The 72,089-nt window shown below is 43.0% G+C and overlaps 1 protein-coding gene and 1 long non-coding RNA gene across 4 annotated transcripts; one reads left to right on the top strand and one right to left on the bottom strand.

Annotated features, from left to right (window-relative positions):
• Window positions 1–9,935: 9,935 nt before the first annotated feature.
• Window positions 9,936–15,062, top strand: LOC117797025. Its single transcript, XR_004621842.1, has 2 exons — window positions 9,936–10,481; window positions 14,688–15,062. It is a non-coding gene; the product is annotated as an uncharacterized LOC117797025 (long non-coding RNA).
• A 20,584-nt stretch (window positions 15,063–35,646) lies between these two features.
• GCNT1 (glucosaminyl (N-acetyl) transferase 1) lies at window positions 35,647–61,104 on the bottom strand. Of its 3 annotated transcripts, none has more exons than XM_034646963.1 (5): window positions 60,943–61,104; window positions 60,285–60,479; window positions 60,026–60,141; window positions 38,953–39,100; window positions 35,647–37,483 (listed from the first exon to the last, which is right to left on the bottom strand). In XM_034646963.1, the coding sequence occupies exon 5, from the start codon at window positions 37,336–37,338 to the stop codon at window positions 36,052–36,054; it is 1,287 nt and encodes a 428-aa protein (XP_034502854.1). In that variant the 5' UTR covers window positions 37,339–37,483; window positions 38,953–39,100; window positions 60,026–60,141; window positions 60,285–60,479; window positions 60,943–61,104; the 3' UTR covers window positions 35,647–36,051. The 3 variants fall into 3 exon arrangements, with proteins under 3 accessions (XP_034502854.1, XP_011229670.1, XP_011229671.1); XM_011231368.3 differs by having other exon boundaries at window positions 39,055–39,100; XM_011231369.3 differs by lacking the exon at window positions 60,285–60,479 and having other exon boundaries at window positions 39,055–39,100.
• Window positions 61,105–72,089: the final 10,985 nt, after the last annotated feature.

Here is a 72,089-nt window from a genome sequence, read left to right as displayed (position 1 = left end):
GGCTTGCTGACCACCAGCAGTAATACCGGGAAGAGGAAATCCCCATGTTCACACTCTGTCAAAAGTTTGTGGCGTGACGTGGAGTCTCTAGGTTTGAAACTGGGTTTCCCTTTCCTTCTATCGACTCTCACCACCAACTTGTTTCCCTGTGATGCCACATGTATCATTTCCCTGGAATAGAAGGCTCAAAGTTTGCAAAACAGGGTTTTCTGGGAGGAAATGCCTGGAAGAAGCCCCAGACAGGAATCAAATGCCAGAGTTGGCAGATGTCTGCTGCTGTCCATCTGTGGGCCTCTGTGGCCTCACCTGCAGAGAGAAGAGCTGACAGACACCCCAAAAAGCCAACGTGCTGGAAAGATAGTCTTTCCTCCCCTGTGAGGCTGCTATGAAATATGGCAGGAAGAGAGTCAGAGAATAGACCCACATTTTAATCCTGGCTCTTTTATGTTGATTAAGGCGTTTTTGCATCTATTCATTCATTCGATAAATGCATATTGCAGACCTACTACATCCCAAACCTGGTTCTGAATTTTGAAGATATAATGAGGAGCAACTAAATGTCTTCATCCCCAAGAAGGCTAAGAGGAAGAGTCTAGTAGGTGTGAGGTGTTGGTCAATTTACTTAAGCTCTAAGATACTTAAAGGAGAAATAATAGCACAGGTAAAGATTAAAATGAAATAATATACGTAAAATGTTGTGCGTGGGGTGGGGGGAGCTGCCTGGGTGACGCAGTCAGTTGAACAACTGACTCTTGGTTTCAGCTCCGGGAGTGATCTCAGAGTCACGGGATCGAGCCCCACGTCCAGCCGGCGCTCAGCGCAGTGTCTGAGACTCTCTCTCCCTCTGCCCCTCCCTGCCACACTCCGTCTCTCAAAATAAATCGATCTTTTAAAAATAAAATAAAACAAAATAAAAAATTAAATTTAAATTAAAATAAAAATGTCGTTCAGTGCCTGGGACATGGTTAAGCAGAGAATAAATTGTAGCCATTATTACTACGTATACCCCTCCCGTATTCCCCTAGCTCCCTAATTCCTCCTTCAGTTAAGCCAAACATCCCTAAAATTGTCATTAGCTCTGATAATCAATGGTATTTCAGACTTGGTGTTTGTGATCCTGTGATTTGAAAGGCATGGACACTGACTGGACCTGGGTTGGAAGAATTCTCTTATGCCGGAGCCCACGGTACACCGAGGCCGTACTTGACACCTCCAAGCAGGGTGGAAGAGCAACAATGAAGTAAAGAGGTTGTTTAAGTTGTTTGGGTAGAAAATACTACAAAATCTACCCAGAGAAATGTGAAGTTGTTCAGAAGTCTCAAGAATATGGGAAGAATCTAGAAGAGACACACTATATACTTTTGTAGTATTCTCATGCTGTATTTTAAGACACTGGAACTTTTTGAAAGCCTCTTAGATTTACCATGAGATCCAGCAAATGCTTGGTTAACAGCTGTGTCCATCAAAGATGGAATTTCCCAGTTTCTTCTAAGTTGCGGCATGACCTTAAGTTTAAGTAAATGTTTATGTGTAAGCTTCCACAAGTTAGCTGGCATAGAGATTAATCTGGAAGGAGAAAAGGGGGATTTTTATTCTAGGCTATAAAATAGATCCTGGAGTGGGTTGTTTTGGGTTTCCACACCTGCCCCCCTCTCTCCTTTAAACATTCTTTGGTACAGATGTGAAACAAACATGCCTTTATAACCACCCATTGAGTAATCTGATCTTCAGCCAAAAATGTAACTGGCTCTTAATAACCAGGTATGATGCAGAGAATGTACCTCAAAGGTTATTCTGCACATACACAAGTCAATGGGGTGGTTGTGTAAGTCCCACGAATTTTCCAGTAAAGAAAACAACCAAGGCAAAAAAAGAAGCTTTTGTTGCAGAAACCTCTGACTAAATTAGAAGCGGACCAATTTGATACTGTGTTTATCTGGGAACTGTCTCATCAAATCCAGTCTCTTCCTGTCCTGTGAGGAGCTGTGAGGTATATCAGTTAGGAGATCCTGTGCTAAAGGAACAGAGAGCAGGGGCGCCTGGGTGGCACAGCGGTTAAACGTCTGCCTTCGGCTCAGGGCGTGATCCCGGTGTTCTGGGATCGAGCCTCGCATCAGGCTCCTCCGCTATGAGCCTGCTTCTTCCTCTCCCACTCCCCCTGCTTGTGTTCCCTCTCTCGCTGGCTGTCTCTGTCAAATAAATAAATAAAATCTTTTTTAAAAAAATAAAAATAAAATAAAGGAACAGGGCAGAACGCAAGACTCTTCATGTGTCGGAGGACCACACAACCTCATAGGTTTTGATTTAAGAAATCTGATTCTTAGATTTAAGAAATTTGACCTCCACGTTTAGTGGTAACCTTTGTTAAATGCCATTTCTAAGGCTTGTGAGATGTCTTCGTTTCCTGACATTACAAAATTGGGAATTGTAAACTGACCGAAATTAAGTCTGTTCATTGCTATGGAGGTTTAAGAACTTGATTTAACAAGGCAAGTGCCCAGAAAGAGTATTTGGCAACAAAATTCCTTCCTTATCTTCAAAGGTTTTGATTCTGAGAATTCACCAAACTATATTCATAGACTTTTGGCTAACAGCTTACACAACCCATTAGCTGGGACCTCCTAATATGTTACAGTTTTAAGTAATGTCAGTGCGGCAAGGCTGCATGGGTGAGTACAAGCATTCTCGCTGTCAGATTCCTTGCCTGTAATGTCTATCTGAAATACAGAACTAATTTCTTTTTTCTAAGTCTGACAATTATTTTCAGGGATCACTGTTCCTGTTTCTGCTGCCTATCTCCAAAGGAGAACCAATAAAGTTTTCTTCTGTATTTTAGTTCCTCCTATTTGAACAACCACAGAAGATTTACGATTGTATGAATATCTGAGATCCTTCAACTTGGGCAAAATAGCGTGTTTTCATCAACTGGAGTAGGGAGATACGGAGAATTCACCATGAAAGAAAGAAAAAAAAAATATCAGGAGATGTAGCAATTTGTGCTGCTGGGAGTATTCAATATCTCCTCTTCCCCTCTTCCTAACTTATAATAAGATCTATATTCTGTTCAGGTCTCTTGCTATCAAAGAGGGCGGCTTCATCCCCAGCTCGGAATTAAATCTGAGACTACAAACTTCTTGAACTGTAACTCAGAGAAAGAAACAAATTCCATGTGGCAACCTAGTACACACACATGCATTCTACATACTTTTTATAGAAAATTGAAAATATGCTTAAAAAAATGTCCACCTTTAAAATGTGCATTATACTTTGATATATTTCTTCTATTTCTTTTTTTAAATGATGATTCTGACCCACTAAATCTGATTTCCCAACTCACTAATAGGTCATGAGTCAAGTTTTAAAAACTGTCATGTCAACCCTACTCCTCTTGGCAATGACCTACTACGAGCTTAGGGACCCATTCAAGTTCATGAGGCATGAGGGAAGTCTGCCAGAGATTTTTGTTGAAAAAATCTCTTCACTTTTAGAAATAAAAGGGTGCATTATACTGAGTTTATGAATTGGAAGAAATTTTGGAGCCAATTTCAAAATATTTCTTTGGCATATACTTACTGTCAGACTCTACGAGATGTACTAACCAACCTTAGCACTGTCCTCATTGAGCTCACACCAGGTAGTCTAGACAGACATTGAACAGGTGGTTCCAAATGTGAGTATGTGAGTAAGAGGAAGGATCAGATGTTATGGGAACATAGGAGTATGGAAATCCGATGAATTGGGAACACCCCCGGAAGTGGCATTTAGATGGAGACTCAAGGCAGGAGTCATCAAGGCAAGGGGTGGTGGGTTCATAAGCTCATTATGATACTTTACTAAAAAGATAAACCAAGTGGGGGGGGGGAAATAGGCTATTTTAATACAAGTGAATTATAATACCATTGACAAGCTAAAGCAAAGACCTTCTGAGGCAGTCACCTTGATTGGGTTCTTCTTATTTAGGGACTATCTTGAAACTTCAGTTTTGACAAAAGTGTGTTGATTTAAAAATTATCGTTTTTATTACCAGCTAAGTGTGCAACAGACCTTCTTTACCCCAACCCCGTTGTTCTCAATCAGGGGCAGTTTTACCCCTCCGGGGACATTTGGCAAAGTCTGGAAACATTTTTTGTTGTCACAACTGAAGGGGGCGTTGCTCCTGGCATCTTGTGGGTGGGGGCCAGCGACGCTGATAAACATCCTACGATGTCCCTCATGGAGCCCCCCACGGGGCCCCCCCGCAACAACGGAATGTCCAACACCAAATGCCCTGTGTGTGAAGGCTGAGAAATTCTGTTCTGCTCCATCTCGATGTGCCTGACTTGAATAATGTTCTACCCAGAAATTCAAATTATTGGAGACTTTCATTTTCAGTTGTATTCGGCGTTGTTCAAATTATTTATGAATGAATATATAGTACTTAGAACATTAGATTTAAAAAAATATTAGAACTAATTCAGCTTCTAAAAGTATGTTACTTGTCCTTCAGAAAAGTCGATTATAAAAGTTTATAGACAATTTTAGTGTAATCATTACTCCGTTAGAAGAAAATCCCTACAAATTTAACTTGACAATTCTTGGTAGAATACGGAATCATTGTTAGCCAAGATTTCCTTCTCTCCTTGTTACCCCTGTAAAGCTCCCCTGCAGTACTGAATATATATCTATTACACATCAAAATAAGGAAGGCTGTCATAAGAAGTATACATTTTTAAACTTCACTAATGGAAAGTGAATTGCCATTATTAAGGACACAAATGTAATTGATGGAAGCTAGAGAGCTGGGTGTGGCAGCCCTTTCTGGGCGAGCAAGTATGGTGACCTTGTTCTCCTCTATTTGTGATCTCTTTGTTGGTGTCTGATGCCCACTCATTCTTCACCCCAGTCCAAATGCCCACCTCATGTTGGACCTCCAGGATGAGGTCAGTGATGGAGAAAGTCTCAGGGAGAAAGAAAGACTGTCTGTCTCACCCACTATATGACAATTAGTGGTTGTTTTAGTTGTTTACGAGGCTGCCTATAGTGACCCCAAATCATCACATCCACATCAACATGTTGGACCAGAAAGTAAGTGCTCAAAATGAGACAACAGGAGGGAAGCCTGGGTGGCTCAGTTGTTTAAGAATCCGACTTTTTTTTTTTTTAAAGATTTTATTTATTTATTTGACAGAGACAGCCAGCGAGAAAGGGAACACAAGCAGGGGGAGTGGGAGAGGAAGAAACAGGCTCATAGCAGAGGAGCCTGACGTGGGGCTCGATCCCAGAACGCCGGGATCACGCCCTGAGCCAAAGGCAGACGCTTAACGACTGCGCCACCCAGGCGCCCCAAGAATCTGACTTTTGATTTCGGGTCAGGTCATGATCTCAGGGTCCTGAGATCAAGCCCCACCTCGGGCTCCAAGCTGAGCATGGAGCCTGCCTAAGATTCTCTCTCTCACCCTCTGTCCCCCACACCCCTTGCATCTCACTCTCTCTCTGGAAAAAAAAGAAGTGAGACGACAGGAGCCAGCTCAAAGGGGCTCTCACTGGCCAAATGTGGGAGAATTTGAGCATAAAAATAAAAATAAGAGTAACAGAACCCATGAGTTCATAATGAAACATTATTTTAAAACATAAATGGAGTGGGAGTGGGCAAGGAGAAGGCTCTTCTTTACAGAAAAATGCCAATGAATAAATGTAAATGAAACTACTGAATTAGAAAATAACCATTTTGCAGTAGCTGATTCAGCCAATTATCAATAAATGTTAAAAATTTGAAAAGTTTCAGAGAAATTGGATATTTAGAATATCGCACACAATATTGTTAATTATAAAGGCTAAAAAATCTTAACAAAGAAGAAATATGGCAAACATTATCAAATTTGCTACCCAAAATGATAGGAAAAAATGACACTATGTGCCTCATGATTTAAAAAACTGAGAAGGACCCAAAATAACCTAAGTGGCTGTTGCAGAATAAAGGATTTGTCTGGTCTTTGTCCCTGGTTGTTGGCATAGAGCTCCTAAAGCCCTTGACTTTTCCTGAGTGATACAAGTGTCTCTGATGTTCTCAAGAACCCCTTGGATCACACCTGAGTTTACGCTAACAAGATCACTCACGGTGGGCTCCTGTATAGCTTGGGGCTGGGGGCTGGTTACCAGAAAGACTAACCACATGATTAGAGGATCAAGACCTGGGGCCAGCTCATTTTCTGGGTAAGGCAAGAGGGCTGGAGACTGAGTTTAAGCATGTGGCCAACAATTCCAATCAAGCATGCCTACGTAACGAAACTCCACTAAAAAATCTCGGCGACAAAGCTTGGTGACCATTCCTGGCTGGTGAACACATTGGTGTCCCAGGACAGGGCACAGAAGCCCTGCATTCAAGACCAGACCTCACCCTACATGTCTCCTCATTTACCTGTTCCTACGTGGTATCCTTTATAAAAAAATTATAATAACAAGTAGAGTGAAGGGGAGCAGAATTTGCCATCCCAAAATATGCCTCTTCGGCATAAGGATTATATTGAGCTGGTTACTTTCTTGAAAACACAGAAAACCCAGTAGCAATTACCCTTTTGTATGAGAGTCTTACATGTATAAAGGAAATCTCCATTTGTAAGGGCGGCGCTCTGTCCACCAGAGGAGAAGGATGACTAAATCTCTAGAAACTCTTATCAATGGAGAAGGCAGAGACTTAGATCTTCATAACAACCTTACCCTTGTTTCCTGTGCTTTGCTTGATAACCTCCCATAACTGGTTCCCCCACATTCTACATCTTCTTTTGTTCTTTAGCTGGAGATAATAGGAGGGTGGCTTGGCCCATTTTGGGGAATTACTTGATTCTGGGTCTCTCCTGTGTATACAAGAGGTGCCCATGTTATTAAACATCTGTTATTTTTTCTCCTGTTAACCTTTTATTATGTATGTGTGGGAGGAGGGGAAGGTCTTGGCCAAGCGCCTAGAAGGGCAGAAGGAAAATTATTTTTCCTTCCCTACAAGAGCACTTTTCTGATTTCTGTGAGTCATTCTAGTGAATTATTGAACTTAAGGGGGTCTTAGGAAGCCCTGAATTTGCAGCTGATTGGTCAAAGTGTGGGTGGCCTGGGGATCCCCTGAATTTACAGCTGACATTTGAAGTGAAGGTAGTTTTGTTGCGGACTGTCCCCCCTACTTGTGGGGTCTGTGCTAACTCCAGGGGGTTAGTATCTGTAACTTAATCTCAAATGCTTCAGCAACACCAAACTAGTTTACACAGCGCGGGACAGCAAGACATGAAGGAAAATGTGAACCAGTGGAGAATCTAGGTGAATGGCTGTTCGCTGCCCCGTCCTTGGGGATTTGTAAAAATAAAAAAGTTGGGGAAATTTTAGAGCATCAAGTAGGCTGCCTCAAAATGTCCCCTGCATGAGGGGCACCTGGGTGGCTCAATCGGTTAAGTGTCAGCCTTCAGCTCAGGTTATGATCCTGGAGTCCTGGGATCGAGGCCTGTATCAGGCTCCCTGCTCAATGGGGAATCTGCCTCTCCCTCTGCCCCTCACCATGCTTGGACTCTCTCTCTCTCTTTCTCACTCTCTCTCAAATAAACAAATAAAATATATTTTTTAAAAAGTCCCGTGCATCAAAAGGTATGTCAAGCATAACATGGTGAATGTAATTAATTCCACCGAATTTTACACTTACAATCGGTTAAAATGGTACATTCTATGCCATGTGTATTTTAGCATGGTGAAAAGAAAATGCTATGTCAAAATGCCTGCACCAGATCTTGTCCCCTCCATGCAGGGAGGGCAACAGGGGTGAAGGCCATTGGGTGCTGAAGTCCTGGGTGACAGACACAAGGGGGCCAGGAAATGAAGCTGGAGAGAGAAAGGCAAGAGGCCAGTCAGGCAGGGCCTCTTCGTCGTAATGCCATTTGAAGTATAAGGCAGCTAACAGGATGGGAGCTCTGCTTTGCTAGATCATTCCAACCTGGCTGCCGTGCAAGCTGCTTCAGCCCTAGCGTCCTTCTCCTCAATGGCCTAGTGTATGCACCCTGACCCCTTCTTCCCTCCCTACTCCTGCAGGCACGAGGCTCGGGGAAGGTTGTTGGTGTAAGGTCCAACCCCTCATGGAGCCCAGGTCTGGGATGTTTTCATTTTGTCTTAATGGAAAATAAACATAAAACATACGTGGGACACAACAATGTGGGCACAGCTCCAGATATATCCTGCTGCTGGCTTGGCGGCCCCTGGGAGCAGCCGGCAAGGGTCAAATGCAGAGATGCTTTTTGCAAAGGTGAGGCCCAGCATGCCTGGCCGGGGCTTCCGTTCGCCCAACCGCAGAACTAACTTGGAAGCAGGAATTGGGCAAAAAAATATTGTCACAAAAAGATTGCTCTTTTTGTCTCTCATTGCTTAGGACTCTTTGGTTGTTCAGGTGGCTTCTTTTTAGCACATGTCACATCAACAACTGGAGAATTTCAGGGAAAAGAGAAAAATTTTTACACATTTGTTTCTAGTCTTACATTTATCAAAGATGTCCTTCCTGCCCCTCTCTTTCTCTTCCTTCTTTCTTTCTTTCTTTCTTTCTTTCTTTCTTTCTTTCTTTCTTTTTTTCTTTCTTTCCTTCCTTCCTTCCTTCCTTCCTTCCTTCCTTCCTTCCTTCCTTTCTTCCTTCCTTCCTTCCTTCTTTCTCTTTCTTTTTAGAATGTATATAACATAAAATTTGCCTTTTAAACCATTTTTAAGCATACAATTTGGTGGCATTAAGTACCCTTTCCCTTTTAATTTAAACTACATTTTAGAATTATTACAAAAAGTAATTGACACAATTGATAAAGAAACTATAAGGCAAACACTATGGAAGGGGAGGGAATGAAAAAAAGCATCTTATCCTCCCCTCCCACAAAATGCTATTAACATTTATTTTTATTTATTTATTTGACAGAGATAGAGACAGCCAGCGAGAGAGGGAACACAAGCAGAGGGAGTGGGAGAGGAAGAAGCAGGCTCATAGCGGAGGAGCCTGATGTGGGGCTCGATCCCACAACACCGGGATCACGCCCTGAGCCGAAGGCAGACGGCTTAACCGCTGTGCCACCCAGGCGCCCCTAAAATTTTTTTTTTTTAGTGAACCTTCCTGAAACATGTTAATGGACCATCAGTTTTTACTTATTTTTAAATTTTTATTTTATTTTAAAGGTTTTATTTATTTGAGAGAGAGAACACAAGTAGGGGGAGCAGCAGGCAGAGGGAGAAGAAACTCCCCGCCGAGCAGGGAGCCTGATGTGGGACTCGATCCCAGGACCCTGGGATCATGACCTGAGCCAAAGGCAGACGCTTAGCCAACTGAACCACCCAGGTGCCCCCACCCTGTTTCAATTTTAGACAGAATCGACTTCCTAGTATGGAAGATAAATCAGCATAGTACAGGACCTCCTGACTCTCTCCTCTCTCCACTGTCCGGTATTTGTTATTTGCACTAGTATGACTTTCACACTGTTAAGTCTTATAAAACTGACACAAGAGGTGCTGGGTTATAACTTCCACAATCGTTTTATTTTAAATTCATACATAAATATATCTGATGCCTCTTTCCATTTCTTGTACTAAGCCTTCTATATTTCTCATCGCTTAATTTCGATTCTTCTCTTGATCGGCTAGACATTGTCAACAAACGTTTCATTCTTCCCCAAATCATTTTTGTTTCCTTTCCATGAAAGGTTCACGAGTGTTGAATACACAGTGACTAACCGTTCTCGTTTAGCTGTTGGATTTTAGCACTGAAAGTCCTGTGTCCCAGGTAAGCCCTCGGTCCTCGGTACAAAGACAGGTGGTCAGTGTAGCCTGGCCCCTAAGTTCATGTTCGACAGGTGGAGCAGCTTGGGTTCCTGGTTCCCGGACAACACAGTAAATGCTGCGTCGCTGATTTCTGGAGATGAGTGGTGCTGGGCGAAGTCCACAGCAGGTGTCAAGGGTCCCCTATAGACTTGCTATTGCTGCTTTGAAGCCCATCAGATTATTTCTTTAGTCTTGACGTTCGGTAACCTTTCTTCTCTTTGTTTTTTCTGAGGACAGGATATGCTTTCTCATTAGGGAGACTAAACACTTTCATTATCTCAAGCAAGCGTTCGTTCCTGGTTTACATCAAATATTTCTTTCTGTTCCACTTCAGTCTCTTCTCATCTCCAGGAACTCTAGCTATGTGTGTGCTTTCTCTTTATCTCTCCAGGCTTCCTTTTGAGAGAATTCCTGAGTCCTGCCATGCTCTCAGTTCTGTCCTGTGAGGAATTGAACCTCAGGGTTACCAGCCTCAGGAAAGCCATGATATTGCGAACCATGGTCCCCATCTTCTTCATCATCCCTGTTGGAACACCTGCTGGGCTCACGGCTCTCGAGTGTGCTATTCCGCATATCTGCTTTGTGCTTCTTGAAAGGGCACAACATATAAAATAGGCAATTCCAGTCTGCTTGGGTGGGAAGAAAAGACAGACTTACGCACAGATAAATTGCCATTTTCCTTGGTAAGTGCCATCATAGAAGAATGAACTCATTCCCATAGGAGCATAGCAGCCGTGTCTGCAAGGATAAGGAGGGGGTGCTCAGATGAGGGCATGGGTGCCGGGGGAAGGGCACATCCCAGGCAGAAGTTGTGACATGTGTCCTGCCTAATTGGAAGAATGCATTCTCATGCTCAAGGAAGAATGAAAAAGTCGAGGTGGCTGGAGCCAAAGTAAAGAAAATAACACATCAGATGTGCGACTGAACGGGCAAGTATGAGCCAAATGATTGCCACACTGTCCTTAACTCTAGCACCCTAGGAAAAAGGGTGTCGGTGAGTTTAAATGTTTTTGGGAGACTCGTACGCACTCAGACTCACTTTCTACATAGCACCCTTATCTTATGTCAGCGACTGGTTTCCTTCTGACTCCTAGTTGATATTTCTAGGTAAGTATAAGAATATTCCTCTATTCTGTTTTCTTCATTCAGCCAGGAGTGGATCGATGTTCCCTCTCCTAAAGAAATCAGCCCTACCCACTAACCTTTTCCTCGTATAATGTGAACGACATGCAGAGAGCAAAGGACAAACCCCGAAATCTAAGGGAAATGTTCTTTTCTGAAAACATGGCGGGTTTTTGTTTTCCTTTGTGTTTTATCTGAAAGCCAATGTTCCGGCAGCACCTCCCCATCGAGGGGGAACTACTCACGCCAGAGGGGGCTGGCAGGAGGGTAGGGTTGACTCAGTTGACTGCAGTGTTTTTTTAGTATTACAACCCAAAGGACTGCACTCTCTGTTTCTGGATCCCACACAAACAACCTGGGTTTGGGGCTTAAAAGTCCTTACGGTTGGTGCACAGGAACTTGTAGAAAACCATAGCTTCCTACTTGTAAGAAAACTTGTTTTGAGTGTAGTTAGGGTCTTTCTTTTCAAAGCGGCAAATCCATTTTAGAAAACAACAATTTGATAATTTAATGACTGCTTTTTTTTTTTTTTTTTTAATGGAAATATCTGGCAGGGCGCCTGGATGGCTCAGTCGGTTAAGCATCTGCCTTCAGCACGGGTCATGATCCCGGGGTCCTGAGATCCAGTCCCACATTGGGCTCCCTGCTCAGCAGGGAGCCTGCTTCTCCCTCTCCCACTCCCCCTGCTTGTGTTCCCTCTCGCACATCTCTCTGTCAAATAAATAAAATCTTTTTTAAAAAAAGAAAGAAATATCTGGCAAATGACTAAACAGAGCCAACTTACAGGCAGTGTTCCAGTCTTAATGAAAAGGCCGATTTGGATAGAAACCAGTGTAGTCAGGAGGGGCTGTAAGCGAGGGAAGAAGAGAAGCTGCTGGAAAAAACCAGAGGACAACGCATCCATTAGTCACAGTGGGCAAATTGCCTCGGGCCCACAATACTTTCAGAAACCCAACAAATTATTTAATTTTTATTTCTTTCAAAATCAAAAGAAAAAAATGAACATATTATAATGAATCCAGCCTAGGTTATCTTCCACTTTATACTAATGAAGTTATACAATGTCATTTTTAATATCTTTTTTTTTTTTTTTAAATGGAGGAAGGAGCCCAGGGAGGCAGAAGTGCTGAGGGCCCCGCAAAAGTCCCAAAGGGGCCCCAGCAGTTACTAAATATGTTGGCTCCAAGGCCTAAGAAAACATAACCCCAATGTCCTCGGAGTTACATTAGCTCTGATGCTCACTGACTTCGCTGGCTGGCTGGGTGGGCCCCATCCACAGCCTGTGGGATCTCAGCACCCATCTCGAAGTTTCCCTAGCTATTTCTGGAGCCCCTTTCCACTTGCTGGGTCACCTGGCTGCGTTTGTTTGAGCCACCCCTTTATTAACTTCCAGTGCCAAGAAGCCACGTCAGGAGACGCCACACCAATGTTACAGCGTTCAACTGGCACCACTTTGTTCCGTCCACGGCTGTTGCATGAATCCTCACCCCTTGAGGTGCCCAAACAGCGCTGCGGATACCCGCACCCGCCTCCCTGTAAATTAGCAACTCCGGTTCGTTACTGCGCCTGCGCAAGGAAACAGCTGTCCCCTGCCGCCCCCCCTTTGTTCTTGTCTCTTCTAGGCAACCAGAGACCTTTTCCCCCAAAGGTTCCATCCTTTTGTGAATATATACACACACCGTGTGCTAACTATACTGGGGTTAAAAAATAACAATAAAATTTTTTTTTAATTTTTTAAAAATCTACACATGCCACTTTAGTGCTGACCCTACAACACTAATATTTGGTTTTTTATTATATTTATTATTTTATCATATATATAATACCAAATATTTCAAAAATATCGACTTCCAAATATTTCAAAAACAAATATATACACACCAGGAAACACACCTTTACCAACATTATTAATACGGGATATGACTTCTCTAATATGTCCTCTTTTTGCCACTTACTTTAAGTTCTGGCGAACAATTTGGACCCACAATCTCTAACAAAGATGTGCAACTGATGGCTCTGGACCCACGGCAGAGAAATAGAGGGCGAATATCACGCTGGATGGTGAAGCTCAAGGGATAGAACACCTTCGGGCACCTTCAAAGAAACGGCCCAAGAAAGCAGAGGAACCGATAGTCCGAGATTGCTGCAAAGGCTTCTACTCACGACGCATGCGCTAGCTATCACTGCCCCGCGACCTGGGCAAGCTGGCCGTGCGGGCGGCACACTCAGGCAGCTGATGGGGCTCTGAGCCCTGGACCACTGGCCTCCTCCCCCGCCACCAAAGCCTCGTGCTGTCTTCCCAGAAACCCTGCAGCGGCTTGGAAGATCCAGATGCAGCCCTTCTCAAGGCAGTACTTTCCCTTTCGAGGCACTTAGAAATGTTGGATGTTTGCTTATATGTTTTTTAACGATCGGCTTTTAGTGCACAAGGGCAAGGCATGCTGAATATGTTGCAAGACAGAGAGTTGAGCAAAAGAATTTTTTTTAATCCCAACATATCCGTAACACTACAGAAATCGATTTATTTTAACTATTGGGGAATGTGATTGAGGGAACTTGTTCCCTTGCTATTGTAAGTGTTTAACTTCAGTATAGATGTTAACGGCAGCAGGGAGGAGGGGTGCCTGGGTGGCTGAGTGGGTTAAGTGTCCCACTCTTGATTTCGGCTCCAGTCATGGTCTCGGGGTCGTGAGATGGAGCCCTGTGTCAGGCTCTGCACTCAGCGTGGAGTCTGCTTGAGATTCTTTCTCTCTCTCTCCCTCTGCCCCTCCCCCTGCTTGCAAGCACTCTAAATAAATAAGTAAATAAATAAAATCTTTTTTAAAAAAGTCTCAGGGATGACATGTGATATTAACTGATAAGATTTCCCACATTCATTTTTTTTTCATCCCATACAAGGTAAAGGAAGCTCCCCTCCTGCCAGGTTCCGAGGTTCCGGAGGGGCATGGGGGAAGATCATAGGGGTCTTGGAGTGAAGCATGGAAGAGTCAGAAGACCTCACTGGGGACCCTAGACCAAGATGAAAGACACATGGAAAGAGTGAAGATTCCCTGTTCTTACTGGGAATCGGGGAAGGGCAGTCTCGTTGTGAACTGACCTAAGCCAGTTTGATCACATCCTAAAAACTTTTAGGCTGTCTTTGCTGGAAAATAGCAGCCACTAAAGAAGTTTGAGAAAGTGAGATTTAACTACACCCTATAATCTGTCAGGTTACGGAGAGCAATCACAGGCCAACTCTGCCACCCAGACAGATGGTCATGACACACGTATTCGTTGGTCGTCATCGAAAGCTGATGCTGCCCTGTGTGCTCGCTGAGGTTTTAGCTCTGTACCTTCTGGGGGACGCAGTCATACGCTGCAGGAAAGGTTCCCAAGCCGCAGACTCTTCATCTATGGCTTCTGGTTGCTATCACTCTGAAATCTTGCTACGCCAATAACTGAGCAACCATTTAGGGATCAAGAGAAATTTTAGGTTTTTCTGAATTCTTACCCCCTGTACATATGAGGGGTCTCTTTAAGGTATTTTCAGTCTGCATATTTTGAATCCCTTTAACATCCCCAGTGAGACTACATTTCTAAGAATCATCATACTAAGTAAGTCAGTTTCTTAAACTAAATTACTCGTTTCTCCAGTAAAGTCCCTTTCTGACCTCCCCTGTGCTAATTAGCAAAATGCTGTTTTGATGAAGGCGCTTCTGGACTGTAATTGTTTCTGATTTAATCCTCGTTGATCACACCTTGACTGCGCCTTCCGGATTACCTCCTAGGTTTCGGCTTCATCTGGAAAGTGGATACAAAATATCACAGTGCATATGGGGAAGTATTTTAAACCAAATTATAGCCACTGTAACGTGGTGGCATCTCCACGGGTCCCCATGCCATGATCCACACCTACAGATCCGCCACCACTTAGAACACCCTGGGGATCACACGCGGATACCAAGGAAACATCGGGAGCAGAAGGCCAGCAGGGGACGGAGCGAGAAAGACCCAGAAGTGAGGCGACCTCTTCCTCATTTCCAATCATTGGCAGTGGCATAAGAATCCACGAATTTAGAACCAACTGAGAGGGAAGAAGATTAGGAAGAAAAACTCTGGAAAAAGGCATATCCCTAATGATAGCTGTTTAACTCTGAAGAATCNACGTTGACAGTGGGGGCGCCTGGGTGGCACAGCGGTTAAGCATCTGCCTTCGGCTCAGGGCGTGATCCCGGCATTCTGGGATCGAGCCCCACATCAGGCTCCTCTGCTATGAGCCTGCTTCTTCCTCTCCCTCTCCGCCTGCTTGTGTTCCCTCTCTCGCTGGCTGTCTCTATCTCTGTCGAATAAATAAAGAAAATCTTTAAAAAAAAAAAAAAAATCAATAGGTTTGGCTATTCATAGCATTTAAACATTGATTAACAGAATTCACAAAATAAATGTTTCTTTCAAATGGAAATGGGAGCTGACTTACTCCAAATGAAAGTGTTACTTTTGCACCCCTGATTTTTGTGGGCTGACGTGACTATGACATCACAGCTCTTAGAGTCAGCCTCCCTTAAAGTCAGAGTCACGCACAAGGAGTGAGGCAATCCATTGGGTCTGACACGAGTCCCAACAGCAGCTTGGGAGGGAACCCAACCTTGGTCGTGAAGCTAGGCCTGTAGCCCCAGAAGCAATCTGGATGAGGAGGTGTTCATGGAGTGATCCAGCCCCGATTGCCACGAGAGAGAGATGTCTCGTGCCAAACAGGAAATGGAAAAAGGAGTGGATAGCTGTGCTAGGCTCCGAAAGCACCTTCTGAAATTTTTATTTCTATTTTCTGGCCAGCTCATTTTGGGTTACCTCTTAGTATCTCTTGGCAAGGTGGTTTTGAAAATTCCAGCCATACTAAGGGAGATCAAGAAAGGCAATTTGGTTTCAGTCTGCTTGAGAGATTTAGTAAATGGTGCTCTCGGGGTACCCACTGGTTGATAGTTGCGGTAATGAGGGGATCCCCCAAGTGGAGAGTAAAACTCAGGGGCACAGATGAGTCCTCCTTATCTGCCAAATCTTTCCAAACGGAGAACGTTTATTTTGTTCTTTCTTAAAATTACATAAGTAATATGTATTTATTGTAGGAACGTTTGAAAGTCCAAATAAAATATTTGTTTAGGGGCCCCCCCGGGTGGATCAGTCAGTTAAGTGGGTCTGACTCTTGATTTCGGCTCAGGTCACAATCCCAGGGTTGCAAGACTGAGCCTCACACTGGGCTCCGCACTCAGCATGGAGTCGGCTTGTCCCCCTCCCGGCCCTTGCTGTCTCTCTCTCTCAAAATCTTTAACATATATATTTAAATGAAGTCATTTCTAATGTCCCCACACAGTGCTAACCACTGTCGACATTTTTTTTTTAAAGATTTTATTTATTTATTCGACAGAGATAGAGACAGCCAGTGAGAGAGGGAACACAAGCAGGGGGAGTGGGAGAGGAAGAAGCAGGCTCATAGCAGAGGAGCCTGATGTGGGGCTTGATCCCAGAATGCCGGGATCACGCCCTGAGCCGAAGGCAGATGCTTAACCGCTGTGCCACCCAGGCGCCCCCACTGTCAACGTTTTAATGTACATCTTTACCCATCTGTTTCTAAACATTCGTATGTATGTGTGAATATTTCAGAACTGAGATGGCGCTGTATATACTCTTTTGTAATCTGCTTTTATTTGACTTATGCTGTGGACCTCTTTTCACATCAGTAAATGTTGTCTACTCCAGTGCTGCTCAGATGTGACCTGCGTCAGAATCACTAGAAGAGCTGAGTATAGACAGGCTGTTGGTCTCCACCCACCCCCCCCACTCTCAAATTCAGCAGTCCTGGGGGGCGAGGGGGAGAGTATGGAGGCTGGGGGTGCAAGAATTTGCACTTCCAACAAGTCGATGCTGATGCTATTGGTCTGGGCAGTGCATTTTGAAAGCTGTCATCTACACCATCACATGAATGATTGTTGACTACTTTATCGTGTGGATGCATGAATTTATTTAGTTGTTCCCCTTTATTTGGGTATCGAGATTATTTCAAATGCCAACAATGCTGGAATAACTATCCTTAGAGCTAAACCTGTACTTTGTTTTTACGAAAGATCTGCTTCCTTACACTGAGATCCAAGAAGTTAAAACACTTGAAAGAATTCTCCCTACCAGAAAGTGACAGAGCAAGAAGTGATGGAAAGTGTCACGGTCTAGGATAAAATAGAGCCCACTGTGGAAAACCAGATTAATCGGGGTTGTGGGGTTAATAGAATTGCAGATGAACAGAGAAGTCTGTCCAGAGAACTCTTCAGCTCATTTTATTCCATGTCAGACAGCCCACCACAAGGGAAACATCGCTCAGTAAGAGGAAATGCTTTATTTCCTACTTAATGTTAGATGTGACCTCGATGAGTTGATGAATAAAAATTTAAAAAGCCAAAAAAGAAAAAGATGAAAAGAAGTTTTGATAGTGATTATAGAGAAATGAGTATTTGTCTAAACAAATGTAGGTGAGCTTCATGTGACCAAAATTTATATTACATAAAATTAAAAATGAAAAAATAAGGAAAAACAACTCAAAATGTGTGGTCTTAAGACTTTTCAGATTGTGGGGGCACCTGGGTGGCTCAGTTGGTTAAGCATCTGACTTTGGCTCAGGTCATGGTCACAGGGTACTGGGATCCAGCCGCCCATCACAGGCTCCCTGCTGAGCTGCCCCTCCCCCTGCTCCTTGCTCCCTCTTCTCTCTCTCTCAAACAAAATTTATTTTATAATTTAAAAATTTTTAATTTTATAAATTTTATAATTTATTTTATGAAATAAATCCTTAAAAAAACTTTCTAGTGTATTTTTTAGGCAACAAAATTTTAAGGGAAAAATTTTGGAGCTAAACCAGGAGTACCTGATGTGTGACACGTTTTCAATCTTTTTTTTTTTTTTTTTTACTAAAGTAAATGTCTCTTGATTTATAATTTCTCTCTCAATTTATATTGTTAATTTAGTAAAAGGCATTGGTAGGATGGGTAATGAACAATGGCCCCCAAAGAAGCCCTACAGAAGAAGAGATCTGTAGAAGTTTCTCTCTGGCTTTGGGAAAGTGGAGGAAGGGAGCCTGAAGCCCAGGAATGCAAGGAATCCAGCCAAGGCAGAAAAGGAAGAGATCCTGCCCCAGAGACACAGAAGAAATAGCCCTGCAGACACCTTGACTTGAGCTCCGTAAAACTGATTGCAGACTGCCAGCTTCCAGAAGGGCAGGGAATATGTTTGTGTTGCTTAAACTGCTGCATTTGTGATGATTTGTTACAATCACAATAGGTGAAACCAACACAAGGGGAAAGAAAAGGTGCCTCACCTATTCTTACTCTTTTGAATACTTCGGTTTGCTTCATGGAGGCCTGGAAAAGCCCTGACTCAAGTCACTTTTCATGTCAAAGGTGATCTCCACACATCAGCGGAGACAGTCATCCCCTCTTGCTTAACCGATACTGGCGGTCCAGCCAAGGAAAAACCAACACTCACATACCTCATTTAAAATGAGTAATAACCATTCTTCCAATGATACAATTTATACACGATTTTTGTATAAAGTAAATAAACCAAAACTCCTTTTAACAACTCTGAGCTTCCGCTATGGAAACTGTCTTAGGGCTGCTATGAGCCGGGGTTGGCTAAGAATTTCAGCATCATTGTCTGGGCTGCACTAAGCACTTTTAGTTTCTAGCACATCGCTATCTACAGTGTTATTTACTAGCTGGTGGAAGCAAGAGAAAAAAAGGAGGGGTAGCTTCCTCCCTTCCTTGCCTCCCTTGCCTCCAGCCCAAGAGTAGGCAAGCCGTGGGACTGATGTTCCCTAGAACTTTGTCACCTTCAACCCGTGTCCCGTCTTGAGACGGGACCCCCACCCCCCATCACTCAAGTTCCAAGATGAAGGCTGCCCCCTCTCTTTTCCATGCTGGTGATTGAACAGGCTGCGCCAGGGAGAAACATTGGAGGGCTAAGTGGCTCAAAAATGAGAAGCCTCAACCCCGAAGCAGGAAGGCAAATGCTTGTGACCTGGGCTGCTCGGTGTTGAGAACACTTCCATGTGCAAGCTGGTAGGTGTCCTTTTCTCCCTCCTCCATTCATTGTGGGGGATGGGGGAAGGTCCTTGCTATCTGGCGATCATCAAGACGGGACGCGTGCGCCGAAGGGTTGAAAGTAAAAAGGTCCCAGCTTTAAAATATTGGTGCTGAGGGCGCCTGGGTGGCTTAGTCCATTAAGCCTCTGACTCTGGGTTTGGGCTCAGGTTGTGATCTCAGGGTTATGAGATGGAGCCCCATGTCAGTCTCTGTGCTCAGCAGGGAGTCTGCTTGAGATTCTCTCTCTCCCTCTCTCTCGCTCTCTCTCAAAATAAATAAATAAAATTGATAGAAATACAATAAAATATTGGTGCTGGAATTCTTCCCGTGCTGTCTGCACGGAGTTCTGAAATTGGGGAAGAGTGTGATGCATGTGTACTCTGGTGTGTGTGCTCATTTGTGACCAGTGACACACAAATATGTGGTTATTAGTCATCTAGCTATTTGCAGAGACCACTGTTAACCCACCACCAGGCTAACAGCCTGAGAAGAAGTCCTTGGGAGAATAGGGTGAATGCTTTCCTTTATCACATCCATCCCTCTAAATACAGAAGCTGACATACAGCCCAGGGTGGGCCAATCATGGTGCCTTAGCCGTAGTAACTGGTTCAGGGATGGGCACTCGACCCAAGCCCAGCCCATCAGGAATATTCTCCAGGATGTTTCCATAGAAGCTAAAGAAAAGCCTCTGTTTTCTCAGTTGTCAGAAACCGCGTGACTGTCGACTTGGAAGTGGCCAACAGTCATGGTCCCAGCCGAGCAGGGAAACCTGAAGGCATGAAGTTCCAGAGACAACCTTGTGAACTGCGGAGGCCTGATTGTGTATGAGTCACAAGCCACTCCTGGGTCTATTCATGCATGAGGCCCGCTCCACTCCTGTGGTCTGGTGACTGGAGCCCGAACATCACTTTTCACTGTTTAAGTTAATTTACTTTGTGTCTCTGTCACTTGGAACTTACAGGAAATGTTCAAGTACTGATTTATGGATAAACAAGACAGGAGTACTACCCTCGGAGAACTTATGATTCATAAGGAAAGACAGAGACAATGACAGAAGAAAATACAAGTTAAAATAGATTGAAGCATTACGTCGTACTTACTGCGTATACACCTGTGCAGTGGATAAATCTATCGCCAAATCTATGAAGAATGTGCTACAGGGGACAGATGAATGACTTAGAATAATCAGCAGCGTTTAGTTCCCCCACAGGACTTGGAAGTTTCCAGGCCTTTTTCTGAACAACTTCACCTTCCGAAAGATAGTGGAATAGAGCGGAAGGAACACAGACGTCAGAGCCAGACCTGGGATGATGGGTTTGCCATTTCTTACCTACCTGATGATGTCAGTTGGGAGGGCCTCATCTGGAAATATCACCCTGATTCAGAATGCCTAAAACAATAGAGAAGCTCATTTTCCAACCTGCTAAGTTCAGAGGTCGGGTGACTAGTTAATTCAGTGTCATGAGGGACCCTCTGGCTCCCTGATCTCCCCACGTTGCCATTTCAGGTCACAAAATGACTGCATCCCATGTAGGAAATATCAAATCCAGAGAATCTCTCCCAACGTCTCCTTAGGAGTTTCGAACCTTTTTCAGAACATCCAAACCTCAGCAAACCTGTCCTTGCATTTCATTAGCCAGACTGAGTCATATGTCAACCCCTAGACTAATCATGGACAAAGGAAACAACTCTACCCCGATTTTTAAAAAATTAATCAGGACTTAAACTTGGAATGTGGGCTGGGATGGCCTTCCCCCGAAGCGTGTGAGAGTGGGGGTAGGGAGCGTGTTCTATACTTAACACAACTGAGGGACTACCAGCAAGAAAAAAGGAGAGACAGAAGGTAAGTTGGTGACTAATGATGTCTGAGGAGTTGATATGGATTCGTTACAAAGCCTCTCTGAGCCTCAGTTTTCTGATCTGTAAAATGGGGTTAAGCATATCTACCATATAGGTTTGTGAGAAAGAAATGGGATATCAACTTGCTCAGCATGCAGTAAGTGCTCAAAAAATGTTTATTCACTTTCCCCTTTTCTTATTTAAAAACATTTTTGGAACACCTGCTATGCACCAGTCCCTGCAGCAAATATTAGGGTTTTGGTGGTGAATAAGACACAATCTCCAAAGCTTACATTCTACAGGATGGACAAATTACGCACAAAAAGACACAAAGAGTAATTGCAATTATGGAAATCCTGAAAATTAGTAGAGGAAGATGTCATCTTCAAGGAATCTTTTGATCATTTTTCTCAATTTAAAGAGAAAAAACCCTACCATAGTATTTCAGTTCTCCTCCGTATCAAATATAGAGAGAAATAGTCATTACACACTGGTGTTTTTCCCCATTAGATTTAGTTGCCTTTTTCCAAGAGAGAAAGACTTACCTGAGCTGTGCTATCTTTCCTATCTTAATTCTGCAGTGGTAACCTAATTTTTCTGGACTCCCATCACATAGAATATTTTTTAATTCTTTTTTTTTTTTTTAAGCCCCAGCACGGGGCTTGAACTCACAACCCTCAGATCAAGACCTGAGCTGAGATCAAGAGTCAGCCGCTTAACCTATGGAGCCACCCAGGCGCCCCTAGAAGAATATTTTTAAACTCCCTCCACTTCTCTGTGGTCGAAAGAATAAAAATGATTTCTCCAATAAAATCTCAACAGCCAGCCACCCATGCAGCATGAAGCAAAGGCATAGCTTTAAAAACGTTTTTCATTGGGGCAGAACGATAAAGCTGAATGTCACAGGGTGGGGTCACTTCAGAAAATTTTATATCAAATACCAAATAGATGCACTATATCACATTCACCAAGTATGTAATTCCGAGTATCCTGCACTTGGCTGTGTCCCAGAGTCCCTAGGGAGCTTGATAAAAATACAGATACCATTGATCCTCATTATTCACGAATCCCGTATTAGCAAATCTGCATCCTTGCTACCTGTATTCGTAACTCCAAAATCATTTCTTGTGGCCCTTTTGGGATCACTCGTCCTCATGTACAGAGAGGCAAAAAATGGGAATTACTCAATACACACATTCCCAGCTGAGGCGGAGCGAGGCCATGCTTCATCTTCCCTGTGAGCTCTCATGCTGTAAACAAGTGTCCTTTTCACAGTCAATTTAGTGCCACGATTTTTGCATTTTTTTGCTTTTTGGGTATTTTGGGGCCTTTTCCTGGTGATTTCCTCATTTAAAGTGGCCCCCAGCACAGTGCTAAAGTATTGTCTACTGCTTCCAAGCACAAGAAAGCAGCCATCAGCCTTACACAGAAGATACATGTGCTAGAGAAGCTTCCACGAGGCATGAGTTTTCGTGCTGTTGGCTGTGAGTTCAACGCTAATCAATCGACATCATCATACTCCCAAGAAAGGCAGACTGAATGGGCCGATCTGGGTGAGGCGGCCCCAGGAAGTGCTGAAGGACGACCTGCTAGGCATGATGAAGGTATGGAAAAGAGGGAAAGGAGGCTAACAAACTTAAAAAAAAAAAAAAAAAGCCCATAGTGGGCAGCATTATTGTGAGGCTGAAAGCCAAAGAGATACGGTTCTGTTATCTGGACTCAAGAAACGCCAAGGCTTTCTGGGCGAGCGCTGCCTGCGTCACACGTTTCCTAAGACCGCAAGGCTGAAACGTGTCCAGCTTGCAGGGGAGGCTGGTTCTGCCCATCAGGAGGCTTCAAAGGAATTTTTAAATATCTAAGTATTTTATAGGAAAAGGGGTGTGTGGGGGAGCAGATTCTCAGTGCCGACGAGACTGGCTTGTTTTAAAAGAAGTTGGCAGACAAACCTGTGTTCATGCAAATGGCCAGTGGACGAAAACGTTGTGACCAGAAGTTCTCGAGAACCTAAGCCAGTATTTCCCGTTGTATCAGTGTATTTGCAGTGACTCTATAGAGCGTAAGTGCTCAGAAGAACAAGAATCGACTCTACCCGGTTTCCCCTCCTGGATTTTGAAACATAAGGTGTGGCCCAGACACCTGTATTTTTTTTTTTTTTTAGATTTTATTTTTTTAAAGTAATCTCTATACCCAATGTGGGGCTTGAACTCAAAACCCTGAGATCAAGAGACACATGCTCCATGGACTGAACCAGCCAGCCACCCCCAAGACATCTGTAGTTTTATCAACCTCTTCACTTGCTTCTGAAGCAGTTCTAGTATTTGAGAGTCATTGATATAACTAGTTGTCTACATATTTCCAGAAGCCAATCATACTTTCAATAGATGTCATTTTTTTTTTCTTGGTTAGAGGATCTAATTGTGGACTGCGTGGTCTGGCCTCACATAAGGATTCTTTTACCTCCTGCGATTGGCTAGAAAGGAAGCAGTTTAGATGACGTGTATTTCTAAATACTGGCTGATTCCCAAGACAAATAACATCTTCCTACTGAGACATCCCACATCCATCCATTTATCTTCACACCCATCAGATTTCAGCTCCTATTGGCAGCAACCATGAGGTCTCGGTTCCCCAGAGTACATCTAATACCTACTCAGAGAATTTTCGCGTAGGAGACACTCTGCCCAGGCACTGTGATGGAAATCGAATTCTTCCTATAAATCAGTGGCTCTCAAGCAGGGATGATTTTGCTCCCCAGAGGACATCTGGCAATATCTAGAAGTATCTTTGGTTGTCACAACTGGATGGGAAGGGGGGTACTACTGGCATGTAGTGCCTAGGGGCCAGCGACGCCGCTAAACATCCTAAAATACACAGGACAGCCCACCCCTAGAACAAAGAATTATCTGGTGCAAAATGTTAATAGTGCTCAGGTTGAGGAAGACCCACTTGAATGGATGTAACAATCACAGTTGGCAATTTCTCTTCCTCTGATACTACACTCCGGCCGGAGCCAGCTGTTAAAATGACACAGCAGCAGGGGCACCCGGCTGGTTCAGACAGTTAAGCATCTGCTTTCAGCTCAGGTCATGATCTTGGGGTCCTGGGATTGAGCCCTGCGCTCCCGCTAGCGGTGGTGCGCTTCCCACTTAGCAGGGAGTCTGCTTCTCCCTCCCCCTCTGCTCCTTCCCCACTCATGCTTGGTCTTTCTCCCAAGCAAATAAATAAAATCTTTAAAAATTAATTACTTAAATATTTTCCAAAAACACGACACAGCACGACTGAATCAAGTCATTCCCCACAGCCCCCTACCATGCAATAGTAATGTGGAGAGATTCTAGAGAAAGCTTTCCTCTCTCCTGCCCCACTGGTTTGTTGTTACTAGTCCTAAGCCAAAAATGCATGTATTTTTCCCCTGAGTTTTCTTTTCTTTCTTCCTTTTTTTTAAAGTAATCTCCACACCCCACGTGGGGCTCAAACTCACAGTCCTGAGGTCAGGAGTCCATGCTCTACCGACTGAGACAGCCAGGTGCCCCTTTCCCCCGAGTTTTTTGCCCATGCACATCTTCCCTATTTTTATTACCCATTCCTGTTTCCTTGCTTGCCCCTCCTACAAAGTGCAGTCCAGCTTCATAGGAAACAGGTGTATGCTGACCCCTTTTGTGGAGTGTCTATAAATGGCTTGGGAAAAAAATGCACCCAGGGACCCGCGAGACTGCGCTCTCTCCTCCTCCCACTCGTGCTCCCCTAGCCAATGAAAAGGAACCGCCTCCATGGGCCGGAGACTCAAACTCTTTGACCTGACCACACCTGCTGGGTTGGCCCTACTCTCCAGTTACCTCAGTCACATGCATAGGCAGTGAGGAAAGAACACCAGATTCTAGGAGATCAAATTTCCTGAAGAGATATATTTGCGGGGAGGGGAAAAAAAATGACAGAATGCTTTAATTCACGTGCCCCATTTCGTTTTCAGGAAGGTTGTGTTTTACAGGGAGAATATAAACAAGCTGAATTGAGCCAAATGTTAGATGGTTGTGAGTCAATTTATATTTTTTCCCCTTCTACTGTTATGATTTTTGTTGATTTGAGGGGAAAATATATGTCTAAAAGGGGATTTTTTTTTCCGTAAGAAGGGTAATCAGGATTAAGCAAATCAATTGTTGTTATTCATTTACCACATATTTGATGAGCATTTATTGTACATCGTGCTCTCTGCTACGCCTACAAATAGAAAAATGAAGAGGTGCCGACCCTGTTCCCAAGGAGCAATATCAGCTATTGATTAAACATATTAACATGCGTTTTTCTGTTAAAAAAATTCACAGTTACAGACTGCAAAAGACATATCTGATAAAGAATTGCTATCCAAAATACACAAAGAACTCTGAAAAGTCAATTTAAAAAACCCCAAACAGCCCAATTTTTTTGAAATGGGCAAGAGACCCGAACAGACACCTCACCAAAGAAGATATACAGATGGCAAATCAGCATATGAAAAGATGATTCACATCGATCCAATTAGGGAATTATAAATTCAAACAATGCAAGGCCACCACATACTTACAAGGATGGCCAAACCCCCGAACACTGACAACATCAAGTGCTGGTGAGGGTGTGGAGCACCAGGAACTCCCATTCACCGCTGGCGGGAATGTGAGATGGTACAGCCACTTCAGAAGACAGTTTGAAGGTGTCTCACTTCACTAAGCACAATGCTTACCACATGACCCAGCAACTGCATTCCTTGGTATTTACAAAAAAGTTGAAAACTTCCGTCCACACAAAAACCTGTACACGCGTGTTTATAGCTGCTTGCTTCAGCATTTCCAAAACTTGGAAGCAACCAAGATGCCCTTCAGTGGGTAAACGAGTAAAGACACTGTGGCATTTATACCACACTCAAACAATGGAATATTATTATATTATAAATACACTCAGACAGTGGAATATTATTCCACACCAAAAAGAATGAGCTGCTTCATTCCTCCATTTGTATGGTGTGGACAGTTGTGCCTGTGCTGTCAGACTGTGGAGGACTAAATGAGCAAATATCTATAAAATGCATAGGACACTGCTTGGCACATAATGACAGTTAAGAAAGTATTCACTGCTACTATTATTTTTGTTGTTGTTGCTGTTACTGGATTGGAAGAGTGAGAGATAAGGTAAGGTGGTGAGAGGCAAAACCATCTATACCCACACAGTATACTCTCTTCACCAACATAACATTACTATTCTAGAAAATTCTTGCCCTGGGAGGTAAACGTTGCAAATAACTTCATTTTTCACTCCAGGAACATCCTCAAGGCCCATCAGTTCTGCAATAAATAAAAAGCATCACATGATGCTTGTACACAATTTGTATCCTAAGACCATTTGAACTTTTTGCTTCACCTTTGCTGTTTCTTCCAATCCCAGACTATTTTATTGCTATCATTACCCAAGATCCCACATTGTCGGACCCAACTTAATGAGAATTTAAAGGCTCGTAAATAGCCCTGCTTGGCTCTCCTCCCCCTGAGTTGCTACCAGGAACCTGGAAATGGAAGCTCTCCATTATTGTAGTAAATCGACTCTGCTCTGTCTTATGACCAGTTGTTTTGGTGACATATTCTGGAAGCCAGCATTTAAGAACAGGCAGCTTGGAAAGTGGCAACACTCCAGGTGAGAGGTAATAAGGAACTGAACAGGGCTTGAGGACAAGAGGGGAGAGTTTGAAAAGACACTGTTGGAAGAGAGAGCTTAGTGACTGGCTGGGGGAGAGAGGAAAACTCAGGGATGCCTCTCGGGCTGGTAACCTCGGTAACTGGGTACATCATAGAAGGGTTTTCCAAAGGAGAACCTGCAAAGTTTGGTCAGTGTAATTCAGTATATGCGCTGACATGTCATCATTGGAGCCAGCTTTGTTGGGCTTGTTCTCATTTCTACCCATTCACAAATCCTGCCCACAAAGACGTGGAAGATTGGGCTGGGCTTCTCAGCTTGCATAAGAGGATGTCATCCCCAAGCCATGCTCCTGGCTCCTTTATAATTCTCTCCTACCTGAGCCACCCCACTCCCCTCTTCTTTCTCTGTGCCTGCCTACAGCCCAATTTCTGAAGTGTCAATACCCAGAAAAGATAAATTCCACTCTCAAAGTACTGATGTCAATTTTCCTGAAGATCTGGAGGGAAAGACAAAGATCCCATGACCAGCTCATCCTGGTTTTAGCATTCAAGGTCCTGGGTCTGGCGGCCGCCTCAGTTCTGGGCAAATCAGGATGGCTGGTCATGGAGATCAAGAAGGCTAAGATTCCCTTTACAATCTCCCCTTGCCCTCAAGTGCTTCTCCATAGGTGGGCTTTACCCAGGGCCCTGCCCCCAACAGCGCTCTGTGGTCTTTGAAGCCAATACCTCCTCCTCTCTCATTCCTTAGCTGAACGCAGCAGTGTGCAGAATTCCCTCAGCCACACAAAAGCCAGCCCTACAGGCCTACCGGGCTCAGCCAAACAAGCTTCTTGTTCCTCACAGCCCTGAGGCCACCCTTTCTGGTGTGTGTGAGGGTGTGTTTATTACATTAGCTAGAGAAGTAATGCTTGCCTACTTAGGTGAACTCTGGAAATTGGAGTTTGATGACTACCATATATTTTATACCAAAACCTTTCCCTCTCAAATCTCCTAAGCTTCGATTGTTAAGACTGACAGCACTTCTTGAAACTATTCCCTTTTGTGGCTTCCAGATTCCTTTCTCTGGCTTTTCCTCCTACCTTTAGGACTATTTTGTCTCAGGATTTCTCACCTGCCTCTCCTACTTGGCATGGCCCTCACTGGACTGACGTTGACCACACTTCTCGCTTCTGCCTTTCTCTTCCTCTCACCATACACTCTTGGGGGTGATTCAGCAAGCTCGAGTTAATTCATCGTGCTTCCACCCTTTGTTCCTCAATGTGTTGGCATGTTTAAAGAACGAAGAACTACTACACTCAAAGCAGGGCAGGGTCTGGGGAAGGAGATGGAATGTTCAGATGGAAAAACAGATCAGAAAAAAAACCTTCTTGCTTATTGAGATGCCATTTATTACAGATTCATATACTTCTTTGCCCCCTTTTCAAACTGGGCCAAGAGTAGCATCCACTCCCAAGGTGACTATGAAGTGAAAGAATGGGCCAGGTGCCGAGAACACGTAATAAGGAAATGCTTGATGAAGGTTAGCTGTTGTCATGAACTCAATGGGCTCTAAGGGACATATTTGAAGGGGCATGTTTCTTTGGGTGGGGGAGTAGGTAAACCTTCCCCAAAAGAAAATATTTCTCCTTGGAACTAAGTGAAATGAAAGAATTCTGACTGGGCCAGAAAGTTCATTAATAAGTCTGAGGACAAAGAAAGTAAGTTATAAATACCCAGTAACATTTAAGCTAGTGATTAGTTTTGCAGAAATAAATCCTTGGGGAAAAAAAAAACCCAAGAAAACAAAACACATTTTTTTTAAAGAAAAAAATGGTTTCTATTTCTTAGCTGATCTTGAAGGTAGTTGAGCCTTTCCATGAAATGTACCAAATTCTTGAGTTAAATTGGCTCCTCCTTCTGCACCAATATTGTTCATCCAATTTGCTCTCACAATTGATCGGATGTGCAATGGGTAACACCAGAGAGTATATTTTTAAGTCCACCTGCTGAAGGGAATATTTGTTTTGCACTGGTGAGCAGCTGAAAGAATTAGACCTATTAAATGATCATTTATCTGCTATCAGATAATGAAATTCTATATATACATTCGAAGGAGCCTCAGGCAAGGCTGGTGCCAGTCTAGGCGTCCTGGGATCTTGAAGTCAGGCTGACAGTGCCCTATAGGACTGGTTAAATTAATCTTCTCGTGAGTGCCACAGCAAGTTTTTCTCCACTCAAGATACAGGAGTAGAGTATCGTATAGGGCTACCCAGAGGATAAGGCCTTGGGACACATTGCTAAGCACCAAGGCTTAAAGCTAAAAACATCTGTGGGTGAAAGAGAAATGGAGAGAAAAGAGGGCTCCTCCCTCCCCCAATAAAGGTTGGGGTGAGGAGTCTTAATAAGATTCCCTAAGGCAAACCGTATGTGGAAAATGCTCCAAATACATATTTGGCAAGCAACAATTTTATAGAGCTGGAGAAGGAATTGCTCTCAAAATATCAAGATGTGATATATTTCAGGGAAATTCTGAATGTTCCTTTGTCTTCAATTTAATTTTTTTTCATAATTGAGATCATACATGTAGGCTTCCAGTTTACTTCCCTTAACAGTAATTTTCCACGGGACTAGGTATAGTATAAGAACGTTCCACAATACCGCATTGTATGAATGTAAAAAAAAGAAAAAGTACCCATTTATTACTCTATCGTTGGAGGTTTATGTATTTTTATTTCACCACAAATAAGGATTTGGCCTAGAATTGCATTTAAATGGGGACCCTGATCTCTGATTATTCCCTTAGGATATTTTCCAAGAAGTGAACCAGTGATCAAAGAATCTGAATGTTTTTAAAGGCTTTTCATGGGGTCAGACTGCTTTTTCGGTAGATTTTAACACTCCTCCCTGCAGTGTGAACATGTTTAAGATAGTCTCATAATTATGAGGGTGAATATCAAAACGCTCATTAAAAAAAAAACAAACCTAATTTGGTGTATATATAAAAGTTACATTGTTTTAATTTGGATTATTTGTATTGAATTTCAATATTTCATATTTACCATTTGTACATCACCTTCTAAGGATTATTAATGCTTTTAAAATATATATTAGGATAAGGGTGTTGAGGAGTAATGAGGAGAGACCACAGAGATGTTTATGATTTCTTTTGGGGGTGATGAAAATGTTCTAAAGCTGATTGTGACGGTTCTATTAAAAACCATCAAGGGTGGCTCAGATAGTTAAGTGTCTGCCTTCAGCTCAGGTCATGATCTCCAGATCCTGGGACCAAGCCCCATGCTGGGCTCCCAGCTCAGCAGGGGTTGGCTTCTCCCTCTCCCTCTCCCCCTGCTTGTGCTCTCCCTCTCTCTCAAATGAATAAATAAAATCTTAAAACCCAAACATCGAATTGTAAACTTTAAAGGGGTGAATTGTATGGTATACGATTTCTATCTCAATAAGGCTGTTTTTAAAGCTAGTGATTAGCATGAATTATTTTCATATTAAGGCATTCAGCCTCCCTTTTTCCAAAAATTGTTAGCAAATATTCCAATTCTGATTGCCTTTTACTTTCTCATCTTCAGAAGAAACATACTTTCAGTTAAATGTATAATCTGTTCCGTAAAGAACATGCCCATTGGTTTTATTTGGAAAATCCCATCACACATGGACAGTCACTGACATACTCTCCTAGTTTATTTCACCCTTAATCCATCTGGATTTTGGTGTAGGTTATGAAGCTATAATCAAGGTTCTCCAATACATGCTTGTTGAATGAAGTAAATTTGCCCTTCCCTTCTTGTGTTTTGATGGATCAGTTGATGAAAATTAACCTCCATGCTTCAGAACCCAAATTTCACGGGAAAACAGTTTTGGATAAAAGAGGAACAATAGCTTTATAGCTTTGCCAGGCAAAGAAGTCCACGGCAGGATATGGCCTTCAAACACTGCAAGCCTGTCCAGAGGAAAGGGCTGTGGGGAGGGGGTGGGGGGCAGGGACAGGGGTTTAACAGGGAAATACAGGATCTAACCAGTTTTGACAGGAATTGTGTACGTGGTACCAGCCTCCCGAGTCCTGTATTTACTGAACAAAAGGGAGGAGAGGTTGTTTGCAGAAGAGGGGAAGAAGGTTACTTAAAAATCGAGCTTCACTGAAGCATTAGTGCAGCCATTTTGACTTTTGTTCAACTTTATGCTTTTAAGCAGTTTCTGTTCCTTCGCAATATTTTACATATATTGACATCTATTTGAGTTATTACCGATTGGTCTGAGAGTTCAAATGTAAACCAGTAATACACTTTAAATTTTTTAGCTTTAAAACATGGCTTCATATCTAGCATTACAAGAATTCGGGGCGCCTGGGTGGCTCAGTGAGTTAAGTGTCCGCCTTCGGCTCAGGTCCTGATCTTAGGGTCTTGGGATTGAGCCCCAGGTTGGGCTCCCTGCTCAGTGAGGAGCCTACTTTTCCCTCTCCCTCTGCTTTTGCTCTAATAAAATCTTTGAAACAAAGGAAACAACCCCCCTGCCAAAACTTCATTACTTTCCTCTCTCAAAGTATTCCTAGCTATAATTTTATTTTTAAAGATTTACTTATTTGAGAGAAAGAGACAGAGACAGCATGAGTGGGAGGGGCAGAGGGAGAGGGAGAATCTGGAGCAGACACTGCATTGAGCATGGAGCCTGACACGGAGCTCGACCCAATGACCCTGAGATCATGACCTGAGCCAAAACCAAGAATTGGACACTTAACCAACTGTGTCACCCAGGCACCCCTCCTACCTATTCTTGTGCATTTTTTCTTTCAGATGAAACTTAGAACAATTTTACTAACGTTTGAGAATATGGTTAGACTTCCACTTAACAGATAGCCTGATTTGGGAAGGGACATGTTTAAAATATTTGTTGTCTCAGAGCACAGTGTAGCTTTCCTCCATAGTCCCACACACATCTTAAATTTGAACGTTTTACTGATCTTGTTGCCGACAAACACTAACATAATCCCATTATATTGTATTTTTTGCTTAAACATGGAAAACCTACTAATTTTTAAATATCTGGATCTATTGGTTAATTTTATAAAAATCCTAAGATTTTTTGGACTTTCTATTTGGACAAACATACAATCTGCAGTAATGAAAACAGTCTTTTCTTTCCCAATAGCTATAAGTCATTCCTAGTTTCACTCTTATTGCATCAAAAAATATTAAATCAATATTCCGATGACAAGCCCTGAAAACTTGAAGAAAGCACATACTAAAAATCAAATCTTTGACAAGCAGGCTTATGAAGGATATATATTAAAACTCGCAAGTGTTAGAAAAAGATCTAAGGTTAATCAACTTTGCCACTTTCTAGAGTGTTTCATCTAAACTGAAACCAAAGAGTACCAGAAGGATTTAACAGATCAGGTGAGAGGACATTTTGAACTTCTTTTCCCTCAGCGGCACCCTCCACAAACCCAGCAAACAACAGCTCTCGGAAAACTGCCCTTCCCCCATCAACAGACATTGCCTTCTTCTAAAGGCCTGATCTGAATCTTTTCGCATAATCTGTGTTAAATTTTCTACCATTGCCACACCCTCTTCCTCTCAGACACTTCTGCCTGGAGAATTAATGTTTTTAATCGACACTCATACACAACACTTCTTGGTTACAAAGTACCACATCAACTACTCAATTTTTAAGTGCTGGTAGCTAAGGACAAAAGAATAATTGGTGGAGACAAGGCATTGATTTCTGAATGGCTGATTTTAATGGCGATGTGACTAGTTACAAATGCATTCAGTCATGCCCACAATCGAAAGAGTAAAACCTATGGTAGCCATGTTGGCCGTGAAACAGTGTTGCATTTGTTTTATATTTAACATACTGAGAAATAAGTTATTTTCTAAGCAAACTACAAAAAACCACTTTAATTGACCCTACAGATGAAATAAATTAAAACATGGAACATGGCTTCCGCCTCCCCTAAATAACTACAAAAGAACATTACCTATGTTACTTGAGTGAATTGTATTTGATGAACGACACAAATCCATGTTCGGAGACAATAATGCTCCTGGAGGAGAGGCAAATTTTGCTGTTGCATAATAATCTTTGGCATATTCATTATTTCAAGCTGGTTATTTTTTTTCCCTTAAGATTTGTTAATTTATTTGGTGGGGGGAGGGAGAGTGAGTGAGCAGTGGGGCAGAGGGAGAGAATCTCGAGCAGACTCTTCTGCTGAATGCAGAGCCCCAGCCCCATGTGGGGCTCAATCTCATGACCCTGAGACCACAACCTGAGCCAAAATCAAGAGTCAGACACTTAACTGACTGAGCCACCTGTACACCCCTAAGCTGACTCAAGAGAAAACCTGAAAACTGCATAGAAGTTACCCTTTTAAGAGACATTTTCATATAAAAGAGAAATCTCCATTTGTAAGGGTGTCTCCTTCAGTACCAAGAGGGGGAAGGCTCTAGAAACTATTATCAATGGAAAAGGCATGGACTTGAATCTGTATAGAAACCTTACCCTGGTTTACTATGCTTTTTCTGGTAACCTCCCATAACAGACTCCCCACCCCCAGCATCTCTTGTCTTTAACTGGAGATGATGTTTAAGGTAATGGCTTCAGCCAGGAGTTAGTTTTCCCAGGTCTCTCCCATGTACACAGAAGGAATACATGTTATTTATTAAACATAGTTTGATTTTTTTTTTTTTTTTGAGTAGGCTCCTCGTCCAATGTGGGGCTCGAACTCACAATCCCAAGATCAAGAGTCACATGCTTTACTGACTGAGCCAGCCAGTCACCCCATGTCCCAGGAGTATGAATTTTGCTTTGTTATGGTAAAATGTATGAAAGAAAGTCACAATAAACAAATTTTATGTAATCCCTATAATAGGCATTAGCAATTGGGTAATGTTCAGACATATCTCACCAAGTGCCATTCTAGAATGTTGAGATACCACAACTATATAAAAGACAGTAGGTCCACAGTTTTAGTGTGGGACTTGGGGGAAACGAGACACTAAAGTCTTATTTTTATATCTACAGTGGAGAAAAATCTCTCAACATCTATCAATTTTATACGTAAATCACTTGCAGACACACTACAATAAGAGCGTTGAGATAAATAACCATGGATATTTGTAAATTAAAAAGAAAGACTTAATCTTCAATTTTTGCTAAATCCCAAAATCCATATAATTTAAAACAAATGGGGCACAATGTTAACAACCAGCGTTCCAGGTGAGGGTTAAATGGTGTTTACTACACTATTATTATTATTTTTTTTTTAAGATTTTATTCATTTATTTGACAGAGATAGAGAGACAGCCAGCGAGAGAGGGAACACAAGCAGGGGGAGTGGGAGAGGAAGAAGCAGGCCCATAGCGGAGGAGCCTGGCGTGGGGCTCGATCCCACAAAGTCGGGATCACGCCCTGAGCCGAAGGCAGACGCTCAACCGCTGTACCACCCAGGCGCCCCTACACTATTATTTTTAACTTTCCCGTAAACGTGCAAATTTTCAAAATAAGAAATGAAAACGCACATAAAACAAGGCACCATGAATGAAGTAAAAATATAAGTCACAGACAAAACATTTGTCAACGAATACCACTAATTTTAGAGAAAAAAAAGGACCCATCTATAGGTAAATCCTTCTGCTAAGAGCATGGGAGAAACATCTGATATGCATTAAAAGAACCGATTCGGAAGGCAAGAGAGCCCTCATCTTACGCCCTCATGGACATCCTCTCGGAGTTCTGAGAGTGTGTTTTTCTTGGTCCAACGCTGGCTGTCCTATTTAATCACGGAAAACACAGCAGTCTACTGACTTGTGCGTTTACACATGATGACCACGGTTTTAAAAACTCCTCATTCAGGAGTGTCGGGAGAACAAAGCTCTCTCCATAAAATGAAAATGTTCTCTCAACTTTAAGGAAGAAAAAATATTTTCTCAGTTGAATGCCTGAAAACTGCTTGTATTATGAATTTCTTCCCTATCACTTAAATTGGCTATGCTTTATAATAAAGTACATAGTTTCCATTGTTGCGTGAGGCCTCAGCTGAATGATAAAGTGTCCCATTTCCTTTTAGATCTCTGGCTGAACGGTATCAGCTATCAGCTAAGCAAAGGAACATGTTTTCTTTCTAATCTTCATTTACTTTGAGATATGAGATCGCACAATGGCAACCTCAAATCATTTGTCTCTTGGTGGGAAAGTAGAGCAAAAACCATAGGCTGTGAATATCAACACTAAAATAATCTGCCCCCCAAACCTGATACTCCCTTCACGATTACCAGGCCTTCAAGGGCGCATGTGGGACAACAGCACAGGGCTGGGGTTCCCTCCTCCTGGGTTCTGAGGAAGAAGGAAACTTACAATCCAAGGGCTAAAGAATAACTAAGGGGCAGGTAACATGAGGAAGCAAGGACAGCAGAAGCCTGCCACTCCTTTGAAATGGAGACACGGGTGACATTAAGATACAAGTCCCTGGGAAGCTGGACATAAGTGGATCCCAAGAGCAACAGCTTTACCATCTGGAGAGAGTACTCACTGCTAGGACATTCATCCTAGGCCTCAGAAATTGCCCAAATATGGCCGCCTCTCCTCCAACTCCCCACACCTACCACTCCCTTTCTGTCTTAGAGCCCCACTCCCCATACATACTACTCCCTTTCTGTCTTGGATCACAGAAGAGAACTGAGGCAGTAATATGGGGCACTATGAAAACAAGTTTTTGCATAGCTTGATAGCAGGGTCTGAGGAGACGGGGCGGTGGGGGCAGGGGTAAGTTGAGAGAAGTATTTGGAAAATCGAGTTTCTCTGTAGAAACTGTAATAATAAACGAAGATCTCTTAACTTTTTAAATAACTTAAGATATCTTTTCTAATAAGCTAAGCTGATTCATAGAATCAACTAAGAGGGACATTGCCACTTTTTCTTTTGTTTTTAAAAACATTAATATACGTTGTTAGATGCAAAAATTAGTCAGAAATAGTCACGTTCAATCAAGCCCATCTTTTCAAGTTCCCTGAGAGGACACCGATACGCTACACAGCACAATGTTATAGCAGAAAGCAAATTATTCACAAAGACCGATTCAAGTCAAATTTCTATTTCACCAGATAAAACCTGCAAGATAAATTATATCTTTACAATTGGTTGTCACTATAAATTTATTCAAATCACGAAAACTGTCGTAATTAAAGCTCTCAAAGTAATTTTGGCACAGATGACATCTTGGTCATTTTGTTAAGTCCCTGAGTTCTTTTAACAGGCTGGTTTTTGCAGCCTCATCCCCGGCTCCGTGGACCACTGCCCCCCACAGGGCCTCCCAACCTGCCTGGCCCCATGCTTACTCTAGGTCAACATATGATGCTATAACCTTTCTAACCCACCGTGCTGGGCAGAAATCACGCAGCTTCGAGGACAGTCACAATGGGAGTCCCCAACCCAAAGAGCGTGCCCTATAGTTTCTCTGTTTTATTACCGGGCAGAAGAAACAGGTAGGGGGAGTCTCATGCATGCGTCTTGTCCTTTTTAAAGTCGCCTAAAACGAACCGTCAGTGTTTCAACGTCTCCAGGGCTTTATGCCTCAGATGCTCATCCAAACACTGGATGGCAAAGAGGTCAATGTCCATGTCAAACTTGTTGGCAAACAAGTGATGCTTGCGTAACATCCAGTTCAAGTCACCTGCTCCGAACACGCACACAGAACGCACGTGGACCCCATTGCAGGGTGGGTAGGGGGCACCCTTGGAAACATCACCTTCGAAGTACTGCCATTTGACGAACCTTGCAATCGCGTGCATGTCGGACATGTCATACTTCTGGCTTAGGGACAGGGAGCCCGGGACATCAGGGATCCTCTGGATAGTGGCCCAGAGATACTCATCCGGGCTGTACGTGTCTTTTGCCCACTCCATAAACTTTTGGATTTTTTCATTCTCTAGCACATACCCCACGTACTTCCTACTGACCACGAAATAGGCACTGCCTGAAAACAGAGGTGTTTCAAGAGGAGGGAGCATTTTGTCAGTCCCCGTGTTCGTCAGCTTTCCGTTAACAACTGTGTAATGCTTTTTCCACCTTTCTTTTTTATTGGACGGCATTCTCTCAGTTTCTAGGTTGTTTTCACCCATCAGCGACTTGAGCTTCTGGACAATTTCCAAGTTGGTTTTAATAGGAAAGTCCATACCGCAAAGATTTATCAAGTACTTCCAGTCCGCACTCATCCTGTAGACGTCTTGCATGCAGTTGAGGTCGGCCTGAACCCGACTCCAAGAGGCATACACCACACTCTCCAGCTGACTGGCCACAAAGACGTTACTGAAGCAGGACGCGATGCCAATCACCGCGGCCAAAAACGAATCGGCTGATTTTCTGTCCACGTGAATGCAGTAGAAATTCTGGGGCATGTAGATGGCCCTCAGGAGCCGGTCAAGCATTTCGATTTTGTGGTGAACCACTATGGAATAGGCTATGGGAAACTCCGCCTCTTCCTTACTAAGTGGCTGCATGATGTATTTGCGTCGCTTGATGAAAGAATTACAGTCTCTGGTCATGTTGATATAGTCATCGCTGGTCCACCGAGGGCGCTGCCGAAATTTCACGGTCAGAAGTTCGAGCTGTACCTTCTGGATTTCATCTACATCCCCCTGTAAAACTTTGGTGCAATTAATATTACTACTAGGATTCTCTCCAACCAGCTCCAAATGCCCGACGCTTACAAATTCGGGCTTTTGATGAATTCTTAAAACAGAGAAGGTGAGTAAGGAAAGAACAAGAAGCAGTAAGTAGTATTTAGTGGGATAAGAGAAAAGTCTCCTCCGCAGCAACTTTCTCAGCATCTCAAACAACAATCAGGGGTTTTTCCTTAATTAAGGGCAGTCCTCCAGGCTTCAAGCAGTCATGGTTTCTCTTCTGTCACGGCCTTGAGAGTTGTTAGTTTGCATTTATCAAATCTGCAAAGGCATCTTGAAATGGAGAACAGCACTAAAAGAAAAACAGAAGGAACGTATATAAATAGTCTTTTTCAACATCTTCTCAGGTTTAAAAACCATCCTCTTCGCTATGAGGTCTGATGCTCAAAACAGAACAAAATTGGTTGATCAGCGGAAATGGGTAGTGTTATAGGAAACCCACAGTCTGTAATATTAATACCAGATTATTAAAAAAGAATACATGGGTGGAGGGAGCTCCTGACTTGCTCAGTTGGAGAGTACAAGTCTTTGATCTCGGGGTTGTGAGTTCATGCCCTACGATGAGTATGGAGATTGCTTAAAAATAAAACCTAAAAAAAANTGGAGAGTACAAGTCTTGATCTCGGGGTTGTGAGTTCATGCCCTACGATGAGTATGGAGATTGCTTAAAAATAAAACCTAAAAAAAAAAAATTAATAATAATAATAGTACAAGGATGTGCTAACATATCCTACATTATACTATACCTCTCAGGAATACTGAGGTACAAAAATCACAGTTGAAGACCTAGGCTATAATTATTTAGCTCTCCACAGTTGGCGAGGTGAGTTTTTGTCCCTGTGCCAGTACTAATGAGCACCCTTTGCCTGAAATCATTCCTAATCTGGGCTCCTCCTGACACATCCACTAATGTCCAACAGTTGGCATCAGCAGCCCCTAATATTTGAAGAGATCAGCTCCATTCTGCTCTTTACCAATTTAGGCCTGGAGGTGCTGCTAAGAAGGTCAAAAAGAGCTGTGACTTCTAAGAATCTCTGAAGGAAAAGCAAGTCAAGTGAATTTTCAAACTAAGCCAGGAAGGCCAGCTGATACCAGGCCAGATATGGGTCTGTTTTGAATCTCTCTCAGTTTCTTCAGTTCCTTATCAGGCACCACAGGAAGAGAAGACATACACAGTCCGAAATAGAGACATAGCCCTGCATTTCCTGCATTTCTTTTAACAAGTTATAGTAATTAATGCTTGTGAGAAACAACAGTTGTATACAAATTATAATGTATGACACACCTGTTGTCTACATTCAAAGGAGGAACCCAACCCATTTTTATTATGTTTATAAATATTACAAAATATATTGTTTTCAAAAATCAATTTTATAACTTGGCAATCAGTTCTATAACTAGTAAGTGCTACTGTTCTTTTTTTTTTTTTTAATTTTTTTAAGACTTTATTTTCAAGTAATCTCTATACCCAACTAGGGGCTCGAACTTACAACCCCGAGAGCAAAAGTCCTATGGTCTACTGAGTCAGCCAGGCACCCCCAAGTGCTACTGTTCTAACAAAGCCAAATACCATTGATCATCTCCATACCAGATTTATAGAGATTTGAAACTGGTTTTTAATACCACGATTAGCACTAGAACTTTTAAATATTTAGTTAGGAAATAAATTGTGAATGTTAACAATAAAAATAAAAATAGATAAATGGCCATTATTAGTACAGAATAATGTTATGAAAAGTACTTAGTTTTTTTGTTTTTTACCATGTAGAATTAAAGAAAGTCTGGTTCATTTAGTTCTCGGATTCCAGGTAACATACTATGTTTGCAGAGTGCCTTTTATGCAGTCAGGTTTCGTACACGTACCAGGCATTCGGCAACGGTGCTATGTCCCACGAGGCTTTTAAAAAATCTGTGAAATGAAAAGGGAAATGTGTGAAGGGATGTAATGCCCATGGAAGTACACACACACTCAGAAAGCATGCTGGAGAACTAATCCTATATATTCACTCTTTTCCCCCTCAAAATTATGGCTGGTTCATTTCTTGGTTTTAAAATTTCCTTCTCTCCAATCTTACTTGTTTTTCTAATGATGGTTATGTATTGCTAAAGCTTTGAAAATATTTGCAATTTGGGTCAAGCTTTTCCAAAGAAAACTCTAGCAACATGTCCCAAAGTGGGTGCCAAGGAACGGTGTAATGGTCCAATACTGCTGGAAAATCCAATATATTCTATCCCCACTGTGCAGACTCCCGGTGCTCACTGGCCCATTTAAACGATCTTACAACTGAGTTAGCTGCTTATCTCGTCTTCTTCCAACTATTTTGTCCACCACCTGAATCCAAACCTGTATTAGCAAGAGATGTGGGGGGATTCTGCAAAAATACTGAAGCGTGGCGACCATTAAAACGTCAGGTCATAAACAAAACAATGCCACTAGGCAGCTCCTGCTCCTTACTGGTTCAGACATTTGAAGAAATCTCTGCCCAATCATTAGGTGATCTGATCTCCAAGCCAGCTGAATAGGGACTTAAGTGGCCTCATACTACAAAGGAAATAAACTTTTGAAAACTAACCTAGAAAAAGTCACTTAACAAAGAGCAACAACACCAAACCCCAGGCAGGGCAGGGGCAGAGGTCTGACTTCCAGAGTGGACACATTTTAAGTCTCCCTTTTCTCCCTTCCTTCCCTCCCCCCTTCCCTTCTTTTTCTTTTCTTTTCTTTCTTTCTTTTTTTTAAAGAGCGCGCACGTGCAAGCTGGGGCATGGGGGGGAGCGTGGGGAGGGGGCAGGAGGGGCAAAGAGAGAGAATCTCAGGCAGGCTCCTCGGAGCCCAATACGGGGCTCAATCTCATGGACCTGCGCTGAAATCAAGAGACAGACACCTAACCAACTGAGCCACCCATGCATCCCTAAAACCTCCCTTTAACAACAAAAAATTATAGAGTATGTCAAGTAACACAAAAGTCTGGCCCATATACGGGAAAAAAGCAGTCAATAAAAACTGTCCCTGAGGAAGCCCAGGCATTGGACTTAACAAAGACTTTAAAACTTTATTTTCAAAGAACTAAAGTACTGAAAATATGAGAATGATATTTAACCAAATTTAGAATTTCAATGAAGAGACAGAAAATGATAAAGAAAAAAGCCCAACAAAATCTGGAATTAAAAGTACAATAAACTGAACTGAAAAATCGTCAAGAGGGGCTCAACAGCAGGTTTAAACTGACAGAAGAAAGAATCAGTGGAATTGAGGGCAGGTCAAGTGACAGTATCCAGTTGGGGGAACAAAAAGAAAAGAGAATTAAGAAAAATGAACAGAGCCCCAGAGACGTGTGACATACCATTAAGCATTCTCAACAGATATATAATAGGATCTGCAGAAGGAAAGGTAGTGGGGAGGGCTGTATACATGAGCATGGGAGGTCGAAAAAAATATCTGAAAAATGCTGCAAACTTCCCTTTGGCAACTGTCTTAGCAAGTATCCTAGAGAAAAGTCCCTCCCTTGAACACTGATGCCTTTCCTGAAAGAGAAGACTTCCATGCATACCCCACCATGAATATATATATATATTTTTAAAGATTTTATTTATGTGACAGAGAGACAGCCAGCGAGAGAGGGAACACAGCAGGGGGAGTGGGAGAGGAAGAAGCAGGCTCATAGCGGAGGAGCCCGATGTGGGGCTCGATCCAGGAACACCGGGATCACGCCCTGAGCTGAAGGCAGATGCTTAAGACTGCGCTACCCAGGCGCCCCCCACCATGAATATTTTTAAGTAGAAAACACAACTTAGTAAGAAATGGAAGAAGAAAATAATTCCACCATGTGAAGAAAACAGGGAAAGCCAGGACTTAAAGGCCATGTTCTTAATAGGTGGCTTTTTAAAATTAAAACCAAGAAGCACGAGAATACTGAGTTCTATCAATACTGGAGGAACACTCTGATCTTTTCTAATTCCGGTACTAAGGACAGCTGGTCAAGGAGGGGGACACGAAGAAAAGTGTCGAACACACTTGAGGTAACAATACGGTCTCTAGAAGTGTTCCAACATAAAATGAGCAATTCCAACTGGTAAGGTCTAGGGTTCAGCTGACTACTCACTGGNGGTAAGGTCTAGGGTTCAGCTGACTACCCACTGGAGTGGGAGAACAGACAAAATGTCCTCAGGGACAGTGAGAGAGGAGGCAGCAAGTAAAATCTGAAAAGCAGACAGACAAAAGGTAACTGATTAAGCAGACCCGAGAATCCCAGACTGACCACAGGGAAAGAAAGAACCAGCTCCATTTTTGCTACAGAACCTTCAAAAGGTTCAGGGAAGTGGTATCACAGATTCCAGAGGGGGTGCGGGTGTTCGAAACAAAAACAACACAGTATTGACCGGCGGCTATTTAAAAGCAGCTGGGTCTACCCTGAAACCTGGCCAAGACCCAAGACTTAGTCTCTGCAGGCTGGGGCACTAGGCACAATGGAAAGCAGGGTTTCCAAGCAGGAAACAGTGGAACCAAGTGAACCCAAAGCCAATAGGTATTGAGATCTCCTTCCCTATTTCCAGCTATCAGCTCCCAGAACTCTGACAGCCAAGCCCATGCAGGAGTTCATTCACTAGGGAATCCAACCAGGCCTAGACTTAACTACGTTGCTTAAATTGGAAGTTTCCCCAAATGTTCATGGAAACAGATTGTGTACAGGAAGAAAACTGATAATAATATTGTCAGAGAGATAAGAAAAAATATTGCATTCAATCAATCAATAAGATTGTATGGCCTGAAAATAGGTAAAACAACACTCCCATTCCATATGCTCTTTTGCAATATGACCTTAACATTCTCCAATCAAGAAATAGTCAAAATTTCTTTCCCCTTGACTCTGGACAACCTCAGGACTATACTGACCAGTAGAATTTGGCAGAAGTGATACAATGTGGCCACCAAGGCTGGGTCATGGAAAACTAGGCGGCTTGCAACGGGTTGTCTTAGAAAATTTGCTCTCCAGACGCTTCCTTTCAGAACCAGCTTCCATGTTGTAATAAGCCGGCCCAGGTGCCAGACATGTAAGTGAGGAAGCCACCAGATGACTCCAGCCCGTAGTCACTCAAGTCTGCTCTGAATTCCTGGCCCTCACAATGTGTGAGCAAAAAATAAAACGGAAATGTCCATATTACTACATTTGGGGACGTCGGCCTCACACCGGGGACTCTAACAAATCAGAAATCCCATAAACAGAACACTTAGGAAATAAAAAAGAGCTCTTAAAAATTAATGACATGATAGGAAAAACGCAACACTCAATGGCAGTGTTGGAAAAGAAAGCTGAGGAAAACTCTCAGGGAGTTAGTTAGGCAAGTAGGCAAACCAACTGATGGGGAAATTGGAGGGAAAAAAAATGTAATTTAGAGAACCAGACCAGGAGATCCACTCTCTGAATGAATAACAAGACCTCCAGAAAGACAAAACAGAAAAAAAAGGGAAGGAAGCAATCAACTGATTGAATAGTTGAAGATTATTTCTCACAAAGAAGGAAGTTTCTAGACTGAGCTTCTTGGAATGCCAATACAATGGGTGAAAACAGATCCACACTAAGACACAGTCCTGAATCATGAAATACTGGAATATTGGGAAACAGAACATATAGGTCTCCAGAAGGCGAAAAATAAGCCCCGTAGCCAGGATTCAGAAGCACAGGGCCTGCACATCTCACAGAAACCATCCACAGAAGGCAGATAATGAAGATAAGGGCAAGGGCGTCAACAATGCTGAAGGAAACCGAATTCCAGAGGATTCTTTGAACCACAGGAATTACTAAGTCAATTAACAGTAAAATAAAAACATTTTACATCTTGAGACAGGTAAGGTCTCAAAATATTTACCTTTATGACTTTATCTGAAGAAGCTACTAGAGGATGAACCCCTGAAGTGTGGCAGTGCCTGACTGGCTTGGTCCACAGAACGTGTGACTCAATCTCGGGGCTAGAAGTCGGGCACCACTTTGCAGGTAGAATTTATTAAAAAACAAAAAAACAAAAAAACAAAACAAAACAAAATCCCTAAAGTATAAACTAAGAAAGGGGAAAACATAAGAATCAGAAAACGTACATTCCAGTATGATGGTAAAGGGACATCCTAGCTACAGACTAACAGATAACCGTAGCAACCTGGCGCCAATCAGAAGGCCCCAGGAGACAGTGGCTCTGTCAGGTCAGTGGGTGCAGTGACTGACCCTTGATTTCAGTTCAGGTCATCATCTCAGGGTCATGAGGTCAAGCCCCAAGTCAGGCTCCAAGCTAAGCAAGGAGTCTGCGGGAGATTCTTTCCCCCTCATCCTACCCCTCCCCTGTCTTGCATGCAGGAGCCTGGGGGCATGCACGCACTCCCTCTCTCCCGCAAATAAATACATAAATAAACAAAAAAAAATTTTTTTTTCAAAAAAGACCCCAGGAAAGATGTCTTCAAGATGTAACTGATGGAATAAATGATGGGAATAAGCATATTGAAAACCGATTTAAACAACCAGCAGTTTGGGCCGTGAGTTTATAACTACAAAGCAAACGAGGAAGGGTTGGGGTGAATAATTATTGCCTCCAAAGAAATTAGTGACATGCAATGATGAAAAAAGCCATCACTGCGCTCTGTGGATTAGCTCTGAAGAGAACCGGTCTTAATAACGTAAGCACGATTTTCCCAATCGAGATTCACTGAAACCTTATTAGAGGACAGAGCACTGGGAAAGGTGATTGTTGAAAGAAACGGGTTGTGTGCCTTGCCCAGCATCACATAACCGCCCATGGGAGGAGCTCAAAATCACGTTGCTGCTCCACGCGAAAGACCTCTGCCTAATTTAATCCACCACCTTTCGTCTTCCACAGCTCACCATGGTAAGGATGGGACAGAGGAAGTGAAGTGGGGGACTGTTTTCACAAGGATAAGTACATGAGGGGATCCGAGTAAGGAAGTCGGAAACCCAGGGCCTGTCGAATCTAGATTGCAGTCTGGGATATGGCAGGACACAGAGGACCTTAACGATGTAATAACTAAGAGCAAGACAGGACTAGCACAAGCCTCAATATTTTAAATAAACCGATTCTAAAAGATGACATTCACCCCGATTACACACTAGTTTCAGTGAACTTAGAGAAGTATCACCACATAGAGAAGAAAAAAAAAATTAAAGAAACAAGCTACCTGTGGCTCAAACGATATTTTCCTAAATTCTTTTTTTAGGAATAATTTTTAAAAAGGCAAAGCAGGAAGAGGGTGGAAGAAGGGAATGATACATGTTTTTATTATAAACTAACAGGACGTAAGGTAAAGATACTTAGACTTCGAAGGATTTACCGTATTTACATTAATTTGCATATGCATGTGTACACACCCTAAGAACAATCAGGATTTTCCGGTTCAGCCTCGAATTACTCTCAAGACTCCCAGACAAAGGGCAAGATAAAAAGGGCCCTGCACTGGTTAGTTTTGTTAACCTTGGGTAAGGTTAGAGCGGACAGGTGAGTCAACTGTAAAAAATGAAAGGGCGGCTTTCAAAAAGGTAATCTCTTTTCTCCTCAACCATTTCCCCCGGTCATTCTGGCTTAAGTCCAGACAAAACTATTATACATACAAATAATTCTCTCTCCCTATTGCCTATTGTTTCATTTTTAATGGTGGAAATATTTTTTCTTAAAAACATACATGTGCGCGCGCACACACCCACAGGCAAGTCGATGCACACGTGTGTGCCCGCACAGGTATGTGTAAACGAACAGCTGGATGGGTAAGTCGGGGTCCACAACCTATGGCCCTTCTGCCCAGAATTTCACAGACTCCCAAGGACTATTATTCCATGCCAAGGCTGCCGGGGTACCCGCTACTGTGACTGATGCTAAAGCTATCCAAGTATCCTGGAGGATGGGGACTCGAACACCACCCTGAAGCAGCAGAGGGAAGGAACTCGAAGTGGATGAGATCTCAAGGCGATTCCCTGCCATTCCGGGTGCATGACTCGCTGCACCAAGGTGCCAGCATTTTCTGAGGTGTCGCCTTAACACAAGCTCCTGAGACCCCAACAGCGTCTGCTCCTCCAGACTGGCCAGGGAAAGCTCTTGGGGTCCCCAACACTTAGGACCATGATTAAAAACACCGAGCTCCACAGTTTAGGTCACTGTCTCCCAGAGTTCATTGCAGAGTTTTCTTGGGCTCCGGCCACGGAAACATGGGTGACAGGGAAAACCTTCTGAGACGGGCACTGAACCCTGTTTCCTGTGCCCTCTTTGGAAAGGGGGCTTTCCACATTAAGTAAGACATTATACAACTAAAGCCAGATGGTGTGACTAAGGGAGCAGAGGGCTGAAAGCATGTCTCCCTTCTCCAGACCCCCCATATTCCAGGGCCAGGCACAGAGGTGCCACAGAGAATCATTCAGTCATGTTTGTTGAATGAATACAAGTCTCTTTCAAAGGAAGCCCACGTTCCTCTGCTAAAAAATTGAATTAACAGCTCTCCTCTCTCCCTTCTGAAGAGTTGTCTCTAGTTCTCTACGTATGCCTTGTGGGCCCTGGAACTCAGGAAACCTACATGAAAAGTGCCAGACTTGCTAGCTTTCAAGTAGGGGCAAATCTTAGACCCCTCCTTGTTCTGGGCATTCTTGGGGGAAGTACGTGCTTTTCAAAACAATGTGCATTTATAACTGACTAAAACAGAGGATACATTTTTCTAAAATCTTAAAGGTAGTGATAAAATTAAGAGTTATAAAGACAGTTGATCGGTTCTTAAACATAATAAAAATCAGTATTTTAAAGCTCAGTAAGCAGATTGGATGTTCGAATTCCATTTCTTCCATTTCTACCTTCTCTTTACAATTCCATTAGCTGTTTCATCCCATATTAAAGCGTATTTAATAATTATGTAAAAATTCAAAATATATAGTATAATTAATGAGTTTCTCAATGGCCTTCTCCTAATTTCAAATTAGATGAAATTAAATAAAATTAGGTTCCATCTGTGTGGTCACCTATAAAAGAGAAGAGAGAAGAAAGAAAGAAAGAAAGAAAGAAAGAAAGAAAGAAAGAAAGAAAGAAAGAAAAGAAAGAAAAAAGAATGGAAGGAAAGGAAAGGAAAAGAAGGAAGGAAGGCAGTGAAAAAGAAAGAAAAAAAGAAAAAAAAGAAAAAACGGGGAGGGAAGGAACAGAGTTCTCTATGCCTGAATTAATGCATGAAAAATTCTGTAGAATTTTTTTTCATTTATTCACGATACTACTGTGGGACGAAACTAACTCATGCATTTCATTCATTTCTGGAAATAGCACTCTTGTCTGTCCCCACGGCTTTCTCCCCTGGAGGCACAACCGGGGACTTGAGCAGCTGACGCCATCCCTGCCTACAGGCTTGGCAGGCAAAATGCACTACACCCATGTCTCTACCCCAGAACTGAAAGCTGTTAAGTCCACCAAGAGGAAAAGAAAGGCTCCAAGAAGGCTTCCTCGATTACAGCTGACTGGAATCATGAAAGATGGGTAGGGTTTAGACAGTAGGTAAAAGGAGAGAAAGGAGGCTACAGAAAAGCCCTGTCCTGTCCTGGACGGCACCTCATCCCTACAATGAGGTTACTCAGTAATCATGAAAATGCTCAAACCATCCCCAGAAAGGCAGGAAATCTGGAAGAGCCAAGACAGAAACTGGAAATTTCCTTTGTAAATCTAAGGTGCTCAGTAAGTACACAGAGACCACGGAGACTAGACTTGACCTGTGCTTTATTCTCTGAACGCCATCTTTTCCTTGCCCGCCCCCTACGCACACGTGCACACATTCGGAATGTTTGAGACAGAGGACCAATGCTCTTCATCGGGGGCTCTCCAGGATACCTGATGATAACTCGTGAGGGGTAAAGACCCAGTAATTGGTCTGGCTTAGTCCTTTTCCCAAGAAGCTACACATGGTCGTTAATGGAGTCAAAAAAGAGAGGTGGGCGATGGGACGAGCGCGCCAGCAGCCCCGGAAACAACACCAAAAATCGTTCCAATGGACTTGCTGAGGGCCAGTTCTCTTCCCCATCAAGGTGTATGTATCCTTTGGCCATCGGAGTGGGGCCTGTGGCTGAAGAGGCAGGGCTTGAAGACCCTGCCTCCAAGCTCAGTACTAAGGCAAGCATGGAAATGAGGAAACGTAGGAATATAGCTGGTCACTTCAAACAGGATTCTGGAATTATGTGCCCTTCAGGCCTACATTTGCGTTTTCCACAGCAAAAAAAAAGTCCCATTAACCCCACCCATTAGTACCCATGCCTTCTTGCCACCCTGAAACCTCTTCGAATTTATAATTCAGTGCTAGAAGTATATATGGGGGCACCTGGGTGGCTCAGTCAGTTACGTGGCTGACTCTTGGTTTCGGCTCAGGTCATGATCTCAGGCTCCTGCGATCAAGCCCTGTGTTGGGCTCTGCGCTCGAGCCCTCAAAGGTTATGTCCCTTTCCCTTCCCCCTCCCTTGGCTCACACTCGCTCTCTCTCTCTCTAAAATAAATAAAATCTTTAAAAAAAATACGTACGGATTTACAAGTTTTATACACTCCCTTGAAAGCCAAAAGAACGCCCATAATTGCACAAAAGTACCAGAATTAAGGCATTATATTAGTAGTCTGGAAACGCAAATGATATACTAAATACGGGGTATCCGTACGGAGGAATATTACTCAGGCTTGAAAAGGAACAACATTCAGCCGCATGCTACAACACAGATGAACCTTTAAGACGTGCTAAGCGAAGTCACAAAAACACAAATACTGCATGATTCCACTTACATGAGGTACCTAGAGTCATCAAATTCATAAGAATGGAAAGTACACCAGAGGTTACTAGGGGCTGGGGGTACTATGTGTACAGGGGAAGAAGCTATAGTTTATTGGGAACAGAGTTTGTTTGGGATGATGAAGAGGTCTGGAAATGGACAGTGGAGATGTACTTAACGCCACTGAACTTTCCCTGACACAGTTTTAACCTCGAGAGTTTTTTTTAAACCTCTTTATTAGTATTTTTAAAAAGATGCAGCTGGCTTACATTACAACCAGACTAGACCTTCAGAGTCGGTAAGTACCAGTAGAAAATATTACTTAGAAGAGGCTTTTTAAATTAAGAGAAGACCGACATTAAAGGACATATGTGATGAGAGCATTGGGAGGAGTGAACCAGGTGCAGGGGGTCTTTTTTGAGTTTAGGGTCATGAAAATTTGGACATGAAGAACAAAGACCATCTGTATGCCTCCCTCTCAAAGACTAGTGTTTCTTACTGCCTGTGCAGCTTTATGCCTGTTTCCTTAATGCATGAGCAATGGCTAAACTTTGAAATGGGAAAAACCTCTCCTCTAAGGCAACAGAGTTCATCTGTAGAGGCAGAGCTTTGTAGACTTGAATGAAATATATTTTTGTGCACATACACACACAGTTTTTTTTTTTTTAAAGATTTTATTTATTAGAGAGAAAGAGTGCGAGAGAGCAAAAGCAGGGGGAGCAGCAGAGGGAGAGGGAGAAGCAGGCTCCCCACTGAGCAGGGAGCCCGATGGGGGCTTGATCCCAGCACCCTGAGATCATGACCTGAGCAAAAGGCAGACACTTAACTCACTGAGCCACCCAGGCATCCCTGTTTTTGTTATTATTATTTTTTTTTAATGAAATCTTCAACCTTATTACCACTACAGGCCAAAAGTGAGTATAAAAGATCTATTGTTCACTTCAAAATTCCAGACTTGAAGAGGAATAAACTTTTTCCTTTCGTTTTTTTTTTTTTTTAATCTAATATTAGGCAGCTTAGAATACTAAATACAGCACCACAGTTTTATGGAAACAAAATTTTAGATTTGAAAGGTACTTTCAAGTTTCTTTTGCCTGCTCTTAATTTTGAAGATGGGAACACTAGGCCACAGAGGTCACATGGTTCGCTAGGCCGCACGTACAGAACAATTCTTCAGTAGAGACGGCTTAACAACGGCCCTTGGTTTCCATCCCATCTGCTCATCGCACAGCCCGTAGGTCCTGGGTTTTCTGAACAACCCCAATTTTAAATATTTCAGGCTTTAAATGCTTCCTATGTCCCAGAAATTCTAATCCAAAATATCAGATTCCTTTTTGTTTTTAAAGGAAGTCCTAAAATTCCAGGTCATAGCATGTGTCTGGATTTTTGGCTGGCTAATCATCATTGTCAGAGTAGATCTTATCTTTATGATGCAAAAAATTATCAAGTCTAACCATGAGCAAGAATGAGAAGTGCCCTTTAACGTATTAAAATCCAGCCCAACCTCTTGTAACACACTCCCTTTCCTGAACCGCCCTCCGTGAGATCAAACCTCGCTGGTTAGTGGGCACCACAGAGCAAAACAGCAGTGTGAGGTCAAACAGAAGGGATGGTAATACGATTTCAGCAAGCTGCCTCATCTCTCCGAGCTTTGGTTTCCTCATCTGAAAAGTGGAGCTCATGACACCCTCCCTGCTGGGAGGGGGGGAAATTAAAAAACTTTCCAAGCGTCTCGCACCGAGACTGGAGGCAACAGTTGCTGTCATCACCATCCTCTCCCATTTCAGCCCTGAATTCCACATAATCCTGTCTCTGGACCGTTCCAAGCACGTCCTCTGTGAGCTCCTCCTGGGAATCTGACCTAGTCTCAGGATCCTTGCCCACTTCCCTTATTCACATTGTTTCCTGGGCCTATGACAGGCGTATTCAGCTCAAAAAAAATGAAAGAAAGAAAGAGTCCTAGTCGTCCAAAATCCCTCCCCTCCCTTCCCTCAAACAAAGGTACAGCAAGACTGTGGATGCTTTTGCCAAATGTGCTTTCAAGCTCAGAGTGTTTTCCAGTATCCTAGATTTAAATGCTCCCCCAATTACAGTGTGTCGGGGAGCATACCGGGAATTCCGAGCCCCCTGCGTCAGGTCGGACACAATGAGGATCTATCAAGAAACCCCAAACCACTGGCCTCGTACTGGATGGTACTCATCCTGTCTTCAGGACCGACTTTACTTTTCTGCACTTGGGGCTCCTCGCCTGTGCACAAGCGCAGCTGGGTTTGGTCAGGGGTCCCCAACTCCCGAGTCCTACAGCACTCTGCGGCTCCTCAGCGGGTGGACGATGGACAGGGACAGGGGAGGCTGAGCCCCGGCCAGGTTGACTGTGTGGAGTGGAAGACAATGGGGAGGACCCACCGCAAGACAAAATATTAACGAGGCTGTACTCGCACAAGTCTGAGGACTGACTTTCTTACGTAACAGCTTCAGAAACGGATAGGCATTCGATGTACCATGTGCTCACTACTATGGTGTTTTTTTTTTTTAATTTCCTTAAAAGCAGATATAAAAATTGATGGTGCTTTCACAATGGAAGTTACTGAGGGGTTAAAGAGATTGTTCAGGGGAAGGGTTAGCAAGAACTTGACACCAAGCATTTTACATCCATTGTCTCAATTCTTGAAACCCTGTAAGTAGTTACTTTCCCTCTCTCACTTCACAGTCAAGGAAACTGAGGCTTTAGGAGGCTTTGAATAGGGTCATTTGCTCCAGTTTACCAGCAGGGAAAAGGTGGGAGGGGGTTCAGCCCAGGGCTGACTTCCCCAGAGAGTAGAGGGAACAGAGCAGTCTCACTTTCTGGCCAAAAACACAGGGTCCAGGTATTAACAGCTTCGAATCATACTTTGCCCTACCGCCTACCTCTTCCAAAGAGCCCTAGAACCTTCCAAATATTCCCATGGGTGTCAATATGACAAACTCTCCTCCTGAGGGCTTCAGTCCTAAGATACAGGGACCCATTTGTGATGAGACCTAACCATTCCCTTGAAGCGGATGCATAAACTTGAGTGGCAAACTTGATCCAACATTTTCATTGAATCTAGATTACATTTAGGTATATACGTTGAATTTGAAAGTATTGCCAAAGCCAAGAATGAAGGAATTCTCTACGTAATGACAGGAAAGAAAAGGTTTTTGAGCTCAAACAGCATCCAGAGAGGAGCTGCATTCTAGCATGTATAGAATAAACCCATTAAAAAACAAGGCTCCAAATATACTATCAATGTGCACTAGAAAAACTTGAGAGCATAGACATACCAGAACTATTCAGTGATCACCGTTTTGTTTGGGGGTGCAGTATTTATTCAAGCACTTTTGCAATGTTTAAGTTTTTAATTTACTTCAAGAATTTCTTTTAAAATTGCAAAGTAAGACAAAATGGCCCCAATACTCCAACATAAGCTCAAGTCAGGTATGCTGGCAAAGCATTATTGTAAAGATAATTTCCAAACGAACTAAATTTGTCCAGTTACATATCAATTTCAAGTTCCTTTCCAATACCTGTCCAGGGACACTCCTGACTTAACATTTGTGCACAGATGTAATAACAACTGGGATTCAATTTTCTATTCTGTTTTTTTCTATTAATGGACATCGGAGAGTCTTTATTGTTTTTTGCCAGTTAGTATGCGTCTCGTGCTTAGATATTAAGGGTGTTTCCAAATTGCACTGTTGTAAACATGAACTTCTATGAACCCTTTTGAAGATACACATAATTTGTTTTCTCTTGCCTCTATAAAGGATTTCCAGGAGTAGGATTCTTGAATCAAAACTTATAAATTTCTATGGCTCTTGACTGCTTTCCAAATGGACTACACTCACTTAGACTGCCAGCAGTAATATCTGAGTACCATTTTCTCTACATTTACTATATAATTATCTTAATTATGTACCACATATTCATCCACTGTATAATTATCTTTGTCATTATCGCAACTGTATAATGGTACATCACTGAGGTGTCATTTTGTATTTCTTTGATTACCAGTGGCTCAATATTTTCTCTTGAGTATATTTACGTGCAAGAAGGAGGGCTTAGCAGCAATGATTTTAGCTCTGGAACCAGACTGCTCAGCTCAAAAACTCGGCGTCATTACCCACCAACTCAGATTTCCGTATGCCCTTAACTTCAAGCTTTGGCTTCTTTGCTGGTAAAAATAATAACAACAACAATAATAATTTTAGGAAATTTGATCAGATTAGGGTCATGGGTGCCTCAGAGTTTTTATAAAGAATACGTGAGCCAACCTGTCATATGCTTACATTGTGTTTGACAACAAACATTACCAACCTGTCATATGCTTACATTGTGTTTGACAACAAACATTAACCATTTATTCACTATTATTATTTATATTTTTTCTTGTCTGGACAATGTTCAAATCTTTAGTTCATGCCTAGAGGGAACTTTTTTCAGACCTCCACAATCAGAAATCCTACTTCAAGTTTACTAACAAATACCCGAACGGATTCAATTTAATTCCACACTAGTAGCTATTATACAAAACAGAATCCTAGGTTCTGGGTTTGGGGGTGAGGGGAAGTACAATCATAAATAATGCATCTTCCTGATCTCAAGGAATCCACACATGCTTATTTGCTGAGCCTTCTGGGGGAAATTATAGGTCTGGTCAATATAGATAAAAACTATTTGGTGAATAATGCATCCATTGTAGTGCTGAAAGGAACAGGAGAGAGCAGGAGCCAGACTGGCCAGAAACATCAGCTATGAGGGTCCCCCTGGGGGCGGGGGAGGTAAACAGGGACTCCTTCCAGGAATGGCCACACTCCAGTGGCAGCTACTACCTGTGCTTCAGGAATTCTCATTGTTAGCCATGTGTTTTGTTAATTAGCAGTAGCTGGAAATGAAGCTTCCAGAGTGAACTGGATGACTTCGACTGGTATAACATGAGGAAAGCGCAAACAAAGACGAAATCAGGGTGCTCCAACTTTGCGGATAGAACAGAAGCATCCTAGAGGCCTGTCAGGCACAAGTATCTAAAGGACAAACATGCCTGGCAAGACCAATAGCCTAGGATGCTGCCTTAGGCGCATTCTTGGGTTCAGCCGCTGATTCCAGAAAATTCGTGATTACCTGATTCTAACCCATGATCAGCTGAATCATACAGCCACCCCAAGTGAACCTTTTGTGGGAGACGCAGCCAGAGCCCCTCAACAGAGCAGAAGTGACTCAAGACTTGGTTTCTAACCCTCACGTTTACCTGCAGAGGAGAATGTAGCCCTCCCCAAGGTGCTTCCCCAAAAGATCCAAAATGGCTTGGGGCCCATCGCTGTCAACTGCACGGAGGTGGATAGGGAAGGAGAGAATGAGAACCACAAGGCCTGGGTTGAAATGACATAAAGCATTTATTTACCGGTCCTGGAACAGAGCACTGGCCACAACACTCGCGGAAGTTTCTTTTTTCTTTCGTTTTAAAGCATTTAAAGTGGATTATTTAAAGGAAATTTAAGGTACACATTTCAAGAGAAACAAGACACACATACATTCTGTATTTGTTACTTTTCAGAGCAGAAGCTCTAATAGCTATTTTATTTTCCATGAATGAACTACAGGAGCACATCATGGGGAAAAAGAAGTTTTACAGTTTACAAGGAAATCGAGTTCTCAATTTGTTGTAGGGGGAGGGGGAACACTTTGACTCAGTTTTTAATGATAAGCTTATAAATTTTTTAGTCCAAACACCAAGAGTAAAAGCTTCTGAGTAAGTCCCATCTAGATATGTATATTTCTTTAAAAATTATATGTACTACTGTACTAATGCACTTTATAAAACAAAAAGATGGGGAAAAGAGGAAATAACGCCTATTCGTGTAATCACTTATGGTACAAATACAAATGGTTATTAATATTTGTAATGAAAGCCAAAGATTAAATATGCTTTATTTTTTAAAAAAAGATTTTATTTATTCATTTGAGAGAGAGAGAGAACAGGAGCAGGGAGAGGAGCAGAGGGAGAGGGAGAAGCAGACTCCCTGTTGAGCAGGGAACCCGTCTTGGGGGCTCGATCCCCTGGGATCATGACCTGAGCCCAAGACAGACGCTCAACTGACTGAGCCACACAGGTGTTCCTAAATATGCTTTATTTTTGAAAACTCCTGGTTAATTATCTTGTTCTAGAGCCCTGTCAAGTGCTGCTTCTAAGTTTCCTGTATCCTAACATTTTGTTTTAATGGCTGACTGGGGTAACAGGGCCGCACAGGAGAACAGTAGAACACTCTGGGCTCTGCTGTCTCAATCTTGATGCTTAGCTTTCAATCCATTCACCAGTTACACAATCTTTTTTGGTGAGATTCAGCCGGTGTTTCTCAATCAAGTGTCCTTGCAAACTAGTCAGTAGGGGTCACATTTTTATGAATCTAACAAATGGATTCAGACCCACTGATACTCCTCACTTGAAAAATTTTGTCAGACAATTCTTTTTCCAAGTTCTTAAAGGTTTTTGGTTTTTTAAAAGTTTTGATGTCACAAATCTACCGTATTTCTTGGCAACATGTTTACGTTACAGTGAAAACATTTCCAAACAGCTCTTTCCAAAACGTGTCTCTGTAAGTGCAAATTCTTCTGAAAAGCAGTCAACCCCCCTCACTATAAAAATGTCACAATCATCTTGAATTGTTCCTGGTGTACTCACTTTCCCCAGCACCTTGGTGGGTCCATCAACCCAGAAGCTCTCCAAATAGTGCTGATCAAGTGTTTACAACCCCATCTCTAGGCATGCCCCTCCCCCCTTCCCAGAGGACAGTGGGTGGGGCTGAAAGCTCCAACCCTCTAATTACTGGTTCTTTCTGGTGACCACCCCATCCTGAGGCTACCGAGGGGCCCCCCAACAGCTCAGCCACCTCATTAGCATAAACAGGTGTGGAAAAGAGCTCCTTCTATGAATAACAAAAGACATTCCCACCATCCCAATCCCTCAGGAAATTCCAAGGGCTTCAGGGCCCAGTATCAGGAACCAGAGACAAAGACTAAACATGTATTTATTACTCTATCAGCACTGAGCCTAAGGGTAATCATCATTCGTAATCTACCTCAGTGTTTGGCACTAGAAAATGCCTGAGGAATACTGGCAGACAAAGTAGCCGACTTCTCGAACACACCGAAGTCAGCAGACGGTTTTGCCTCCTTTGCTCAACTTTGAGGCACCTAATCCATCCCTCCCTCCCCCTTTCCATCAAAGACCAAACCCCCCACCCTGGTAATGGAATCCAGCCTCTGACGCCTTCTCTGAAGCCAGGCTCAGTCATGGATTTCTCACTCCCACATGTTTAGCTTCTCCCTCTCTACCAGAAACTCGCCAGCATCATTAGAATTTGTTCAGGTCTCTCCAGTCTCAAATGGAAAAGGAGAGAAAGAGAGAGAGAGAAAGAAAGAGAAAGAGAGAAAGAGAAGAAAGGAAACCACAGACCCCACATTTCCTCACTAACCTGCAAGTCTATTTGATTTCTCGGTCGCCCTAACCAGCTGCTTCTCCTCTTCCAAACGCAGTGGTCTTTTTCTCCAGGCCAACCCCCTTCTTTTCTCATCCCACACCCTTCCTCAGATGATTTTGTGTATGCAATGATTTTACATGCAACAGCTCCCAACATGGACTTCCTTCCACCCCGTGTCTTTCAAGAGTTCCAGAAGCCAATTCTTTGGTCTCCACTTGGGTGTCTCACAAGCAAAACCTATCCAAATGGATCACCTTCCCTCCCCTACTCCAGGGTTCTCGAACACCATAAATGGTTTCACCACTCCATCCCACTCAGTTATTTATGCCAGTAACTTTCAAAATGTCCTCCATATTGCCCTGTCCATCAACCATATCCAAATAATCACCACTTTCATGTTGATTTTAGCTACAAACTCAAACTCAATCTCTCTCCCTTTCCCTCCTCCCCTCAACCCCTCTGCCTCTGGCTTTTATTCAGCAACACTGCATCATGCCTTGGTGACAGCAAATGCCTTTGCACTCTGTCCCCACAGCCCGTCTTTTCCCTCGCCAGGGTATGTGCGTGAAGCGACAGGCTGAGGGCCTCAGGCCTTTGGTCTGGCCTAGCTGGGACAGTGTAGTTCATCTTTTCTAGTCGCACAAAGGCACCACAGACACCAGCACAGCCTAACCCTGCAAACCCACACAGCAGTGACAATGATCAAAAGCCCAAACTTAATCACTCATCTCATCTCCCATTTAACATTCTTCAAAAGGTTCCCATTACCTTTCCATCGAAGTCCAAAGTCCTGAAAATGACCTGAGAGGCTTGACGCCAAAGCCTTATGCCTGCCTTGGTCTCAACCCTTCCAACATGGAACTCGGGCCCCTAATTCACCTACTTCCTATTCATTTTTCAGGCCTTATTTTAAATTTCACTTTCTAGGGAGACCTACCATGAGTAATCCTCTCCCCTAGTTGAGGTCCTCAGGGTCAATGTTCTCTGGACATGTTGGGCTTTTCGGGAGTCCCACTGACAACTGGGACAGCCTGTGGGACTGTGTGCTCGTCTACCTCCACCCCCTCTTCTGGCCACTAGGCTAGAAGGCTCAGAAAGGCAAGGACCCTCCATCCTGCAGCCTTAGGGGCAGAGCTGACAATGCCTGTCGTACTCACAAAGTCCTTGCTCAATGAATGCCTGAAGAAACAAGATGCTTGGGTATCCAGGCCCCTCATACCCAATTTGGCTAACTCTTTAGCAAAAGAAAAATTATTCACGGGAGGAATTTCTTTTTTATTCATGGGAGTAAATTTATTTTTATTTTTTATTTTTTTGAAGTTAATTTTTTTTTTTTTTTTTAGTATCTCCACACCCAACGTGAGTGGGGCTCCACTCATGATCCCGGGGTCAAGAGTCACATGCTCTTCGGACTGAGCTAGCTAGGTGCCCCTTCCTAGTAAATTTAGGGTACCGATCCTGTTTGGAAATACTAGTACAATCAGTAAATCAGAAACTCAGTGCTTTGGGGCAGCAGTAACCTCTCCTCTGGATTTGCAGTAGTGATTGCAATCCTCTTCTGAGCTATGGACAAAGAGCCGGGGTCAGCTTCATGGGTGCGCAACCTGAGCAACCACACAGGGCCCTGTGACTCACTTAATACTCAAGCTGTCTGCTGCCATCTTGATGTGTGTTGTTTTTTTTTTTTTAAGTTTTATTTATGTAAGTAGTCTCTACACCCAATGTGGACTCGAACTCACGACCCTGAGATCAAGAGCCATGTGCTCTTCTAACTGAGCCAGCCAGGCACCTGGCCATCTTGGTGTTCTTAATTATTTTTAAACATGGGGCCCCACAAATTATGTAGCCAATCCTGAGTCTTATAAATTAGTTTGATTTCTGGAAGGGATCCAACGGATAGCCAATCCCTATCCAAGGACGCATCTTTCATAAGATGCGTCCTTTCATTTCCAACCTCCTCAACTTAAGGTCCAAAAACAGAGGGTTATATATTCAGGACATTTTCTTCTTCTGATATGAATTATTATATTGTGTATTATGTAGGGATGTCTTCCATCAGATCAGAATTTCTCAGGCTACAGAAGTATATGTTGTCTTAGCTACTGCTGTTAGCTAAAAGCTTTTTGTTTCCTAAAACTAAATTCTACTCTGAACATGATATACGGTGAGTCTCATTGTTAAAATTTTTGCTTAGGTAGTTTTGCTTGGGGTTCTCTTTGGGATTGTGTCAATTTCCCCAAATTGGCAATAAGCATGGTTCATTAATATTTTATCACCCTAAAAAAATTAAAAGACATCAAGTAAACTAAAGGGAGAAAATGGGGGCGCCTGGGTGGCACAGTCAATTAAACATCTGACTCTGGATTTCAGCTCAGGTCATGATCTCAGGGTCGGGGGACTGGCCCTGCATTGGGCTGTTGGGCTCCTTGCTCAGTGGGACGTCTGCTGGAGATTCTCTCTCTTCCCCTCCCCCTCTCCCAGCTTGCTCTCTCTCTCTCTCTCTCAAATAAAAAGATATCTTTAATAAAATAAAATAAAAGGAGAAAAATGAAAACCACTGTAGAATTCCTTTTTTAGCTTCCACTATAACAACCATATTGAACACCTGAAATTTCCTTAGAGATAATAAATCCTGGCAGGACACATGGGGCTGTTCACCAACACTAGTCCAGTTACCTTTATTATAAAAATATTTTAAAATGTAGATGTTTGTTTCAACATTACAGATAGCTTCTCTAGTCATTACAAATTTAAAAGTTAATTGTATTTATAGTTTAGTTCATAAATGTCCAGAGCAGTTTAAATGTTGGCTCGTTCTTTTGCCCACCCAGCTAACTCTGTCCTCCAGGGGACGTGTGGCAACATCTAGGTTGTTGTAACTGTAGGGAGGGGGCGACTGGCATTTACTGGGTAGGACCAGGGTGCTGCTACGTATCCCACAATACACAGGACACTTTCCACAACAAAAGCTTTATCAGCCCAAAATGTCAACATACATAGCATTTGCCACAGATGGGCAACAAAGAAACAAGACAACTCTAAGCACTCCATCCGGTGGCAAAGCCAGTGTGGGTAAGGATACAGACAGTCCCTACGAGAAACACATCTGACTTATATCAACAGTCATTTGGGAACTCCTCTGTTAAGTCAGGGAGTGAGGCATTGGACATCCTGAACTAGAACCACGAATACATTTCCATTGAAATGCCCATTAGCAGCAGTGACACAATTCCTCAGCTGGCCCATAGAAGACTACGTTACTCTATGCGGCGGAAATACAGCATCCTTCATAGAACACAGGAATCGAGAATCAGAAAAAATCATTTCAACAGCATTAATCTCAGGTTTCCACCACCTCACTTCATGACAAGTGCACAATCTCTACACCACAGGTCAGAATTTTTCATTCCCCTGGAGAATGCAATCACCAACTGTCTTAAGACGGTTCTGAAAAGGAATGATGCATGAACCAAAACTGATTGGTTCCTGTGTTTTAAAAAAAGAAGAGTCAATATTTAAATCAGGTTTTACTTTGTTTAAAAAAAAAAAAAGATTTTTCAGCTACTGCGGGGAGGGGAGAAAGATCCAGACACTCTGGGTCAGAATCCCTACATGGTTATGGGGAGGAAATGGCCAGATACCCACACAGATTGTTTTAGCAGGTCGTCTGTAGGTCACCTGTGCCTGACCAAGGCCCCCTGAGATCCCCCATCCATTACCTGTTCAGTCCCTGTAACAGAGTTGATTTTGTAGATCGTTGATAATTCTCAAGGACAGTTTTCTTAATGTTAAGCAACTAAGTTACAAATGGAAAAAAACCAAATTGTGGTTCGAAGTAGCCTCATCATCAGTCAGGGATGAATTAGAATTAATGAAGGATGAAATCCACTAGAGATGGGACCCAGACTACGGAGGTCCTTCCCAGGGCCAGTGAAGGAAGGGCAGACCAGCTGGCGGCAACCTTCAAATCCTCCCCATGAAATATTAAAAGTATCAACTTTTGCCATCTACTAATAAAACTTTGTAAAAGCAGATTTACAGTATACTACATTGTTTTTAAAAATTGAGGAGTCAGCCATTTCTAAGAACTCAGTTTCCCCAAACCACATCTTGAAGGGCCGTGAAAAATCCATTAAGCAATAGCAGGTATCCGCCGAGCTCAATGTTTCTTTTTGCCAGAAGTGAAATCTGTTACCCTATCCTCTGGCGGGGGAGCCTGTCTGGAACCGCCTGGGCTACTAGCGGGTAATTTACACTGATCTTTAAAAACCATTCACCCCTCCTCCTCCCCTCTATAAAACAAATCTGCCTTTCAGAACAGCTCTGAAAGGGGGACAGAATGCCCAGAGCAGGGGACAAGTCCCCGACCGGATGCCTCACCTAACACTCGCCAAATTCAAGCCACAGAAACCTGTAGCCTGTTCTCATCTCAAGGAACCACTGCTTTCTGCGAACCTCGTCTATCCTTTCCATTTGGCCGCTTGTCTCACTGGTTGGAAAATGAAGACTCTTCCCTCTAGAAAGGAATCGAGCAAAGGGTACCACAGTTGCCGGGTGACTACAAAACCTACCTCCACCTGGGCAGCCTATAAGGTCCAGCCCGGATCTGCAGGCGACCTCATCCACCGTGAGAAAGAAGTGTGGCCGGCGAGGGTGCCTGGGGCTCGCTCGGCATCGAGAGAAAGCGCTGCAAGGAGAAAAACAGCTGTAAGCCAGGGCTGCATTCACTTCAGAAAGCTAATAACCAAAAACTGGTAGAATTTGAGTCAGAAACTAGGTGCTAACAGGGGAAAAAAAAAAAAAAAGGAACCTAGGAGGGAATACAATCACCTGTTTTCCTAACAGACCCAACAGCGCGAGTTTCCTACACCCGCAGGGGAAGGACAGAGAGGCGGCAGGGGTACAGGAAGAAGCGTGGGGGCTTCGGAGTCCCTTTCCAATCGCTTGCCCCAAGACGAGTCCTTTCTGGTCCTGTTGTCGGCTTCTTCATCAGTAAAATGGGGGTAATAACGCCTCTTCGCGGGGCTACGAGGAGGATTAAAGGAAGTTAAAGCTGCTGGCACCCAAGGGACGGCAATGAGTAACTGCGCTCTTCTGCCTATCCGCGCCCGCAGCCAACTCCTCTGATTTCTCAGTTCCTACTCGCTACTCGGACCCGGGGGAAAGAAGCCAGAAAAAGTGGCTTCCAGGTGTTAGTGGGACCGGAGTCCCAGGCCCGCGCTTCACCGATTGGACCAGGAGTAAGGATCAGGAGAGAAGGCGTCCAGAGCGCACACGCGCTGCCGGCTCACTCCCACCGCGCGTCCGCTCCCTCCAGCCCCAGCTCCGCTTCCTCTCCCCACCGGAGCCCACCCCGCCCGGGGCAGCGGGGCCCTGACTGAGAGCCGGCTCCCTCGCATCCTTCCCATCCCTCCACCCGCCACCGGACGCCATAGCAGGCGATCCGGGTTGCTGGGGCCGGGTGGGATGGAGTGGAGGAGTCGGTTACCTGCAGCAACGTTCTGGCCGCCGGGACGCAGAAGGGTGCGCTACCGCGCGGCACCCCAAAGAGGCCCTCACTGGCCACGCTCAGCGCTCGCTGCGCGGGCGGACCGCGGCTCCGCTCTCTCTGCCTCCTACCCCGCAGCCTCGCCCGTGGCCCCGCCCCGCCAGGCCCCGCCCACAGCATCCCCGCCTCGCCCACCTCGGAGGTTTGCGGGCGGGGGCGCGCACGCGGCTCCTGCCGGGGACAGCGCGCCCTCTGGGTCTCACCGCGGTGTGGGCAGAGAGCCGGCGTCCATGTGCTTCCTCTCTGCGCTTCCTCACGTTCGCCCTGGCTCTTAGTTCCCCAAACTGCGCAAGGGCTGGGTGAGTAAGTGGGGTCTTCTAAAAACATTCTTTGCCCTTCTCCTCAGAGGCAGGAAACTCGAGAAGTGCAGCCTTTTCTGATTTTAAAAATGTTTTATAAAAAACCAAAAAATGCAAATGCTAAGGTTCTTTATATAATGTAAAGTTTAGAGACGACCATGCAGTTTTTTTTCCTGATGGTCTTGTTAAATTTAGTATTTAGAAACTCATTGCATTCATGTGTGTTTTCACATAAAGACAAAAACTGAAACAATCCACAGTGCCGTGCCAAGTAGGAAACACCTCTTTCCCTACGTTATAGCACATAGTGCTGTGTCACTTACAGAAGTTGATAACGGTGTCCTTGGTAGCAAGAGGGATACTGTGTGTTCCCCCGTTGGACTTTTACCTCTGGAGAGAACAGGTTCTTACTCGTCTTCATATCCTGTATTCATTCAACACCCATGTTTGGAAGTAAATGAGGGGTGGAAATGCATACACACTTCCCCACCCACCATGTCTTGCTGGGGTCGTAGGGCAAATCTGACACCCTCTGAGTGGGTAGGTTTTGCTGCAACCGAAGGTTTGTCTGGTGTCGATCATTCTTACGAAAGGTCATTGCTCAGGGGAGAGGCTTGAATGCGGAGAGCCGGGCCAGGCTGGCCTGGAGTGTCTCCGAGGTTCATCCTCTCGCTTTGGACTTGAAGAGAATACGCCGGTGGGGGTGGGGCGGGAAGGTATTCGTTGAGCAGTACCTTGTAAGTGGAACATAAATTAGCATTTTGGTTTCACATAGAGCATATTGGTTTCATGCTAACCTGCCTCTTTTGTGAAGACCCCAGCTTTCTCTTTAAGGCTTTGAAACATTCTGGAAAGATTGCTTTGGACTCTATAGTCCCCTTCCCACTCTTGTGCCCGAATGTTACTGGGCAAAGCAGCACCATGTAGGCCACCTCTAGTGACAATGGCGGAGGAGCTAATGAAATAGTCCCGGGGGAAGGTAAATCTTATCTCTTCCGCAAGGAGATTCCCCCTCCACGGAATGACAATATTGAACATATTGCTTTAATTTTATTTAAAAAAGTAATTTTCTGGGGCACCCAGCTGGCTCAGTCAGTAAAACAGGGGACTAATTCTTGATCTCCCGTCATGAGTGTGAGCCCCAGGTTGGGGGTAGAGTTTACTTAATAACAATAAAAAAAATTTTTTTAAGTAATTTTCTTACAATCATTATATGCAAGACTGAGGACAATGGAACCACATGAGTTCCTTTTAAACTGTAGTTTATATTTTTATCATAGAAACTAAAGTGGAACCCAAAATATCTTATGCAGAATTTGCATTTTGGTCAGAATTAGAAAAAAAGTAATCGCAATTTGTTTTTTCCATCTATGGCTAACCCAGATGATCTTTTAACTAAAGAACTTAAGTAAAGACATTGAGAAGGCAAATGAGCTGTGGAAACCCTCATAATGAATTATGAAATTAAAGTCATAAATTTTATTAATTCAATGTTTGAAGCTAAACCTGTCACTTCTTTCCACTGGACTAACCATGTTTCCTTTAGCCTCACTTCATTAGTTGTTTGTTTTGTTTTGTTTTTCTGGGCTTAGGTCAAGGATATTTTATTTTATTTTTTATTTTTTTTATTTTTTTTTTTTTTTAAGATTTTATTTATTTATTTGACAGAGAGAGAGACAGCCAGCGAGAGAGGGAACACAAGCAGAGGGAGTGGGAGAGGAAGAAGCAGGCTCATAGCGGAGGAGCCTGATGTGGGGCTCGATCCCATAACGCTGGGATCACGCCCTGAGCCGAAGGCAGAGGCTTAACCGCTGTGCCACCCAGGCGCCCCAGGTCAAGGATATTTTAAGGTGTTTGTTTTTTTAAGATTTCATTGTTAAGTAGTCTCTACACCCAACATGGGGCTCAAACTCACAACCCTGGGGATCAAGAGTCTCGTGCTCGACCAACTGAGCCAGCCAGGCTCCCCTTAAGTTGGTTTTTAGTCATCAACACTCCTTAGTATGCCTAAAAGAATAACTCTTTTTAATTTCTAAAAGGGTAATCAAATTTGCTTGCTTCTGAGTTATCTACTCGTACCATTAAAGATTTCTATCTTAAAAAAAAAAGAAAAGAAAATGTGCATATCATATGACCCAGCAATTCTGCTCTTTGACGTCAAATCAAAGTTGTATTGCCTAATGAGTAGCCACAAGGCACAGGTGGCTAGTGAGCCTTTGGAATTGTCTAGACTTCACTGAAATGTGTGTTACGTGTAAAATACACGATAGCTTCTGAAGATTTAAGATGAAAGGAAAAAGAATTTAAAATATCTCAGTTTATTTTTAAATATTGATTAGATGTTGAAATGATCATATTTTGGATATATTGATTTAATTATTATCCAAATACAAAATAAATAAAGGATGAATAAAATTTGTTCCCGGCATCATAGTTGGAATGTGGAATAGATGTTGCTAAAGCAACGCTAATTCTGTTCCCTAACACAATTTGTTCAACACTGTGTTTCAGGTATGTTCTGAGCATGAATGGTTTGATTTGATCATCTAAGTTTAATGTGTAATATTGTCTTGATAGGAAAATTAAATTCAAGATCCAACCAGATTTGTAAATTAACTTTTAGAATATGTCTCTTTGGTCCGTTGGGTACAGTAGGTATCCCATAAATGTGATTAATTATTTTTAATGACCACAATAACATAAACCCTATCAAAAATTGACACACGTGGTCCACAAGGTATTTCTGGCCTATCTTCAGGGGTCTGTCAGAAAACAGGCATCACAGCAGATATTTGTGCAGAGAATAAAAGGAGTTGGTTGAAGGGGCATAAAGGGAAACATTGCAGTAAGGGAGAGGTAGCAAGGGCAGGAAGCAGCTGCCTCAAGGAGAGCTGGAGAGAAGGAGCCCATATCAGAAATGAAGAGCTGCTTGCCTGCTCAAAGGGCCCTGGGGAGCTGGGACTCAGGCCTCTAAGGAAGGGGTGGTACCCAGCTGGTGGTGATATTTTCTGAAGGCAAGTGATGAGAATGGATTGGAGAGGATGGATTAAATACTAGAAATCAAAACTGAGTGCTGTGACCGGTGGGGGGGGGGGCGGAGAATAACCATTGCTTGGTGACAATGGCAGACATGGCAAGCAAGCGTCAAGGACCAAGTCCCTTTTCCTTTTCCCTACTCCTGCCTCCCAGTCTCCTCAAGCACCTGCTATTGGTGCTATGCGTGAACAGCATACCTGAGACGTACCTTAATAACCAGCAGATGAAGCAAACTCATGGTGATGAATATCAACTCTCCTAATGTTACAGATGGGGGGAAGTGCTAATAAATACAACTCAAATAAGAGACAGCGTTGAACTTGACCCAAATCCTGTGCTCCCAGAAGACAGTGATGGTTAAAGAAACTCCTACACCCACACCCCTTTGCGTTCCAGGAAACAGCTTTCTGCAAAGAATCACCACCTTTCCTCAAATGATTTAAGTGAGACTCACAGAGAACTCCCTTGTTTATCTATGACAAGGTCAGACCCAGACCGTCCAAATTCCCTTTGTGTCTCAGAAATGATTAGCTGAGCTGTTTGTCCCCACTGACTAATCAGCACAAAGTGCCCGCTCGCTTTACTTGATGAAACTTTCTTCAAGCTTCCCTCCTTCCCCACGCCTTCAAGCTTTCATCCACGCTCAGCCTAAGCCAGCAGTGGGATGAAGAATAAAGCCCTAATGGCACCTGCCAAGAAGCCCCTTCCCAGCTGACTTCAAAGAAACCTTTTTTTGACCAATTGTCTGATCCTGCCACCTGCTCATTCTTCTCCCTGAGACCTTTTTTTTCCAGCCTTGTTGGCTCCTCCTTATAAAAGAAAAGCCTTGCACTGCCTGGCTTGCAGATCTTACAATCAAACCCGTCTCCCTCTTACAATCCCTCTCCCCCAAGTGCAGTAAGCCCCTTCCCCTAGTTGCAATAATTTTTTTGAATGAAGTCTCTGCCTTCCCTAAGTCCAGATGTGTTGTTTATTGGGCAGTTTTCTGGTGCTATGACTTGGCTCAAGAGTAGAACTCACTTAGGGATCACCACCATCCCCACACAGGTAATGACATACCCAGTTCTGCAATTTGAAGATCTGTCCCTGAGTTCATGTCTCAAGCTAATGCTCTCGTAGAGTTATTCTCATGCTTTGTAGCAAAAAGAGAGTCTGTTCCAGCAAAGATTCTTTTCTTTGGCCTTCTCATGAGGCCTCTTCTGTTTTTCCTGGGTTCCGCAACCCAGGGACTGTGAGAAATTCTTAATCAAGTGAGACTCTCAGCTTCCGTATAGTTTATTTCCTCAGGTTAATCCCACGGGGAACTCTGACTCTCTCAGGTAGCTTCTCTTCTTCTCTCCCATGTCATCAAGGCACTAGTGCAGTTTAACATCTTCGAGAATTGGCAGGATTTACTAAAGGCAATTTAGAGCTTCAAAGGCTTCCTTGGGAAATTTGGGATCTCCCCAAACTGAGTCATCTGAGACTTCTCTCTTCCCAGCATCCCCTCCTCTTTCTTTTGGTGACCTTAACCTTCTCTTCAACTGCCTTAAATGCTTCGATCTGTCTACCTCCAATACGCCTACCTCCTCCACCCCCCAAGCACCGCTGTCTGACCCTTCCCTACCAACTCCAGTCCTTCAACACATCGTCACTTGAGATTTGGGTCCCTTCTGCTCTGCTCACCTCCTCTTCACCCCATTGGTGAAGGAAAAATCTCCTACCCTTAATAGTACAAGATGGCCAAACACATGACACCCTGTACCAGACAGATGAGATTGATAGTTTATTAGTCACAGAGACTCACACCTTGGGAGTGGAGGACACGGCGTGCCATTCAGAGCCACATAGGGCTAGAAGGCAAGAGTCTGTGTCTTAGCAGAATAATTCCCTTTGCCTTATGTTGGCGGTATCGTGTTCTTGATTATTTAAAATAACAATCTTCAACCTTTTGAAAGAGGTCTGGTTCTTTACAGTCATGTTATGTCCTATGTTTACTTTTAAAATCTTTTATTGCCACTTTGATTTTGGGTTGACTTCATTTTTGCATGCCATGTGAACAAGCAAATTTTCTTGCCAGTTGCATTATTTTTGGAATGAGTTCTCATCAGATTTTCTTTTTTTTTTTACAAATTTTTTTTTTTAAGATTTTATTTATTTGATGGGGCGCCTGGGTGGCACAGCGGTTAAGCATCTGCCTTCGGCTCAGGGCGTGATCCCGGTGTTCTGGGATCGAGCCCCACATCAGTCTCCTCCGCTATGAGCCTGCTTCTTCCTCTCCCACTCCCTCTGCTTGTGTTCCCTCTCTCGCTGGCTGTCTCTATCTCTGTCGAATAAATAAATAAAATCTTTAAAAAAAAAGATTTTATTTATTTGAGAGAGAGAGAGTTCTAGAGGGAACTAGAGTAGGGTGAGGGCAGAGGGAGAAGCAGACTCCCCACTGAACAGGGAGCCCGATGTGGGGCTTGATCCCAGGACTCTGGGATCATGACCTGAGCCGAAGGTAGACACGTAACCGACTGAGCCACCCAGGCACCCCTCATCAGATCTTTTACTTCTGAAAATCATCAGTAAGTTAATCCTGGCCATTCTAAGTGCTTCCTCATCTACCGATAGTTTTTTGTTTTACTCTGACGCTTCTCTGAAAGTGCTTGCAAATCAGCTACAGACCAGAGGGCTTTGTTTTCAACAAAGAAGGACTGTCTCAGAGTCCCGTGGAAAAGGACTCTGCCAGCTAGGTACTCTTGGGTACAAACTTGGGATGGCATCACTTAAACAACTTTGAGAACGTACTGGTGGTATGGATTGAGATTTCCTGAACTCTAGTGGGGAAACAGATGCATTCCTGAGACTGCTAACCAAGCTCAGAAATGAATTACTTAGGGCTGAATGAAGATCTGATGAAGGAGGATTATGAGCTTTTTGCCTTAATGTTCTATATTTTCTTGATATACTAAACCCCTTACTCTTTTCCCTTAATCTATCTATAAGTCATGACAGTTTAGTAGACTATGCTTTCGTAAACAGAGAGAAAACTTATTCTTCTTTCCCCTGCTTTCCCCTTCAGAATTAAGAATCTCTTAGTGAGGGGTTCCTGGGTGGCTCATCAAGCACCTGACTCTTGATCTTGGCTCAGGTCTTGATCTCACAGTTGTGAATTTGAGCCCCATGTTGAGCTCCATGCTGGGCACGAAGCCTACTTAAGAAAAATCAGTAAAAGATTTTTTTTTTTTTCATGGTAAGGTAGTCATTTGCTTAGGTTCAGTAAGAGTCTATCTTCCTTTTTAATAGGATATAATTGGGAACATTGATTATTAAACCAAGGCTTTGGCTGGAATGTCATATTTGCAAATACTGCTCATTTACTAGACTGATAAGCTAATGTTGACTTTATTACGGAGCTGATGCTTAAACCCCTTTGGAAAAACTGGCCTGGTACTTGGCTTACAGGTTTCTAGCCTTACAGATGGGTAAGGAATGTCACTTCCTAGCGGGCCTAGGAACCCTTGAATGATTTGGGGACATTGAGAAGAAAAGAATTTACTGAAATCTATAGATACTGCAGGTGAAATGTGATGGCAAGTTTATGGTTTGGCTTCCTAGCCTTAACAAGTTTGTACAAGTCCAACCTGAGATTTCTTGTAAGAAATTCCAGAGAAGCAAACTTAGAAAGGTCTATATGCTAAATTAACATTCTTGCTGTACCTGTGCAAATCATCAGGTCAATCCCAAAGAGGCCAGCCTTATTTTCTGATTAAGAATAATCTTTCTTTAAGGTTACCTTGGATCAAAAAGGGTATGAATGTAGAGAGAAATTTCGAGTTTCAATAGAAAACTGTAGCACATCATTCTGGGGGATCAGATTCCAGTTCCATTCATTGAGCTATTTTGCACATCTTGTAAATTGTAGGTCCACTGATGGTTGTGCAAACACTCTCGTCAGGTAGAGATTTAATTGGATTCTTCATCACTGTGGAGAAACCAGTTCCCTCGCCTACCCATAAATTGGACTAGAACCTGTCATCTTGCACAAATGGTCAACCCTTACAGATTTTTCAGTTCTTCCACTTTCCTGCAACATCTCCCTCCCTCCTGACCAAGAACTAAAACCTGACTGCCCAGGTGTTTATCAGGACTCTAGGTTGCCTTGTAGCTGGCTTTTCCCTCCAGGATCTGAAGAAGCACTGGGAACTGAAGCCCAACAACTTGACCTCCTGCATGGGCTGGATTCTTCCCCGTATAAACCACTGCCTAGGCCATGAGGAAGTCTGGCAAAATGCTCAGCTCATACATACCCTTATATGAGGGGTAATCGAGCCAGTAGATAACGTCACCAAGCGTACTGTTATCTTAGCTTTTGAAAACTCAACAAGCAGTGCTTGCATAGTAAGAATTTCACCTACTCATCTCTTAGGCCTTTAACATTAATATTTCTTTTTTTTTTTTTCATTGTAAGCATCCCTCTTTTAAAAGCCTGATCTTTGTAACTACTTCTCAATAGATGGTTCAACTGATTTTGCAGAAATAATACCAACAGGAGTCCTCGAGAAACTATTTCTCAGTCCCTGCCTTGCTCTGCTTGGGAGGTTTATGATTGCCTGTGAGTTGTTCAGTGATGAATAATAGTCATTCATCTTGAGCCAAAGGGGAGAATGACAATGCAGAACCTTCTCGGAGCTCATGGTTGCAGCAATGATTGAAGAAATCTCCCCACATGTTCAAAATAGTCCCCCTCTCCTTGCAATAATCCCTTTGAATTCAGTCTCTCCTTACTGAAATCTGGATTGTTTATTTTGACAAGAGCTACAAAATTCGTTTTGAATAATTAAAAAAATTCAACAGAATTACTTTGACTGGAACAGGAGAAAGGTGTAGAAGGGTACGGCGTCGCTGTCAAAGCATGACGATGGAGGAAGCAAATTCAAAAACGAATGTGCTGTCTAGGAAGAAAAGGTTAACTCTCAAGCATACAAATGCCACACTGAATTAAAACAGAAATTTGTTTTTAAAACCCACAAAACATATCTTGAAATTTAAAAGAAGGAGAAGAGGAACCTGTCAGGTTGGCAAAGTTGAAAAAGACTGATAAGCCCAGTATTGACGAGGGCATAGGGATGCAGGCTTCTATAACTGCTGTTGGAAGGAAAACTTGTCCTTTACCATCTGAGGTTTCTTTGGATGGTTGGGGGGCCTGCAAATTAAGTGACAATAACTAGATTAACAGGAGACAGGATAACGTTCATTCCTAAGAGCGTGTGAGAGTTGAAATGAGTAACTGTGAGCGAGATAAAGGTTCACCTATACAGGGGGCCCCATATAGAGCTTCAGTGGGAAGGTATGGAAGGTTCAGTGGAGCTTCTGGGTGCTAATGGCAGCTGAGAATTTGCACTTGCACATGCTAAGGGTCATTCTTTTTCCAATCAGGAAACTCCTTCTGAGGGGGCTCCATGGCAGGTGTTTCCCAGAGGTTCTACTTAAGTTTAAATAATATTTTCTTCTGGGGCGCCTGGGTGGCACAGCGGTTGAGCGTCTGCCTTCGGCTCAGGGCATGATCCCTGCGTTATGGGATCGAGCCCCACATCAGGCTCCTCTGCTATGAGCCTGCTTCTTCCTCTCCCACTCCCCCTGCTTGTGTTCCCTCTCTCGCTGGCTGTCTCTATCTCTGTAGAATGAATAAATAAAATCTTTAAAAAATAATAATAATATTTTCTTCTGCAGGATCTGATTGTTCAGGTATGTTCAGTGTAAGGTGATTTTTGTACTGTTTTGAGGGCTGTTACCAATCACTGCTGATGTCAATATTTTCTTCTGCAGGATCTGAGTGTTCAGGTATGTTCAGTGTAAGGTGATTTTTGTACTGTTTTGAGGGCTGTTACCAATCACTGCTGATGTCACTGCTCTCAGTGGTACAAATTACTGCTAGCTGTCTGGAAGAGCTGTCAGACAGTGGGAAAATAACAATCATGGGTCTAGGAATTAACCCTCTGTAAGAAATTTCACAAGTGTACAAAGATGTTTTAATAAGAATGTTCATTGATTATATCATAAATATTGGAAAAATTAAGGTTTGTTAAAAGATAATCTTCAGAAAAATTTACCTCAGTAAAAGGTAAAATCATGTCTCACATAGATATAAAAGTGAGGATGTGTTAAAGAATTCATTTTACATATATGATGTGAGGGAATCAGGCAAATGTTAAGCCAAGCTCAAAGGAAGAGTCAACACATACAGATTTATTTAGAGTAAAAGAATGCTGAGATGAATTACAAATGAAGACAAAAGTGATTTTTCCACAGGAGTGGGGATAGGGAAGTCAATTAAATCACTACCACACAGGACAGAATTTACGTATCTATCAGTTACCTACAACCTACAAAAAGCAGCAAGTAGCTCACAGATTATAAATAAATAGAGCTAGAATGTATAACCCAAAGTGGTATGCTACAGACAATGCATAATACTTCATAGAAACACTATTTCTTTTTAAGTAGGTGCCATGCCCAGCATGGAGCCCGACACCGGGCTTGAACTCACGACCCTGAGATCAAGACCTGAGCTGAAATTAAGAGTCAGCTGCCTCACTGAGCCACCCAGATTCCCCAAAACACTATTGCATTTTAAAACAAGTTTTATTAATAGAAAATGATTGTCAGGTTGCACTGATCATGCAGGTGTAAAAAATTGGTTAGGGATATCATGCTATGTTTCATAGAAAGTAAAGTTACTGTATCATTAGATTAAAAAAGTAAGAACAATCACTTTGTGTATAATTATTTCTCATGTTCAAAGATATAAATAAGTAATGCATAAGCAGTCATTTCCAGGAATTTTTAGTTTCTGCTTCTTAATGTTTGGATAAAAAAAATATGTACATGTAAAAATATTTTTTACAACTATTATAGCTTTAAAAAGATATTTGCCTTTTGGAAAATAATATAAATACATGATTAAATAAACTAGTCAATAGTACATTTAACATTTATGTTAAATAGAAAAAAAAAAAATTACAGTGAGAAGAAACCTATCAGGATGTTTACCAGAAGAAAACAACTTGAAAGAAGTACTTGTCTAAATGGATAGGCAAATTGTGGCCTACTCTTGCAATGGAATACTGCTCTGAAAGTTAATGAAAGGAATCCTCATTTAGAATGAAGCTGGGAGGCCCATAGAGGAAGCTTTCACAGTCGACTACTTGTGGTCAATTGTAGACCCAGCAGGAAGATCCAGACATTTCAGGGTGTACCACTTTAGTATCCCAGTAGGAGGAAGAAAGGCTTTCCTCCTCCCCTAGTCAATGAGTGATTCAGCCAATGAAAAGCCGCCATACTTCCAACTCCCCCTTTACTCCAATGGACATTTTGTTTAAAACAGTCTTCTCACCTTCCTCCCCCGCCCCCATAAAAGAGTGGTCCTCTCCTTTGTTCTGTGCCTGTGGTTTTGCTGCAGCTTTCTTGTCCTGGATTGCAATTCTTGCTATTCTAAATAAACCCATTTTTGCTGGTGAAATAAAATTGGCCATTCTATTTTTATGGTTTAACACTACTTAGTTTAGTGGGGGAAATGGATTCACTCAACAATATAGATGAATCTCACAGACCTTATGCTGTGATAAAGATGCCAAACACAAAAGAGTACATACTGTTTGATTCATATTTATATATTTGAAATTCTTTTTTTTTTTTTAAGATTTTATTTATTTATTTGTCAGAGAGAGAGAGTGAGCCCGATGTGGGACTCCATCTCAGGACCCTGAGATCACAACCTGAGCTGAA

This window comes from Ailuropoda melanoleuca, chromosome 17, assembly GCF_002007445.2.
Source record: "Ailuropoda melanoleuca isolate Jingjing chromosome 17, ASM200744v2, whole genome shotgun sequence".
Classification (NCBI taxonomy): domain Eukaryota; kingdom Metazoa; phylum Chordata; class Mammalia; order Carnivora; family Ursidae; genus Ailuropoda; species Ailuropoda melanoleuca.
Note: the sequence above shows the minus strand (reverse complement) of the source record. Positions and strands in the feature narration are given on the sequence as shown.

Coding starts and splice junctions, on each gene's coding strand:
- GCNT1 (XM_034646963.1), bottom strand. CDS start 37,338: ATGCTGAGAAAGTTGCTGCGGAGGAGACTTTTCTCTTATCCCACTAAA.